At 40.4% G+C, this 60,948-nt stretch overlaps 1 protein-coding gene across 4 annotated transcripts; it reads left to right on the forward strand.

Annotated features, from left to right (window-relative positions):
• Positions 1 to 14,464: 14,464 nt before the first annotated feature.
• On the forward strand, positions 14,465 to 51,520 carry Prpsap2 (phosphoribosyl pyrophosphate synthetase associated protein 2). 4 transcript variants are annotated; one of them, XM_003465220.5, is made up of 12 exons: positions 14,465 to 14,665; positions 19,234 to 19,328; positions 19,581 to 19,729; positions 20,869 to 20,921; positions 22,931 to 22,997; positions 26,823 to 26,995; positions 28,799 to 28,914; positions 33,462 to 33,517; positions 42,664 to 42,812; positions 44,440 to 44,510; positions 47,331 to 47,477; positions 50,789 to 51,520. In XM_003465220.5, exons 3-12 carry the CDS (start codon positions 19,611 to 19,613, stop codon positions 50,945 to 50,947), a joined length of 1,110 nt encoding a protein of 369 aa, XP_003465268.1. In that variant the 5' UTR covers positions 14,465 to 14,665; positions 19,234 to 19,328; positions 19,581 to 19,610; the 3' UTR covers positions 50,948 to 51,520. The 4 variants fall into 4 exon arrangements, with proteins under 4 accessions (XP_003465268.1, XP_005001702.1, XP_063098607.1 ...); XM_063242537.1 differs by lacking the exon at positions 14,465 to 14,665 and adding an exon at positions 14,733 to 15,087; XM_005001645.4 differs by lacking the exon at positions 19,234 to 19,328 and having other exon boundaries at positions 14,486 to 14,665.
• The last annotated feature ends 9,428 nt before the right edge of the window (positions 51,521 to 60,948 follow it).

Genomic DNA, 60,948 nt, shown 5'->3' on the forward strand with positions numbered 1-60,948 from the left:
GATTTAGCTCAGTGGCATAAGCACCTGCCTTGCAAGTGTGTGGTCGTGAGTTTGATCCCTGGTACCAATAAAAAAGAAAAAGAAAAAAATTAAAAATACCACAACTTTTTTATCCGTTCCTCAGTTGATGGACACTTGGGTTGTTGCCAAGATATGGCTATTACAAATTATGCTGCTATAAACATGGGTGCACATATATCACTGTGGTATGATGCTTTCAGTTCTTCCGGGAATATGCCTAGAAGTAGAATAGCTGAAATAAATGGGACTTCCAATCCCATTGGGTTTTTGAGAAAACTCCAAACTGACGTCCACAATGGTTGCACCAGTCTACACTCCCAACAACAGTGCAGGAGAGTTCCTTTTTCCCCCACAACCTCTCCAGCATTTATTGTTGATAGTTTTCCTGATCCTGGCCATTCTTTCAGGAGTGAGATGGAATCTCAGTGTGGTTTTAATTTGCATTTCTCTAATGATTAATAATGATGAACATTTTTTCAAGTATTTATTTGCCATTTGTACTTCTTCATCTGAGAAATGTGTATTCATTTCAGATGCCCATTTTTGGACTGGATCTTTGAATTTTGGGGGTCTGATTTTTTTTTAATGCTTTATATGTTTTAGACAGAAGTCCTGTGTCAGAGGGACAGTTCACTGAGATTTTTTCCCAGTTTGTGGGTTTTCTTTTCACTATGCTGGAGATTTCTTTTGACATGCAGAAACTTTTTAATAAGAGGTGGTCCCAGTTATTGATTCTGGGAAGTATTTCTCATACGGTTTGATTCCTGTACATGAATTCTCTACCTACCCCTATGTCTTCAAGATATTTACCCAATTTGTCTCCCAATAAATTTAGTGTTTCTGTTTTAATATTCAGATCTTTGATCCATTTAGATTTTAATTTAGTACATGGTGATAGGCATGGGTCTAGTTTTAGTTTTCATCATATGGAGAGCCAGCTTTTCCAACACCATCTATTAAAGAGACTGTCCTTCATCCAGTGAACATGTCTGGCCCCTTTATCAAAGATAAGGTGGTTGAGTGTGTTTGTAGTTGTAGTTGTATCTTCTAATCTATTCCATTGATCTTCGGCTCTGTTTTCATTCCAACACCATGTTGATTTTACTACAGTTGCTTTGTAGTATAACTTCAAGTCAGGGATTGTGATGAGTCCTAACTTGCCTTTGCTGCTTAGAACTGTCTTTGCTATTCTAGATCTCTTCCTACTCCAGATGAATTTTAGATTTAGAATTTTAGATACCTCTTAAATCTCTAGATTTAAGAGGTATGTTGATGGTATTTTTATCAGTATTGCATTGAATCTGTATAACAGTTTTGGGAGAATGGCCTTTTTTTTTTTTTTTTTTTTTTGGTCTTTTTATTGGCACCGGGGATCGAACTCACGATTGCCTGCTTCCAAGGCAGGCGCTTATGCCACTGAGCTAAATCACTAGCCCCGAGAATGGCCATTTTCACAATATTTATTCTTCCTATCCATGAGCAAGGGATGTCTTTCCATTTTCTGAGATCATCTTCAATTTCTTTTTTCAGTGTATCATAATTTTCTCTATATAGATCTTTCATTGCTTTCATGAGAATAATTCCGAAATATTTCTTTTTTGTTTTGTTTTGTTTTGTTTTTCCTTTTTATCGGTACCAGGGATCGAACTCATGACAGCCTGCTTGCAAGGCAGGCGCTTATGCCGCTGAGCTAAATCCCCAGTGCCAATATTTCATTTTTTTAGTTGCTAGTTTGAAGGGTGTGGCTTCCCTTATTTCTCTCTCTGTGATTTTGTTATTAGTGTAGAGGAATGCTATTGATTTTTGTGAATTTGTTTTGTATCCAGCTACATTGCTGAATTTATTTATTATATCTAGGAGTCTTTCAATGGAGTTTTGGGGGTCTTCTATGTAGAGTATCATGTCATCTGCAATTAATGATAATTTAACTTCTTCTTTTCTATCTTTACCCCTTTTATTTCTCTCTCTTCTCTAATTGCTCTGGCTAGTATTTCCAGTACTATATTAAGTAGGAGTGGTGATAAGAGACATACTTGTCTTGTGCCTGATTTTAAGGAAAAGGCCTTCAGTTTTGGCCATTTAGTATGATACTGGCTGTTGGTTTGTCATAGATGGCCTTTATTATATTGAGGTAAAGACCATCTATTCCACTTTTCTGTAAGGTTCTTATCATAAATGAATGTTGGATATTATCAAAAGCTTTTTCTGCATCTATAGAGATGATCATGTGATTCTGACTTTTGGCTTTGATATGGTGGATTACATTCATTGATTTACGTATGTTGAACCATCCCTGCATGCCTGGGATGAATCCCACTTGGTCATGGTGTATAATCTGCTTGATGATTTGCTGTATTCTATTTTGGCAATATTTTATTGAGGATTTTTGCAGCTGTGTTCATTAGAGAGATTGGCCTGTAGTTCTCTTTTTTAGTTGGGTCCTTCTCAGGTTTTGGTACTAGAGTAATATTTGCTTCCAGGAATGACTTAGGAAGGATTGCTTCCTTTTCAATTTCATTGAAGAGTTTGAGGAGTGTCGGCATTAAGTCTTCTTTGTACTTCTTGTAGAATTCTGCAGTGAATCTGTCTGGGCCTGGGCTCTGCTCTGTAGGTAAGTACTTAATTACTTTTTCAATTTCATTAATAGAAACTGGATTATTCAGCAGGCATATATCTTCTTGACTTAGCTTTGGTACTTCATATGTTTGTAGGAACCTATTTCTTCTGTGTTATCAAACTTTTGAGAGTAGAGGTTTTCGAAATAGGTGTTGATGATCTTCTGTATTTCTACAGTCTGTAGTGAGTTTGCCTTTTTCATTCCTTATAGCATGAATTTGAGCTTTTCCTTCCCTTTTTTTAATAAGGTTGGCTAGGGGCTTATCAATTTTATTTATTCTTTCAAAGAACCAACTCTTTGATTCATTGATTCTTTGGATTGTTTTCTTAGTCTCTTTAATTTCTCCTCTGATTTTTGTAATTTCCTCCCTTCTTTTGGCTTTGGGCTTGATTTGCTTTTCTCTTTCTACATATTTGAGGTGTAACATCAGGTTATTTATTTGTATTTGTTCTGATTCCTTATGTGGGAACTCAGTGCAATAAATTTTCCTCTGAGGACAGTTTTCATTGTCCCACAGATTCTGGTAAGTTGTATTTATATTTTTGTTTGCTTTAGGTATTGTTTAATTTCTTCTTTAATTTCCCCTGTGACCTACTGATTACTCGAGTATATTATTCAGGGGCTGGGGATTTAGCTCAGTGGCATAAGCACCTGCCTTGCAAGCAGGCAGTCGTGAGTTCGATCCCTGGTACCGATAAAAATGAAAAAGACCAAAAAAAGAGTATATTATTCAGTTTCCATGTGTTTGTGGAATTTTTGAAGTATCTTTTATCATTAATTTCTAATTTCACAGTGCTATGATACCATAACATGTATGGGATAATTTCAACTCTTTTGCATTTATTTAAATACGTTCTGTGGGCTAATATATGGTCTATTTTAGAGAATGTCCCATGTACTGTTGAGAAGAATGTGTATTCTGATGTAGTTGGATGGAACACTCTGTATATGTCTATCAAGTCCATTTGCTCACAGATATGATTCAGTTCTGTTATTTCTTTGCTGATTTTCTGTCTGGTTGATCTGTCCCTTGGTGTCAATGGTGTGTTAAGGTCTCTTGTTATAATTGTGTTACTGCTAATTTGGTTTTTCATTTCTGTTAATAGTTGTTTTATATAACTGGGTGCTCTGGAATTTGGTGCATACATATTTAAGATAGTTATCTCTTCCTCTTGAAGTTTTCCCCTAACCAGTATGTAATGACCTTCTTTATCTCTTCTGATCATTATTGGTTTAAAGTTCACATTGTCTGCAAACAGAATAGCCACCCTACTTTTTTTCGGGGGGGGGGGGTTCCTGTTGCATGAAGTATTGTTTCCCATCCTTTGACTTTCAGTCTGTGAGTATCCTTTTGGGTTAGATGGGTTTCTTGCAGACAGCATATGGTTGGATCTATTCTGCCAGTCTGTTTCTTTTTAATTGATGCACTGAGACCATTTACATTAATGGTTATAACTGTTATATATTGTTATACATTGTTTGTTGACATCTTATCTTGCTGCTGTTGCATCTTTATCTTTCCATTCTATTTAACTGTCTGCTTTGCTTAATGGTTTTTTCCTAAGTGTATCTAAACTGTCTTTCAGTATTCTTTGCAGGGTTGGCTTGGTGATCATGAAGTTCTTCAGCTGTTCTTTGTCAGAGAAGTATCTTATTTCTCCATCAATTTTGAAGGACAGTTTTTCAGAGGACATAAGTCTAGGTTGGAAATTCACTCCATTCTCTTCTTTACTTTATTGTTTGTGTTGAGAAGTCTGCTGTAATTATGATAGGTTTTCCTTTATGGGTAATCTGTCTTTTCTCTTTGACAGCTTTTAATATTCTATTCTTATATTGGAATTCTGGGATGGTGATTATTATATGTCTGGGTATAGTTTTATTTTGGTTATGGCCATTTGGAGTTCTATATACTTCACTGATCCAGATGTCAGTTTCCATTCTCATGTTTGGGAAATTTTCAGCTATTATTCTCTAAATATCCTCTTGACATCCTTTATGTTGTCCCCTTCTTTTTCACTTATCCCTATCAATCGTATGTTGTTTTCTTTGCATCATCTTGCCTCTGTTGGATTGTTATTTCCTGATTCCTTGCTATTTTTAAAAGATCTTTCCTTTCCTGTTCACTAGCTTCAATCTTATCTTCAAGGTCTGAAATTCTATCTTCACTTTCATTTTTACAACTGTCAATGGAATTTTTGATTTCCTGTATATCTCTTTGCATCTGCTTTAAGTATTCTGTTTGTTTCTTACATTGTTCATCCAGGGATTCTACCTTTTTGTTTAGTTCCTCGAATTTTTTAACTGTGTCTTCTTTAGATGTGTTCAGCATGTCTTTCATTTCTTTTATCATTTCTTCTTTTACTTGGGAGATTATTTCTAGTTTGAATTCCTTTAAAGCTTCCTGGAGTTGCTTCTTTATTTCAGTTGCTATTATGGCAGGTATTTCAGGTGGATGGCATATATTTTCTTCTGTGTACATGGCTCCTAGGGTTTCTTTGGATGGGCTGGAGGTTTGAGATTGTATTTTGGTCTTCATTTTGTCATTTTCCTATATTACTGTGTTTCAAGTGTTGTTCCAAGGCTACCCCAGGGCCTGTTGGAAATCCTCTTCTATGCCCTCAGCTCCTGGGACTCTGGCCGCCCAGTTCCCTGGATTGAGAAAGGATCACTGGAGGTGGAGTAGACAGGCCCAAGCTCTATGGTACAGGTTGAGTGTGGCAGGAAGCTGTGAAGTTCCTTGGCTGGTGGGAGCAATGATCCCAAACTCCCTGGTTCAGGGGGATCGTGCAGGGACACTCACCACAGGCCGCTCAGCCTCCGGAACTGTGGGCGCTGGCAAGCCAGGGACCCCAGAGTCCACCAAGCATGACAGGGAGCCGGGCAGTTGTTGCAGGTGGGCTCAAGCTGGTCCAGTGCAGCAGGAAGTTCCTTGGCCCAGCCCCAGTGAGGATCCCAAACTCCCTGGGTTCGGGGAGATGGTGCGGGGACACTCACCCCAGGCCACTCAGCCTCCAGCCTCCAGCCTCCAGAACTCCCAATGTTTCCTTCAAGGGCGCATCTCAGTGATCTAACTTCCTCCTACTGGGCTTGACCTCCTAAAGGTTCCACCACCTCCTAGTAGTATCATGAGCTGGAGGTCACAGTTCTAACATGTAGGCCTCTAAGGGACATTTCAGAACTAAACTATACTTCAACTTACTTTTAGACATATTAGCAAACTTAATTCTTTGCATAATCTGGTCACAAACTGAATTGACTGAGAACCAAATCAAATTCAATGGTTAGGTGCAATGTAGACTTCGTGGGGATATTTGATTGGGTTTTTGTCCAGTTCTGTTTCCCACCACAATTGCGGAGAGAATTCAGTTCATGAACCAAAGCATGTATATGCCCAGTAGTAAATCACTGAGCTTTAATTTACATTTTGATGAAGACTAATAATAGTAAGCAGCTTTCACTGGCCAGGAATTGTTGGTTCTTCATATCCATAATTGGAAAGTTCAGTCAGCAGGAAGCAGGGCCCAGGGCCCCCGTCTGCAATCTTCACTAACAGAGGTTTTCAGGGCAGGAAGGAGAAGTTCAGCTTGTAAGTTCATAGCCAGGGACTCTCCTGCTCAGACAGTTGTAGGGCAGGTAGAGGAGGAGATCAGTGGGCTCCACAGACTCCAGCTCAGGATGAGGTATTTAGAGGCCCAAGCAAGAGGAACATGATTTTGGGGGCTGGTTGGGACTCCAGCTTAGGGTCTGGGAGATGATAGTCTCTGGGAGGGGAGGTACCCAGGAGCCTTGTGCTGGAAGCAGGGCTGTGTTGATTGCACTTTCCAATTATGGATATGGAGAACCAACAATTCCTGGAAGGTGGGCTGCTGCTGTGACTCAGGGCAGTGCAGACCAACAGCACCCAAAACAGCTGCATGCAAGAGCAATGGACTGGGAGCTGCTGGCAGGAGGCAGCCACTGGGCTTGTGTGTGGCTTATCTCGACTTCACTGTGGCTTTGGTTCATTGACAGGTACCATAAATACATGGTTCAAGTCTGGTCCACAACAGTCTTCCAGGAGGTGGGTGGCACTAACTTATTCACAGATGAGGAAACTGAGGGTCAGGGAAGAGAAGTGACTTCTAAAGTATTATAGCCAAAGATGCTCACACTATCATCATCATTATAATGAATGTCATATTGTGGAAACTATTTTAATGCAGAGAAAAATTTTAAAATTTATATTTCTAAGACTAAGCATATTTCTAAGACTGTTCAAGGATGAGACCAGGAGACACAGCCTGGTCCCATGGTTAGAAAGCTACAGACTTAACGAGCCTTGACACTCCGGGTGCCAATTATAAGATAAGAGTAGCTCAGCCAGGAAAAAATCTTTCTCTTACTTCCAAGTCCTAGAGAGTTACCACTTCAAGGACACCTCTGCCCGGTCTCAAACAATGATGGATTCTCCCTCTGTGTTGCACAATAGTAACCTCATTTAGTTGCTATTTCTGTAAGAGCAAATTCTGCCTAGCACTTAGTGACAAAGACATGTGTAACCAACATAGATATTATGTCATCTACCTTTTCTACTTCCTTTTGGAAACACAGATAAATGACTGGAAAATTCCGGTCAGGGCTGATGATTTGGAAATCTTCTAAAGTCCTTCTGGTACTGTGTCTCCATTTGGTCTGGTCCTGATTTCCACATCAATATAAGATAATAATACTATTGATACACTTAGAAAAAATGTTATAAAATTACTTGTAAGTACTGGACATGTACAGTACAGTTTATTGGGTATTAAATCAGGATTTTACTAACTACTTGATTTTCAGTGGCTGGCCCACTGGATTGTCTTACAAGTAGGCACTTTCTGGTTCCTAACTGTGGACCCAGCTCTAAGTCCCGGCACGTAGGAAGTACTCAATATTTGATGGGTGGGTGAGAAATGATATTCAGCTGGCAGTTTGGCCAGCATAACAAGGGACAGCTTGATTTGAACAAGTAATTTTTAAAAACTGGGAAAGAGGGCTGGGGATTTAAGCGCCTGCCTTGCAAGCAGGCAGTCGTGAGTTCGATCCCTGGTACCGATAAAAACAAAAAAGACAAAAAAAAAAAAAAAACTGGGAAACATTGGCCATCAACTCAACCAATATAAAACTTGGTGGAGCCAAGGTTAATGAGAAAATAGGGACATTCTGGTGAGAATATAAATTAATTCAAAATGTCTAGGTAACAAGATTGTACAAGTTCAAACCCTGTTGGCCTGACAAACTTATTTCTAGAAATTTAACATGAGAAAATAATTGGGCAATTATACAAAAACAGGTTGCACAAAATACCCTGAATTAGGGATCAGTTTTAAAAAATCGTGACCCATCCACAACACAATAGTCCTAAATGTGGCTAACAGAAAATGGTTGTCAACTGTGTGTAAGGTACAACTCACTTGGCTGTCATGACAGCCCCATGAAGTAACTGCCATGATTGCTCTCATTTCATATATGAGGAAACAGGTCCAGAAGAGTTAAGGAACTTGCTCCACCTCACACAGCTGAGAAGAAAGAAAGAGGCCCCCCGGCCACAGGTTCCTAAATTTGTGCTCTTTGTCCATTGTTCACATAATGATGGTGACGCCCAAATGCCAGGGTTGTGTCCCACAGTGATGAGGAATGAAACCACAGATGGAAGAGATAGGATGCAAGCAAATTCACTGAAAATATACACTATCTAGCAAGTAAAAAATGTGGGGAGCCACAGCAGATTATAGCAAACCTCAGGACATCTGAGCCCCCTGAGGAGCTAAACTTGCTGTCTATTACAGGTGTGGAGCAGGATACGCTTCAGTAACAATGACTTAGCATGAGATGACCACACATGTGCTGGTGAGGCCAGCATGCAGGAATGTAAACATAACAACATATACAAAGGCTGGATGATAAAGACACAATTGCTCTCTGCTTGCTGCCTGCTGCTGCTGCTGTGCTGATATCTGCCTCCATGCTGTCTCTGGGGACCTCACAAGCAATTTACCCCTTAGCCTCCTCCACTCTGATAGATATAAAGGCAAGGAAGTAAAGTTCCCACCATCAAGGAGGGGGTTCTGAGTAGGATACCCATGAGGGAGTCTTTGTCTAGAAGTTGTTAATGGGTTTAGAAAAGAACTACCCTATGGAAGACTACCTACTTTTCAGGGTCCAATTTATGCAGTGTTGTGGGGAATCACTCAGACTGCTTCACAGTTCAGGGACATTAAAGACAACTGAGGACATGACCCTGCTTGTCTGCACAGGCTCACAATGGGGTACAGTTATGTAACCATGATTTAGCACAGATGAACTCCCATGCGCTGGTTAGAGCACTATACAAGAATGTAAATATGAGATAACAACCTGGGTAAGAATTATACAACAAAAACAGTGGTTCTCTCCTCTGCTCCATGCTGCCTGCCACTGTTGCTGATGTCTTGAACATGTACATTCTCTAACCTTGGGACTTCACCCATGAAAGAAAATCTTCCTTGAGTCCCCAAAGCAGGCCAACAAGTATTCACACAGTGCCCATGCCAAGCCCATGTACCCTTCAGCCAATGGCCTGCCTGATCATGCTCTGGAAAGATCCTGAACAGGTGAAGGACAATCAGTAGATGTTTTTGTAAGGTCCCTGGAGGGTCACAACTCAGCAGGCTCCATTTTGGAATTCCTGACTCCATTTTGGGGCTGCTGTCCTTAATGCCTGGTAAAATCCTAACTCCTATTTCACTGATCCCTGTTACAATGATGTAAAACTAAATCAATCGCCCTGGAACCACGTCTACAATAAATTGTTAACAGGAAAATAGAGGCTAAAAATGTACTAAGGATAGTTACTTGTCTACATAGAAAAAGGGCAAATATTTCTGATTTTTTCATTGGACTTTTTGAAATGTGTAAATATTATCATAATTACCAAAAGAATGATTTAGGGGTAAACAGAAAAACAAAAATTAGAGGATGGGGAGAGGATTCAGGGATGAAACTTTCAAAGCTCCCCAGCATGGTGACCTGATTTAGGCCTCTGCTCCCTCCCACTGGAGGACAAACCATTGTCCTCTTATTTTCCTTAGGGAAACACAAGAGGCTTGTTCTTCTTCCTTGATGGCCACAGATGCAAGGCTGAAGAATCAGCTGCAAACAGTTTCCTCTGGCCACCTCTGACTCAGGAACACCATGGAAATGCTATTTCTCACCTCCAGTCTCTATACAGCTGCTAACACAAGTGATCATCTGTTCATGAGAAAACTAAGCGTGGAAAAGTGACTGGATCTATTAAAGGTTATTTCTGCAATAGGACAGTCAACATGCAGACCCTGTTCCTGGTGTCTGACAGCCATCTCCCCGTCATCTGAAGGCAGGGGATCATTCTGCTACTGTAAATTGCTTGGGAACAAAAAAAAACTTCTATCAGATGATAGCAAGATTCTTAGCCTTGGGCCTCTTGATTCATATTCCACATGTAAGAGTCTGAGCCTTGAGTATAGCCAGTGATGTTTTCCCAGCAATCTGGGCTCTCCTAATATATGCAAACCCCCAAAGGGGCAAGGGATTAGCAAGGGATTCAGCAAAGTCTGCATTAGCACGTAACTGCCCACATGCTTTAAATTTTATTCCATCTCTTTCTCCTTTAAAATTATAATTATTGACACATACTAGTTGTATAGTAAAGAAATTCATTATGCTATTTTCATATATGCATATACTGTGCATTGATCACCCCTCTCCTACCTTCTCCCTCTCTCCTAGCCCTCCTCCCAGGTCTGTGTAGTCCCTGTTCTACTTTTTTTTAGTTCCCACATTTGAAAGAAAACATGAAATATGTGTCTGTGTCTGAATTATTTTGTTTAACATGATATCCTCCACTTCCCTACATTTTTTTGCATATGACCGAATTTCATTCTCCTTTATGGCTGAGTAGGATGTGGGTGTGTGCATGTGTGCACATGTGCATGCCATGTTTGCTTTGCTCATTCTATTGCTGACAGATACCTAGACTGATTGCTTGCCTTGGTTATTGTGAATGGTGCCTCTCTTGCTCCTTTCTTGCTCTTATATAGCAAAGCATTCTGAAACTCAGTGCCTTATTGCAAAATTTTATAATTATCACTTAATTTTCTGGTTTGACTAGGCTCAGTTGGGTAGTTCTTGCTTATAGTAGCCTGTCATATAACTTCAGTTAGCTTGTGGCTAAAACTGCAGTTCCCTGGTGAGTCATGTAGGCTGGACATTCACCATAGTACATTCCCATGGCCTAAACTCCACGAATAAGAAAGGGAGGGCTGGAATGTATCTTGAGGGTAGAGCACTTGCCTAGCATGCAGAAATCCTGAGTTCCAGGCCCAGCACTCTGGGGTAAAAAGAGATCATTTAACAGCTTATAAGAGATTTTAAAACCACAGGGAGAATGAAAACTAGATATAGGAGCATTATTTGCTATAATAAAGCAAAAGAAATGATACGCTTAGTGCCTATAGAGAGGAAAACTGATGAGACCTCATTTCACTGCAGAGCCTTGGAAGGAGTGAAATTCTGTGTGACACAAATCTATAATTGTATGCTACTTCTTGTTTTCTTTCTGTCGACCAAAGCGCACCATTTTTGTGTCAGGCATTGGGTTGGGTACTGAGAAACAGTGATTACCAGTTGTCTGAGTTATTTTTCACTGGTTGTTGAAACAAAATACCTGACACCCAACATGAAAGAAGGAAAAGTTTATTTCTCATAGGTCAGAGATTTCAGTCCATACTCAGTTGGCTCCAAGGCAAAATGACGTGGCTGAGGGGAAGCAGTTTATGGAGCATATAAACAGCAAGCATGAACAGCAAAAGAGAAAGACACGCCTTCTTCCCTCAGGTACACTGTATGCTGGCTCCACCTCTGGGCAGGTATAGCACACATACCACCAATCATAGTGCTACACAATGAACCAATCAGAAATAGTAGATTTGGCCACATCCATAATTGTATGAGGCTTGGGGGGAGCACTGACATAAACCATGACACCAGTAGACGCAAAGAGCCTGCTCTCATACTCTCACCATGAAGCTTACGGTCTATTGAGGTAGGGGCAATACTATCCAAATATAGGCTGTGCATTCCTAACCCAAAATCTGAAGTATGAAATGCTTCAAAGTCCAAAATTTCCGAGTACTGATGGAGTGCCAAAAGTGAAAAATTTGACAATTTTGTTTCAAACACAAAATGTTTTTTAATTAAGATTATTGGTACATTTTAGGTGTAAATAATGATCATGTTAATCATGGGAAATTTGTGCCAAACATGATATAACTTGAATCTTTTTTTCTCCTTTCCCCTAGCTTTCCTTCAACTTCTTCTCCTCCTTATTTATGAAAGGTTTGTTTCCTTCTTATCATTTTTTTCTTTCCTCTCCTTCCTTTCTCCCTCCTCTATCACTAATTCCCCATTCCATTAGAAAATGTTCACAATATCTCTTTTATTTTGGTCCTTATCTACATATTCAGTTTCCCACACCAAAGAAACACCGTACACAAGGCAAACATAAACTTATTAAAAATATTGTATAAAAATCTTCAGGCTATGGGTATGAAGTACATATGAATTATAAACAAATTTCATGTTTAGACTTGGACCCCATCCTTAAAGTAACTTACTACGTATATGCAAATTATCCAACAAATAAAAAATTCATAAATTCCAAACACTTCTGGTCACAATCATGTTGCTAGGACACTGAATATGTAAATGTTTAATTAACAACCTCAAAGAAGAAGTACAAGGGATGATCAAAATATACAGCTAATATTTAAATTTTTAAAATGTACTACAATAAAAGATACAAGGCCATTAATCCTCCTTTAAAAAACACCTCCTTAAAAAATAAATTAAATAAAATATACCTCTTTGCTTCAAACACATGTCTCCATTTGTTCTTTCAATTTCTGAAGCAGTTTTGGAAGTCCTCTTTTGCGAGTGTCTTTACAAATTCAGATAAAAAAATACAGTGAATGCTGCTACTGAGTGTCATCCAATGGAAAGGAAGGCTCATAAATACATTATGGTGTGTCCTTATCCACCTGATTCACCAGATCTAGACCCTTGTGATTTCTGATTCTTCCCCAAAATCAAAGTGACCATCAAAAGTAAATAGTCTGAATTGACTCAAGACATTGAGGCAGCCACAATAGCACTACTAAAGATACTTACAAAAGGACTTCCAGAATTATTTCAAAAGAAAATGGCAAGAAAGATGGCATAAGTGTATTCAAATGATGGAGGACGGGTGTGGTAGTGCATACTTGTAAACTCAGAACTTGGGAGGCCGAGGCAGGAAAATCTCTGAGTTTGAGACTAGCTTGGACAACCCAGTGAGTTGAAGGCCAGCCTGAAATCCATAGCAAAATCCTGTCTCAAAAATCCAAAAACCAGCAAACAACACCTAGTTGATTGGTTTGGCACAGTTTTGTGTTTATGTGTAGAGTACTGAGTCACTGAAGATGGAAGACCTTCCCTCTGTGTGGTGGAGAACCAATAGGCCTACATCCTGGATGCAGTAAAAAGGGAAAGGAGAAAGTCTGGCTCTGCCTCTTCAGAAGAGTTCGAGTCCTTGCCATCACCTTAAGGTGTCCATTTCCAGACTCCTAGCACAGATTCTTCTGCGTCCTGCCAGGGACTCTCCAGGGACTCTGCAGTGAGCTCCAGGCCTTAGACTTGTGACTGGGTCTTTTGCATCTCCAATGAGCACCTGGCCCTTTTGCGTTCTTCTCCACCTGACTGTGCAGATGGCCTTCCTAAGCCTCTTTTGTAAATCCTTTATGTGTCACACACACACACAAATTAAATCTGATTCTCTAGTGAACCCTGACATAAACTGCCTCTAGCTACCTATGCAACCTCCCATGAACAATTTCATGCCTCACTCATGTGAAAAAATCCAAAGCAGAACTTTAGCAGTGCTATGCTAAGTATGGGTTAGTTAACGGAGATGTTGGTGCCAGGCCCACTGGGTTAAAATTCTGTCCACTGCTTTTTCATTGGAAAAGGTATTAAATGTGGGTGTCCAGGCTCACACAGCTATGAAAATGAAGATAATTCCTAACTCACACTCTTGTAAGAATTAACATGTAAAGAGCCTCAAAAAGGTCCTGGCCTGACACCCATAAGTGCTACATATGCTTGTTAGTATGTTATATTAACATGTAAACATACTTTTAAGATATGAAGACATCAGACGATGGATACCAAAAGCACTCATTTCTCTGTAATAAAAGAAGGGCAACAACGCAAATAACAATGGTATCTGAGCACTTGCTATATGCTAGGATCCATGAGAAGAGCTCTGCAGGTTTTTCATTGGATCTTCACAGCAGTGCCAAGAGATGAGTACTGCCATTCAGCACGGTTTGTTTTTTAAATGGAAAAAAACTCCACAGTATTTCAAAACAAAATAATAGGAGAATGACAATAGCGGAAATTGAGGCTCCAAGAGAAGCAGTGTGTCCTAGGTTTCAGGCCCGGGAAGATTTGAGTCCACATCTATAAATTCCAAACCTCAGACTCAGTCCACTCCTCTGCTTTCTCTCGTAGCTGGCTTGGGGCTCAGAGTGTCCGAGAAGTCTCAACAGATACCTCCATCTGAGGCCACACCCCGCTTCAGAGGGTCCCTAACCCCCACTGCCATGCCCACTGCCTCATTCCCGCCCCACCGAAGAGCTTGGGACTACCTGGTCCCAGCTTCTGGCCACGCCCTCTTGCCCCGCCCCTCACGCCGATTCGCCCCACCCCCTGGCCGCAAGCGAAGGTTCCGCCTTCTCCGTCCCTCCCCCGGCGGGCCGCGCCCACAGACGGCCCAGAGCCACGCGCCACTACATCCCAGTTCAGTCCCGCCCCGCCCCCGGCCTCGCCGTCGCAGCGGATGCCGGTCTTGTGCCTGGAGTCGCCATTTTGCCGCTAGAGACGCCGTCTGGAGACCTGAGCGCTCTTCCTTCGGCGGCCGAGGCTGCTGCGGGGCCGGGGCTGGGTCTGGGCCAGGTAGGCGGGCGGGCTAGAGCTGGTGGCAAGCATCGGCGCGGCCCTGTGGCCCCGACGTTAGCGGACGCAGGTGCCCCGGACGGGGAGTCCTGCCGGCGGGTCGCGGGCCCCGGGCGGCGGCGGGTGCGGCGCTGGGGGCGACCCGGTCTCCGCCTGCACGGCCCCCCTCTCCCTTCCTCCCTACTCTCCGTCGGGGTCGGCACGGCCAGGCCTGGCGGGCAGCCCCGGGGTCCCCGCCCGTCAGGTGCTGCTGGGAGCCCAGCCCAGGTGTGGGACCGCGGGAGGCGGCTCTGGGTCTCACATGGCCTCTGCTGCCAGTGAGCCTGGCCGTGCTGAGCCGCGGACGTTTACCCCCAAAACGACGATTTTATTCCACTTGGAGCTCCTCCCTGCAGAGACTGAGAGAGGACCAAGATGTTACAGTAAGACAGCAGTTATTATTCTACCTGGACATGCTCTGGCTCCAGTCCGTTCCATTGATTAGGGGGTTTCTTGCTTCTTAGAATATTGGCGCCCCTTGGGGGTTTAGGTTTTGTGAGGAGACTGAATGCGGCCTGGGGCTTTGAGGCATGAGGAAGTGTGATCAGTAGTGTTTAAAAATTTAAATCCACAAATAAAAATAATTCACCCACATTGTTGAACCCTGCTGCAGAATACCCGTCTTGTCCGTATTCTGCTGTCCCTAACCATTACTACCCAGTTCTGCTCACATCATTTATATATCTGCATAGTGTTGAATATTTATATTATATGCATAGGTAGACTTGTACTTAGTTATCCTGTTACTGACCGTGTACACAAGTCTAATTCCTCTTAGAAAAATTGCGATGAGCATATATCTTTTTTTCTTGGGATAAATTCCAGAAATTGGAAATACTAAATCAAAGTTCTGTGTTCTTTCCCTGGTACTTGATATGAATGGGTTCCTAAACAAGGCATGTTTACAATAGATATCTTCAAAATCTAGGTATTTGTGCAATTATCTGGACAAACTTGGAGTTCAGCAAGGTGTTGTGAAGGCTGAGAGACAGGCCACGCAACCTACTGTTGGATACAATTAACTGTACCCATTGCACCCAGACCAATCTCTGTTCGCTGATGCTTAGAGCAGCCTTAAGTTTCTTCATCTCATGTGCCCATGTGTAAAATGGTTTTAATTCCAGTAACTCTGTTAGTACCTGCCTTTTCATTAGCAAAAAAATTCAGTTCCATTTGTTCATCATTGCAACTCCATGAGATGAGATTTATTCAACATACATTTGGGGAGCTTCAACTGTGTACCAACTGCTGCTCTCGTCAGTCAGTATCCAGCAGAAAATGTAATAGTTTTTTTTTGAAAAGTTCTCTGCTCCTTGGACCTTAAATTATGGTGAGGGAAGATTTTTACCACACTTCTATCTTGGTCTGAGGCCCAGTAAAACCAATGGGCATGCCCTAGGCCTAGCAGCTAATGACTGAACGGCAAGCCCAAGTCTTCACCTCCTCCTGCCATCTTTAGATGGCATGCATATACAATAGATTTGTTCTTAGAAACCATATATTTCGTCAGCTGCAATATAAGTCACATCAGGATAACCCAAAAAAGAAAACACAGAGGGGTGATTCAGTTTGTGTGTATGTGCAAGGTGCTAGGTCTCTAACCCATTCACCCACATTAGGTGAATGCTGTAAAAGCCCCAGAGAATGATTTTTAACCAGGTGATCACTTTCAATGTGATCTCATTCATGAGTAACAGATTCTCAGATCTCATTCAAAGAGTATGAGTTGCTTTTAAAAAAGGACTGAGATTCTGTGGAAAGAATGTTACTTCCACACATATAAATCTCACGCATCTTAGAGAAAATTTAGGCTTAATGTAAAAGTAGTAGGGAAAAAGTGGAATCGTAGTCTCTTTCACATCATCTCTTAATGAGCCACCTAAAGCTTCACCCTGGTGATCATGATTCTAAAAGCTAACCTTGAAAACTTTTCTTGAAACTTACTGAAGAGAACAACTCAAATTTCCAACAAGAGAAAGGAAAGCAAAAGCTAAAAACAGTCTTATACTTGACCAGCTTGTGCAATGAAATAGACACAGCACAGCCATACCGACAGTCATTTCTAGATGGCTGCTTCTCCCTCACCATGCCATTTTTGAGGATGGTCTTATATTAGGGCTATTGGGTGAGGGTACCGGAGTGTTGAGTTTTGTGCTGGTGGTACAGAGAATGGAACCCAAGGCCTCTTGCGTGGTACGCAAATAGATCTACTCTTGAGCTACACCCTGAACCCTTACATTAGGATTCACTTACTGAATCTGGTATCTGGGGATTGGAACTTCTGAGACTTGCAGTCAAGATAAAGCAGGATTTTTGAACCATGAGTGATAAGGAATATCTTTAGTAAATATCCTGCAGAAGAGAACATGGCAAAGTGCTATCTTTGAGATAGGTCGAGGATCAGAGGCTATTTTGTAAATCTTCAAGGAAGAGACACCCAGTGTGGCTAAAGATCACAAAGAGAAGTCTTAAGGACTGTTCATGCAGGGGCTGTTCAGACTCTGAAATGATTCCTTGTCCAAAGTCCTACACGTAGGCTTCTGGCATCAGATTGATAGATGGGTCAAATTACCTCTTAAGCTATCTTATACCTAAAATGTTTTCATTGTGTTCCAAGTCCTCTCAAGAACACTTGTACTTTTAGCAGCTTCTGAAGGCTAAACTGTATAAAAAGGTGGTTGCCCATGCATATTACTGTACAGTAGTTGGTGGATGACCAAGAGACCAAAATCTCATGGAACCTGTTCTGTATGGAGGACACTCTGCTATCTGATAGGCAGGAATCTTAGTAGTGACCTGGTTGGGTTGGTTTTTCAGTTTGCATGGTTGAGGGAACTGAAGCTAAGAGAGTTAAAGTAATTTGTTTAAGGCCTAAGTCAGTTAGGAGGAAGTAGAGACCAAGCTACAAACATGACTTGGAACTCCAAATTCTGGAGAATTAGTTTTGTTTGTTTTCAGTACTAGACCTGTATGCTCTGTTCCTAAACACAGGGCTGTTGACTGAGAGGTGATAACAGAGAAAATGTGAGATCCCTTCCCACTCCAAATCTTGATTAAATGTCATTTCTTTCATTTACACCATTCACTGTGCCCTCATTCTCACCGGCCTTTGTAGTTGATGTGCTCTCAGGGACCAGCAAGCTTCTTTGGAAAAAATACAGATAATATTTTAGGCTTTGTGGGAAAGCCTATCATTTTATCCAAAGACAAGTTGTAAACAAACTTGACAAGTTTTTACAAAAACAAGATTTGGAGGAACCTGATTGGACTGTTTGCTGATCCCTGCTCCAAAGCCACTTTGCATGGTAGACACCATTGGTCCCCTTTGGTCTCTTTAGGGCTTTGGTCATTGTGCATACATTTCTGTTTGTAATGTTTAGACTCAGGGTAAACTGCATGATAGTTAATAAGTTTTTCTGTTTTGGAAATCCTGAAGTATTAGAGTAAGAATGCACTTTAGGGGCTGGGGATTTAGCTCAGCAGCATAAACTGCCTGCCTTGTGAGCATGTGGTCATGAGTTCAGTTTCTCTTACCAATTAAAAAAAAAGAGAGAAAGAAAGCCCTGTACAAGGCTAGCCCTTTGCACAGACTTGCACTTTCCTAGCCAGGTTGTGGGACAATGTACCAGCTTCCTGCAACCAGGTAGTTCCACTGCATGTGTGCATGTGCATAGGAGGCCTGTTTAGGGCAGTAACTTGTTCAAACATGGCATATCCATACCACGGAAGACTAGGCAACAGTTAGATGAGGCCTGTGTCTTCTAACCCAGGTTGCTGTAATATGATTGTTCAGTGAAGAAGTGAATTAAATATTTGTACTATATGCTAACAACATTGTATGTAATTTTTGTTCATTTTTTAATAGAGGTCACCTATGTAAATACATACACAAAAGGTAGAAAAGGCCTGAGGTGTCCAAGTCAAACAGATAGAAACCCTCACTGCTGTGAAGGACCCTGGAATTGGTGCTTTCACCATCATGTTTTACAAGGAGGCTGTGTTTGTGTTTTGCTTGAGTAACTGAAATTTAAGAATAACAAAAACAGCTCATCTTCAGCCCAATTTTAATTTCTGTTTTTTGCAGACCTGCTCCAAGTAAACATGCAATCAAAAAAAGACTGAGCTTGTGGCAGGGAGGCCCTGCCCCCCCACCCCCCGGCGGCTGGACTGTGGGCGTACTGTCCAGTCTGGTACCCTCATTGCCTAATCTTTAAGACTTGGCCCTGAGTGATTGTGACCTTTAGACCAGGGTTCTTTATATTTGTGTCCTGTGGCCTGTTATTAGTGTAGTCACTTAACTTTCTTCTGAGGTTATTATCTTGTGTTCCAGTTGCAGGAAAGGAAGATGACAAGGGCAGTTATACATAGTGACAGAAAGGGTGTCTGAGAGACAGTTGAAAGGCCATGGGGAGCTTTTTGGGAAACAAGTCTTACAGGAAAAGCCAAGTATAGGTGGGTTATTTTGTTTAAGGGACAGTCAGTTCATATCCTTGCTAATGGCTCTGCCATTTTTCTGTGTGTTGATCCAGGAGGACTTTTGTTGTCAGAAAATAAAGGAGGTTGCCCATTATTGACTTTAAGCAGCAAACAGTAAAACACTGAGCTCTTCAGCTCCACCTTTCTTGTAAGTTTATCATTTATTCACAGTGGTTATGAAAACTAATTACATCATTTGCTAACGTATTCGTCAATTTGGAATCCTGAAATACAACTGCATTTTCTATTTGTCTGTGTGATCTTTCTTCCTTGAATATAAAAGACACCATTATGATGAAAACTACTTTGCTTTAGCAAATGTTACTTGCTATTAAAAAGAATCCATTCAGGTATATTTTATATCATGTAGCAATTCTTAATACGTATTATATCCTCCTAGGCTCAGAATTGGAAAACCTAGAAGGTTTTGATGTTTTGTGTGGCACCACCTGAATTGGAAACCAAGATGAACATAACCAAAGGAGGTCTGGTGTTGTTTTCAGCCAATTCCAATTCATCATGTATGGAACTTTCCAAGAAAATCGCTGAGTGAGTTATAATTTCATCATTGAAATCTGTAATTATGTGGTGTTTTAAATTTGTTACTTGGGCTAGCAGTGACTATCAAGTTTAAACGCAGGTATTTTGTAGTTAATCTGTTATCTATATTATTAAGGGCTCACTTTTCATAAACTCTCACAACTCCTGCAGCAGATGTTTATGGAGTGCCTCCCAAGTGTTAGGCATTGTGTTTGAGCACTATTTAAGTATACCAAACAGTGATGTAAGTGTATAGAGTGTGAGAATAGTTTATAGCCTATAGTTTAGTATAATTTTAGATACATTTATTAAACAAATTTGAACCCCTGTTATATCTGATACTTTGATCTAGTCATTAGGGGCTAATGATGAACAGACCAGTCAAGATTCTTCCTTAGGCAATTTACATTTCAGTGTAAGAGCCAGGTACAGTATTCAAATCAAACATAATCATCAAGATGATTTTATGTAGTGATAATGCCATGAAAAGAGCAGTGTGACAGTAAAGATGGACATGGCAGGTTGTTCTGCCTTAGCCTGGGCTCCCCAGCTGCCTTTTAAAGTAAAGAGATGAGCTAGCTATGGTGGCACATGCCAGTAATCCCAGCACTGTCCAGCACTAGGGAGGAGGAGACAGGAGGATTGCAGTGAGTTGAAGGACAGCTGCTGGGAGGCTGAGGACAGCCTGGGCTCCATAATGAGCTCTGCCAACCTGAACTGCATAGTGAGTTCCCGTCTCAGAAAGAAAGGAGCGAGACGGGGAGAAGACTGAGGAAGGAAAAGAAGATGGTATATAAATTGAGAAACCTTAGATAAGCCACCAAGTGCGGGTCTGGGGACAAAGCAGGAGGCGGGATCACGGGTCCCAGGGCCCTGCAGTATGCAGGAGGAGGCATTGGTGTATGTCAGGAATGTGGGCTGGAGGGCATGAGGACCAGGAAGATGACTGGCAGGGCAGGCAGAGCAGGACTACATAGACCTTTAGTAGACATGGTGGAGGGTAGACAGGGCCTGGCACAACAGTTTAATATTGACTTAAATTCTGCAGTGAGAATAACTTACTTTTATAGTTTATGAATCATCCTTAAATAGAGATATTGGGTCTGTTCTGTTATCTTCTCAGCTTTCCCCCTCTTTCTCTTCTCTAGGCGGCTGGGGGTAGAGATGGGTAAAGTGCAGGTTTACCAGGAACCTAACCGAGGTGAGCTATCTTGGACATGGGTATCTTTAATGTTTTATGAAATATGGCATAGTGACTCAGGCTGTCGTTCTCCACCACTGGGACAGTTTGATTCAGTTACCCAGTTTCATTAGCAGGAAGTCAGGCAGCAAGATGGAAAGAATGGTTTATTTTAGCTCTCACTAATACTGACTAGATATATAATCCTGGTATAAGTCACATCGGGGGACTTGAACAGTAGTTTTTAGCCCTGATTCAATAAAAACTGCATAAATATATGCAAAGCTGCTGGTCAGCTGAATGAAAACATTTGCTCAGTTCTTAGTTAAATTCATGTTACCTTAGGCAGGGTGAATAAATCGTGTGTGTCTAGTTTTAGTTGGGTTTTTCTTTTCTTTCTTTTATTTATTTTTTGTTTGTTTGTTTGTTTGTTTGTCTTTTTTGAGACAGGGCTTTACTTTACTATGTAGTTCAGACCTTGAACCCATTTTATAGCCCAAACTGGCCTTGAACCTGCAGTAATCCTCCTGCCTCAGCCTCCCAAGTGCTGGAATTACAGGCATGCTCCACCATTCCTAGCTTCACTACAGATTTTGTCAAGAATTTAAATATTAGAGAGTTTTCAGGAGGCTTTGATAGAAAGGCACAAGTTTGTTTTTCCCTACTGATTTCTCCAGTGCTGCCTCCTGTCCCTCCAGGTCCTCCAAGTGGCTTTGATAGAGAAAAGTGTGACTGAAGAAACAGGGGAGCAGGGAATCTGAGGAACATTCTTCCCTAAGGGGGCTGATGAAAAAGAAACTACAGGGAGGGCTAGTAATGCAAGGCTTGGGGAGGCTGCTCCACTTGCCATGTGTATGATGGAGTGTTTACTTGGTGACCTTGGGCAGAAAGGAGGGAACTAAAATTTGTGGCATCCTGTCATCCCCAGATGCTGAAAAACTGACGTTAGCAAGGTATTAGAGGGTAGGGCTCCAGAAGCGGCAGCATCAAGAGTCAGATCCACGTCTTCCTGAGTCTCAAGCCCATTTTCTCCGCACCATACCACATTGTTCTATAAACGTTCATTCTGTTCTAACCAGCATTTTTTAAAAAGGAATGGTATCATGAACATCTATGTGTGTATGCACCACCTGAGTTCTATAGTTAATATTTTGCCATTTGAATTTATGTTTGTGATGCTATTTTTTGGAAGTAAACAGCAGACATCAAAATACTTAACACCTGGATATTTGACCACATATCTTCTAAGATTAAATCCATTCTGTTAACAGAAATAATGGTATCATTGTCACTTTTAAAGAAGTTAACACTGATGCTTTCATGATACATTAATCTGTCTTCACATTTCCCATTACCCTAAAAGGCCTTTGATAGCTGCTTGCCCCTGCCCTAGAATCCTGGTAAAGGAATCCAGGGCTTTATACCTACTAAGCGAGTACTCTGTAGTTTTATCTCCCCCGCCCCAGCCAAACTAGGATCCGTAGTTCAAGCAGTCTGGTCTTTATGTCTCTTTAGTCTTTCACCTTTTCTAGAACAATGGCTTCATCTCTTCTTCTGCCTATGCTATTGACTGTTTGAAAATGGTGTCTTATAGAATGTGCCATTCTGGTTTTATCCATTTATTTCCCTACAGTGATTACAGTGTTCTGAGAGTAGAGAAACTAGATCTTACTTCCCTTGTTACAACATCCATCATTTTGTACGTAAGTCCTCCACAGATGCTGGTTGTCAGTGAGCGTGTCATTTACATGTGCAGTACAGCCCAGCGCCCAGCAGTGTATGGCTCAGGCATTTCACATAGAAATGCAGTTAGTTCTCCCTTAAGCTGTCTTTTAAGCTAATGTATTTTTAAAGTGTGATCAGTGATATTGGGATGTTTAGTATCTGTTGTAGTACCTGATACTTAATGAATTTTGCAGTAGTTCCAGTTTCCATATTTTATAACAATGGGGACAATGCAAACATTTTGTGTATTTTTAAATATTTTAACTATATGGCCTTCTCTTCCCCTTTTTCCCTTTACCTGCCAGAAACAAGAGTACAGATCCAAGAGTCCGTGAGGGGAAAAGATGTGTTCATCATCCAGACTGTCTCAAAGTGAGTAGTGACTGGACAGATATGTTTGTGCTTTCCGAGGTGCTGTTTGTGCAGGAGTGTTTAGAATAATAAGAGCTGGCTAGCCAGGAAGAAAACCATAAAATTAGCTGATCTTTCTGATAAAACTGCTGACTATTATGTTTCTTTTTTGATTTTTTTCTTTTTTATATTTCCTTTCGTTCTGTCTTTCCTTCTTCTTGTTTTTCTTGGGGTAGGGTCTCACTGTGTTGTCCAGGTTGGCCCCAAACTTCTGTACTCAGGTGATCTCTCTGCCTCAGCCTACCAAGTAACTCAGACTACAGTCCATGCTACCATACCCAGTCTTTTCTGTGTTCTGGATGCATGGAAATTAGTACTAAAGTTTCAGAGTAGAGGCTCTTACTGGTAGGCCCATTAAGTTTCCCAACAATCAGTAACCAGATTTTTTTTTTTTCTGAGCTGAAGATAAACCCAAGGGTTTTGCACATTCTAGACAAGTACTCTATTGCTGAGTTACATCCCTGCCAGTAACCAGAATTTTGCAAAACTTGCAAGAAAGTACTTCTATTTCTGTCTTCCAAAAAGGGAGAGAAGACTGGGGGAAGGGGAGTTTTTTGGAAAAGTTTTTAAAGCTTTTACTGTAGATATTTAAAAGCAATCACCTTTATTATTTTGTTGCATAAATTAAATGAGCTGAAAAGAACAGACTGGACTGAGGCAATGTATGTTTTTATCAGTGTAAATGTCTGGAAAGTTGAGCTGAGTGTAGAAGATGCATTATGGAGAGCCCGCCCTACTTTTCAATCAGCATCACCTGGTGATAATCACATGGATCCCTGTTTCCCCCATGCCTTTGTGCCTAGAAAGTTCTTCACTCAGTACAGTTTGGGTTATTTGTTTCCTCTCTAATGGCCTGGTCATACCTTCAGGACGGATTTTTTAATTCAACAATGTTTCCCTTTCCAGTTCAATCCCCTTAAGGATGAAGGGGCTAGCCTGCAGGAACCCCAATGCTGGGAGGTGCAGGGTGTTCAGTTTATCCCTGTACAAGCCATGAGTGATAAGGAGCAGAGGCCTCAGTGCCCAACCTCCGCCAGGCAAAATGGGCTGTATAGTGATTGGAACTCATCCAGCCCAATCCTGCCCTCTATCTGTGAAGATGTAAGCGGGACAGAGTATACTATTTGATCAGAAGACATTTGAGAATCATAAGATATAGGAAGAGGACTTTTTCTGGATTCCTCTTATCTGCTTAATAGCAGAGCCTCTTTAAGGAAGGCATGTCATAAATCTCCTCCCTGGGGTTGAGTTTTCCAGCTCAGAAAGACTGACTTCTGGGATGAAACTAGAAGAAAAATTGCAGCAAAATAAGCAATCATCTAAACAGACGTTGTCAAACAAGTGTGTCCTGTCTCCTGTCTGCTCTCATAAGGATTTACCATTTCTAAATCATTTCTTTTAAGGGCCCTTTCCTCTCCTCTTCCCCTAGTAAGATGGTATATAAACCCAAACTCAATCATTACTTTGATACATATTTTCTGTGAGCTCTTGCTTTTGCAAGTGAAAGAACTGAGGCCTCAGAAAAAATTTTAACGTCTAGAGTGCAAAAAAAAAAATTTTTTTTTTTTTTTTTTTTGAGACAAGGTTTCACTGTGCAATTCAGGCTGGCCTTGAACTCACTTTGTAGCCCAGACTGGCCTCAAATTCACAGTAATCCTCTTGCCTCAGCCTTCCAAGTGCCGGGATTACAGGCATACACCACGATGGCTGTCTATATGCAACATTTTTAGCTTAGAGTCTGGATTTTTCTGCATGCTGAATATAGATACAGACATATATATAGATAAATAAAGAGGAGAAAAGTCAAATTCTAAAAACTTTCCTCTTGGAACAAATATACTTTCACCTAAATTATCTCTGTCTTGGTCTTACATTTCATCGGGATGAAGTCACAGAACCCCACCAGTCCCTGAAAGAGGGATGGTTGGTACCTGTCGTACCATCCACTGGTGAGCATGTGTGCCTTGTGGGAAGGCATGGCTGGCCTTTAAGTGGTGCTCTTGCTTCCTCTTCTGCTGAACTTTAGGGTCCTCAGCAGAGCTGGATGTGGGGTCACCGAGTGCTTGCTGCCCCATTGCCACTCTCTTGCTGCCCAGACTTGTACCTGGATCAGGTGCTGTGGAGGACCTACCTGGACCTGATCCACAACCCCAACACCAGGAAATGAGGGTGCAGACACAGGACAGTGCATGCCGCCCTGACTCCTGGGCATTGAGTTGTTTCCTCAGAGCCCAGTATGAGTCCAGAGAGGCTGTGTAGATTGCTGGGGAGACATTAGACATCAAACACTCAGGACTTTGGAAGGGTAATTGCTTATCGTTCCCATTTTCAAGACCTTCATTTTTTTATTTTTACTGATTTTTATTTCAACACTGTTGTCATCTGTTTTCCTATAATTCAGACCAGACTTTGATCATTTGAGTTGAGTGGTGGAAAGCCTTGTTCTTTGGTGCTCAGAGTTTAGGAGCATTGGAGTGACTTTATGCTCACTGTCAAATCCTCTATCTCATGCTTTCACATAGAATATTTTGCTTAATTTTTTTGTATTTTACAAAGGATAAAACAGAATAAAACCAATCAAAACAAACCAGTCTAAGAGATACAGGACTTAAGAACATTATGAAATCAACAATAGTTACCATAATGCCTTTTGATGTCTTCAAAATAGCTGTAGATAACTTCAGACATAGTAAAAATCAGACAAAACAGAATAGAATAGAAATAATAAAGACAAAATAATGAATGCAAAAATAATGAGTCAAAACTAGCCAATAGTAAATCCAGAATTGCTACCATAATATATCTTGCTATCCTTGAAATACCTTCTCCTGCCATCAGATTTAACATAAACAAAACAAAATAGAATATAACCCAACCCAGCAAAACAATGGAAACGATATAGGACCTCAAAACAAGACCATAGGGAATCAACAGTGGCCACAACCCTCAAACGGAGATCCCCTCTAGCTGCCACACTGCTTACTGCTATCCTCTGAGCCATGATCAAACCACCGACCCTAGACCTGCAATGTCAGTGAAACACCATACCCCCATAGGCATCATCACAGCCTGGGTTTCTCTGGGTCAGTCGGTCATCTGGGCAGGTGGGGGGTGGGGTAGTTGGTACTTGTTGTTTGCCAGCCTGCATACTGGAAGGAGCTGGTTGTTGCCAGTCCAGCAGTGGCCTGCGCATGGTGCTAGTCCCCAGACTGGGCTTGTTTGCTGGTGCGGCCATTGTCTCTCCCCCCAGTTCACAAATGGTGCTGACTCATGGGGAGAGGCTTAGGTCCAGCTGTTTCCAGTTCAGCAGTGGCCAGTGCATGGCACTGATTCCCAGGCCAGCCTTGTTTGCTCCACATAGAATATTTCCCTTAAGTCTGAGTTAATTCATCAGATGTCAGTCTTCTTGCTAGATAGCGATAGAAAACCTGCTCACCCAGATGTTTGTGTGTTTCATTTGTTTGGTCATTCACAGGTCTTTATGAAAGTTCTGCTCTGTTAGGGCTCCAGGTGTATAAAGTTCCTTTATAATCAAAACAGGCAAGGATCTAGTCCCTGTAGAGTACATTCTGATGGAAGAAGACATGGAAACCGGGATTAATGAATGAGCCTGTTTATCAGAAAGTGATAAGCATGCCAAGGGATTGGAAGTGATGGGGTGAGAGGGAAAGGGACAGACGGAAGGTGCACTGTAAAGGTGGCATTGGAGCAGAAGCTACTCCAGCCCACAGGGAGATCCTGCCAAGTGTCTCATACCTCTTGATGGAATTCTGTGTCTGCCTGCAGGGACGTAAACACTACCATCATGGAGCTCCTGATTATGGTATATGCGTGTAAGACCTCTTGTGCCAAGAGTATCATCGGTGTGATCCCCTACTTTCCTTACAGCAAACAGTGCAAGATGAGAAAAAGAGGCTCCATTGTCTCTAAGTTGCTGGCTTCCATGATGTGCAAAGCTGGTAAGACCTGTGGATCTTGGACAGCTATGGGCCTGGAGCTTTTATTTTTACTTTGGAAATTGCAAACCATTATCTTAACAAAATTAAAATTCCATAATAAAAATAGTGACACAGCTTTTAAAAACAAAAGTTTGCATAACATTCCCAGAGAGATATGTGCCAGGAACTTGAGGAGTGCCTCAAACTGTGGGTAGTACTGGGCCCTGTATGCAGGCATGACAGCACAGTGATAGTACATCTCATAACCAAGATAGCTGTTGAGTGACTAACAGATAGGTAGTGTATCTAGCTAACATGGATACATTGTGCTTGGCAGGACGTAGTGACAGGTATGAAATTTTATCGCACTACTGTGAATGATATGCACTTTAAAAATTATGACTCATACATTTCTGGAATTTTTCCATTTGATTTTTTTTGGACCACAGGCAACAGAGATTGTTGAAAGTACAGCCACAGGTAAAGGGAGACTACTTTAAAGAATTCTTTGTTTCCACCTCCCAAAACACAAGTGGTAATGGGTCTAAGTTTTTTTCATTTTTTCTTTTTTCTATGGTTCCACAGATGTTTTTTTAAAAAAAAATTTCATCAGTATATGTTTGCAATACGTAATAACTGTTTTCATTGTAGGGAGCTGGAAACATACATGTCACATCTCAATCCTTTTTACCTCACCTTTGCTGTCTCTCCCTCTATCCCTAAAGTCCGCAAAAAGTCTACTAAATACTTTATTTAAAAACTATATTGAGGGCTGGGGATTTAGCTCAGTGGCATAAGCACCTACCTTGGAAGCAGGCGGTCATGAGTTCAATCCCCGGTACCTATAAAAAAAAAAAAGACTATATTGAAATGACAATTTACAGCCTTACTGAAGTTGAAGGAGAAATCATTCTGAACTATAGTTAGCAACTATTTGTATCTTGGCTTTTTCCCTTTCCCTGGGACATATTTTATAAGCCATGAATATTATTCTGTGTTAAATGTTCTCAGGTAATAGCCTAACTATTGTCTCATTTCTAAATCATCATAGTTTGCATTGTCTATGGGTATTGTGTATGTGTTTACACGTTGCCATATGTCTGTGTTTGTACATACATGTATATGATTAGAAAGAGTACCTATCACAGTATTTGCACTAAGAGGAAAGATTTAAAAGCCCCTGCATCACTGTATTTTAACTGTAGAAAACAGTTTCTAGGGCAGAAACAAAATGTTTTAAAAACCCAAACCCCAGCATCAGTAGCTGCATACCTTGTTAGAAACTGTGACAAGCCCTCATGCAGAGGCCAGGCTGGCTCTCTAAGCCTTCTGGAAAAGATCCACCCTTCTCTTCCAGCCTTGCTCCTGGGTGGGTCACCAGGCTCTATTGGCTGCTCTTTTGGGCAAATACTACTTTTTAAATTTTTCATACTGAATTTTCCATGCTTTCTCTGGAGATCATTTCAGATATCCTTTAAGGATACAGTCTGAAAAAAGTTTTACATTTTCTCCAATTTGCAGGCTGGTACATCTTCAGATTGGCCTTGCCATACCTGTTAAGGAAACTTTAAAGAAAATATTAATCTGCCTTATTAGATTTTAGAGACATTTCTGTATTACTATCTTTGCTATTTCCATGGATATGAAAATAATGCATGTCATAATACTAAAAAGGTGGGACAGTAGAAGTGCTGGGGTTTGGTAAGGAATCAGTGGTTCCATAGTTACTTATTAATAATATTTCACCTTATATTGTGCTTATTTCCTGCAGCATGACCTGCATTTAAGCTACTTAAGACATTTGTATCTGCTTTACATTCAAAGGTCTAACTCATCTCATTACTATGGATTTACACCAGAAGGAAATCCAGGGCTTCTTCAATATTCCTGTTGACAATTTAAGAGCGTCGCCTTTTCTCTTACAGTACATTCAGGAAGAGGTGAGCTAATTCAGATGGTTTCATTTTAGTAATTCTGGTGATATATGGAGGGTATATGTCTTAGCTTTCTGACAGTATGACAAAATAACCTAAGAAAACAATTTAAGCTGGGGGTGGTGGTGCATGCCTGCAATCCTAGTACTCAGGAGGCCGAGGTGGGAGGGTTACCGTGGATTTGAGGCCAGCCCTGACTACACAATGAGTTCAAGGCGAGTCTGAACTATGTGGTGAAACCCTGTCTAAAAACGTCTCTAAAGGAGGAAGGGTTTCTGTTGGCTCTCAGGCTCGGAGGTTTCAGGGCGTGGTCAGTTGGCCCCAGTGTTATTAGGTGGTCAGGTGTGGTAAGGTGGCAGTGCCACGGTGGAAAGCCATGGTGAGGAAAGCTGCTTACCTCACTGCATCCCCAGCCCCGCCCTCCCTTTGTTTTTGGTTTCTGTGTGTGTGTGTGTGTGTGTGTGTGTGTGTGTGTGTGTGATGCTGGAAATTGAATCCAAGGCCTAGTACATGTAAGGCAAGAGCTCTACCCCGAGCCACATCCCCAGCTGTATCTGATTAATTGAGAGGGATTCTTTTTTGGAATGTTGATTACAGTTATATAGAAACAATACTGATTTTTGTGTGTTGCTTTGCAACCTTGCAACTTTGTTGAATTTATTTAGTAGTTTATTGTGGCATTTGTGAATTTTTTATGACTTTTGTGTAGATCATGTCACCTGCAAATAGACTTGATTCATCCTCTGTCTTTCCATTTTGGATTCATTTCTGTTTAGTGCCTACTGACTGGCTAAGGTTTCCACTTCAGTGTTAAATAGCAGCAGTGAAAAGCCAGCACCCTTGTTTTGATCCTGACTGTAGAGCAGTTTTCAATCTTCGTTTAAGTCAGATGTTACAGAGTTTTTCTTTTCCTTTTGTGTGTGTGTGTGTTTCGAGACAGGATTTCACTGTGCAGTTCAGGACAGCTGGGCTTGAACTCAATACATTGCCCAGACTGGCCTCCAACTCACAGCAATCCTCCTGCTTCAGCCTCCCAAGTGCTAAGATTACAGATGTATGCCACTATGCCCAGCAGTTGTAGATTTTTCTTTAATACTCTTTACTGTGCTGGATAAATGCTCTTCTTCCCTAGTTTTCTGAGTATTTTTATTGTGAAAGAAGATTGGATTAGTCAAATGATTTTTCTGTATCAGTTGAAATGAATATGTTTTACCCCTTTGTTGTCTTTATGTAACAGAGAGATGCACAGATCCCTTTATTTTGATAATATAGGGTCAGGGATTTAGCTCAGCACTGTAAACACCTGCCTGGCAAGTGCAAGGTCCTGAGTCCCCAGAACCAAAAATAAATAAATAAAAAATAAAGGGCTGGGTATTTAGCTTAGTGGCCTAAGTGCCTGCCTGGCAAGCGTGAGGTTGTGAGTTTGATCCCAAGTACCAAAAGAAAAAAGATAATACAGTGTCTTGCATTGATGGCTTTTTTTTCTCTCATGTTGGACTACCTTTGTAATCCTGGATAAATCAGGTTTGTGTGGCTTTAGACAGTCTCACTAGGCAGTCCAGACTGGCTTTGAACTCACTGTACAGTGTAGACTGGCTTTGGAATCTTGCACCTCCTCCCCTCTCAGCCTTCTGAGTGCAGGGATTGTACATATGTGCCACACCCCCAGCACTTGTGTCATTTTAATCACTTTGTTATTCTTTGACATAAATACTTTTGTGACTTACATTGTGCTTTTTAAATTTTTAATTTATATTGTAACTATTTTGATTTTATGAACTTTTTTCTTCACCTGAATTATGACTATTTAGTAAATTTTTCGAGAGAATTTCAATTTAAATATTGTATTTAAAAGATGGCAGTTTATAAGCTAGGCATGGTGGCAGATGCTTGTTATCCCAGCACTTGGAAAGCTGAAACAGGATTGCCGCAAGTTCAAGAACAGTTTGGGCAACATAGTTAGTTCAAAACTAGTCTGAACTGTGTAATGAGACCCTGTCTCATTAAAAAAAAAAAAAAATTCCTACAAATAGATGGTACTTTACGGATCTCTGAATTTTTTTCTAGTAAACATACAGGATTTTGCTACCTTCTAGCAATTAATAAAGGCCCTCATAGTGAAAATGAATTGAAGTACTTTTGAAAGAGAAAAATGTAACTACATAAAATTTTATATCTATATATGTATATTTCTCCTTATTCTCCTCCTTCTCTTTCTCCTCCTCCTCTTCCTCCTCCTTCTCTTTCTCCTCCTCCTCCTCTTCCTCCTCCACCTCCTTCTCCTCTTCCTCCTTCTTCTCCTCCTTCTCCTTCTCCTATTCTTCCTCCTCCTTCTCCTCCTCCTCCTCCTCCTTCTCTTTCTCCTCCTCCTCTTCCTCCTCCTTCTCTTTCTCCTCTTCCTCTTCCTCCTCCTTCTCTTTCTCCTCCTCCTCTTCCTCCTCCTTCTCTTTCTCCTCCTCCTCCTCCTCCTTTCTCCTCCTCCTCTTCCTCCTCCTTCTCTTTCTCCTCCTCCTCTTCCTCCTCCTTCTCTTTCTCCTCCTCCTTCTCTTTCTCCTCCTCCTCTTCCTCCTCCTTCTCTTTCTCCTCCTCCTCTTCCTCCTCCTTCTCTTTTTCCTCCTCCTCTTCCTCCTTCTCTTTCTCCTCCTCATCCTCCTCCTTCTCTTTCTCCTCCTCCTCTTCCTCCTCCTTCTCTTTCTCCTCCTCCTCCTCCTCTTTCTCCTCCTCGTCTTCCTCTTCCTTCTTTCTCCTCCTCCTCTTCCTCCTCCTTCTCTTTCTCCTCCTCCTCCTCCTCCTTCTCTTTCTCCTCCTCCTCCTCCTTCTCCTCCTCCTCCTCCTCCTTCTCCTTCTCTTTCTCCTCCTCCTCTTCCTCCTTCTCCTCCTCCTCTTCCTCCTTCTCCTCCTCCTCCTCCTTCTTCTCCTTCTTCCCCTCCTCTCTTCTTGACAGGTTCTCAGCATGTTCCCGAGGCAGATCTTGAACTTCTGGCCTTAAGTAATCATTTTGCCTCAGCCTCCTAAGTGCTGGAACTGTCACTGTGTGCCACCATACCATTTTTTTAAAATGTTAGTTTCTTCCAGAATTGTGTGCAGTCTCCCTGGTTGAATTCCCATTTATATGTTCCACTTGTGTACCTTGAACAACTATTTATAGGGGGACAATATGTATACATCAGCTAGTAATTAATTACTGTTTATTTCTTTTCTTTGAAAGTATGTACTATTTCTGCCTGTTTTCTATTTTGTGTTGTCTTTCTTTAAATAAAAGAGAAAATTTTTAGTTTCTTCATTCTTATATATAGCATTTTGAAAAACTGCTGCCTCTGATCCTCCCAGGTTGTCAAGCTGTATCATTCCTGTCACTCAGCTAACCAGCTACTGAGCTGCTTATTTAAACCATAACTACTATTTCCTAGATTTCTTTTGCATTGCAACTTTTAGTTTCGTTAAACATATAATTTCGTATTTTAACCTGTAAAGAGACAATAGATATTACTACAAAATGCTCTTATATATTTTAATAAAATTTCCTTGGTGGTGGAAGGATTTGATGATGTTTGATGTTTGGTGAGATAAAGAAGTACATGAGGTAGTTTGGAAAAAATTTCAAGCCTTCCCTTCACCCCTTAAAAAAAAAAATAGAAGTTGTAAAAATATATATCAAATTACTTAGTTTTTTGTTCATTTACTGAGCACTTACTATTTAGTGCTTTTTATTCACCAGGCCTTATACCAGGTGCCAGATGTTATTACTGTGTACGTTAAAATACATTGGTATAAATTGTCAGAACAAAGCAATGGGAAAATATTTCAGTAAATAACATAATTGTTAACAAAATGGTTAAACTTCAAGAATATAATTGAAAATATGGCCAAGATGAAGCCAGAAATAAAGTGTAGTGCTCAGCTTTCAAATATCTTCTCTATTCTCTGGACTTTAACAATGTGCATATTTGACCTTACTTGCCACTAGCACAGATTATTTAGCTTTTCAGCAGTAAAAAGTCTCAAAAGCATTAGATATTGTAGTTGGGTTTTTTTAAGGGCTCTTAATGTCTTTTTAAAAATAGCACGGGCTGATTATATTTACAAATTGATATCTTCAGCATGTCATGACTCTGATGTTTGGTCATCTGTTTGAACCACACTGATTTGGACTTTGACAGTTACTCTTAATTTAGTTTGGGTGAATATGAACCTTGTATTTGTACTTTGAAATTAACATGGAATTGAAATTCATGAGAGGACTTTCTAGTGACTGTTAAAGCATCTTTATACTGAATTATCAGTATTTACTGATCAAGAGATATGATCTCATCACTGATTATCTTATTTTTTTTAAAAAGTGTGTCTCATATTTTTGTAGTATTTTTTCCTATTTAGATATTTCTTCAGTTTCCAAAGGAAAAATTTACTTTGATCATCCTTTTTTTTTTTTTTTTTTTTTTTTTTTTTTTGGCAAAACCAGATGACAGTGTATGGAATATTCCTTGTTATGGATTATTGAAATAGCTTCTTAAGAGACACGGCCATAATCCCTGACCTCTTGTCTGTCACAGATCCCAGATTACAGGAATGCAGTCATTGTGGCCAAGTCTCCAGCCTCAGCCAAGAGGTAGGTAGGTGGGACATCGTCACCTCACCTTGGTTCTGCTTCTAAGCACAGTATCCCCAGATGAATTCCCAGCGTTCCAGAGAGACTGCAGTGGTTCACCCTGGTAGCCCTTCCTTCTTTTCCATGGACTGATTTTAAGATTATCCTAACTGGGAATGATGGCACCCATGTGTAATCGCAGCACTCGGAGAGACTGAGATAGGAAGCTCACAAGTTAGCAATTTAGCAAGACCCTGACTCAAAATTTAAAATAAGGCCCTAGGTTCAACCCTCCCCAAAAGGATTACCCTGCCAGCTTCTCTTATTACATTAATGTTTTAGCTCTCCACCCCATCACAGTGCCAGTCTGTGCCTGCCAGTCCTCCTCGCCATACCACTGCTCACTTCCCTCACTTCCACATGGGCAGCTCCTTGGGCTGCAAACTTGGGGCGTGAAACACTTATGGATACACTCAGTAGTTGTTTCCTGCCTCTTAGGCAAACTGACTCAGTAATTTATTAACAGAATTGTACCTAGCTGAGAAGCCACTTGTTTGTATGTGTTAAAGGGTAACATTTTATAAAACTGAAGCACTGTACACTGAGGTGTACAGAGCCATGTAACCACTGGACATGGGAGCAGAATATAATCAGTGTAAAATTTACAATTCACTAACAGTCTGTTCACAGTGTACTACACCTGTTTCTACTTTGAAACTGCTCATCGACAAAACACCCTGTACACATTATGAATCACTCCCTGTCCATTCTCCGTCCCCTGTCCTTGACAACCAGTTGTCTGCTCTGCGACAATGATGTGCCTGCTTTGAGTGTCTCATGTTAACAGAGTCTCACCTCTGTGGCTTTCTGTGACCAGACTGTTTCACTCAGTGTCCGTCCTCGGGGTTCACCCGCGTGGAAGCATGTGTCAGTGCTGTGCTCCTGATTGCATTCATACATCCTGGAGACTCTTTCCTATTAGCGCTCCTTTGTCTGGGCCTCTGGTGGCTGCCGGGGACAGTAACTACCAACTGAGTTGACACTGAAACAGCTTTTTAATTGAATTATTTTGTTGTCTGTTAGACCTAGGACCTCAAGCATACTAAACATGTGCTTTATTGCTAGCTACACCTGTGCCCTCTGGGTACTGTAGTTTTAAGTCCTCATACTACTGTTTGGTTTTTTAAAATATTTTATGTTTCTTTGCCAAGACTTTTTTTTTTTGCATAGCCTATTGTTACCATTTTTCCAAGCATGTTCCTTATTGCTCCTTGTTGCATTTTTCTAATGATTGTTCTAAAATCCTCTTCGTGTAATTCTAACATGTCTGTCATCTTGGTGTTGGCATCTGGTAATAAGCTTTTTTCATTCATGTTGAGATTTTCCTAACTTCTGGTACAAGGAATGATTCTGAAGTGAAATCTGGACATTTGGGAACTGAGGCTGAGTCTCTATGTCTAGCTTAAATCTATTTTTATTGATTTCTTATTCCTCTGGCAGAGAAAGCAGTAGTGGGGGCCTCATTGCTGTCCAGTGAGAGTGGCCCTAAAGATACGAGGGGCTGCGGGTCCTTTTGGGAGGAAATGGAAGCCCCATCTCCCCAAACCCTCCACTGACACAATGTGTGGGCCTTGTTACTACCAGGTAAAAGTGCTGTCCCCAACAGCCACATTAACAAGGGGATGCCAGCTTGTCTTGCTGAATTGGGGGTGGAAGTCCACAGTTCCATCTCTGTTGACACTGGCGGGGGAAGGGACAGGAGTACTCACTGCCTCCAACAAAGGGGTGAAAGTCCCTGTTCCTTGCCCGACCTTCTCACACTACCCGTCAGCAGTCCAGCACCTCATCATAGCCTGGCAAGCATGGAAATCCAAGCTGCCCTTGGCTGCTCCTGGTATGGGGGAGATGTGACTGTGGTTTTCCTGTGTGTTTGACTAGAGGGAGGTGAAGCTGTCATACGTCTTTCTGGCTCACTGGCCTATCTTCTTGGTCTTCTGGCTAGAGGGTGTTGGCTTGTGATTTGTGCAGACTACTGTTTGCAAAGCCAATTGTGAATGAGGAGGAGGAAGGAGCTAGTCTAAGTGATACCACACTTTTCCCAAGGACTACCGTTCTATTTGTGTGGGGTTTTTTCCTTGGAGAATTTCTTTTAATTTTCTTTTATAAGAAGCATTTCAAGTTAAGTGAACACTAAGTATTCGGGAGAAGGGGCTGGTTGTGCTGAGGATGGAACCCAGGGTTTCCAGCATGTTAGAAAGATGCTCGACCACTGAGCTTCACCTCTAGTCCCTGAATACTAAATCTTAAATTCAGAATTATTTGGTAACTTTTTATTAAAATGTCCTCCCTATTAATCACACACACACACAGATAAACTCTGTTGTGTTTGGTTATGTTGTGCAGTTCTGGTCCTGTGAAGGCTTACCATCTTTCCCTTAGAGTTATAAATTAAGATACCTTATAGACAGGATTAGGCTAGAAAGTGTTCACTTACATGCATTTGAAATTGTAATTTAAAATTTTATTTTTAAGCTGGGCGTGGTAGTGCACACCTGTATTCCAGTACTTGGGAAACTGAGGCAGGAAGATCTCTGAGTTTGAGACCAGCCTGAACTACATAGTAAGATCCTATCTCAAAAAAATATATATATATATATTTTAATTTTTTGCAATCCTGGGATGGAACCCAGGGCTTGGTGAATGCTAAGCAAGCACTCTACCATTGAGCCTTATCCCCTACCCAAGATTTTTAAAAATACTACACAAGAGTTAAACTACATGTAATGTAGTAACCCTTTCATGTTTTCTACTGAAAGAAATAAAAACACAACTTTATGAAGGTGTTTCTTGAAACAGAAGGATTTAAACATGGATTTAAATTTCTTAAGTACCTCCTAGGACAGGAGCAAAGCATTCTGTAGGTGTATAGTCCATGGGGAAATCTCCCGGGGGCCCTGGTCTTTGTGTCATGTGAGTGCCCAGGGTGTGTCTCCTGTGGGTAGTACTGATGAAGGTCAGTGTGATCCTGTTTTTTGTTTGCTTATAGCTATTATGAGCTACTAGGGAAGAACTTGTTTAGAATTTTTGGTGTTGAAAAACCAGGCCTGGGAGAACCCATGTGATCCTTAAGCATTTGAATGTTTACTATGCTTCAGGTGCTAGGATGGAAGGCAAAGTGAGGCCCCGTGTCCCACTCAGGAGACTGGGCCAGTGGGGAGATGAGTGTGCCGTGGGCCAGGAGCCCTGAAGAAGCAAGGGGCAGGGCGGTGAAGCAGAGGGGAGCAGCCAAAAGCAAATAGAGCAAAATGTGTACTGCAGTATCATTCATTCTTTAAAAGAAAGCTGCTGGTGGTTGTCAGAAAAGTGAGAGCAAGGAATATGGACAAGGATAAAGATCTCTTCATCATGGAAAAGGAGTTGGTTCTTCAAGAGGGCGTGATAATCCTAAACACTGAACTGAGACACAGGGGTCAACACGCGTGAAGCACACTGATAACTACACGAGGAAATTGGTGTACCCGCAGCCAGCAAGTCCATTACTCCTGCCTGGAGCAGACAGAACAAGTAGGAAGTCAGTCAGGCTCCAGAGGACTTGTCCAGCACTGCCAGCCTAAGCTCAAGTCAACAGTTTGAAACATCACCAAGGAACAATAGAATATCCATTCTATTTGAGTATACGCAGTGACTAAGATAGACCCTATGGACCATAAAACAAGCCTCATATTTAACACTAAATCATATAAAACAGGTTTTCTGAGCCACTGAAATAATTCTCATAGCAAAAGTGTAAGTCCTGAGTAACTAGTAACTAAATAACACATTTCTAGATAACCAGTGGGTCAAAGAAGAAATCAAAAAGAAAATTAGGAAGTATTTAGAACCAAATGAAAATGAAAACACATCAAAAGTTGTGATATGTTGCTCAACTCTGTAGGAGAAATCTATAGAACCTAAACACTTTTATTAGGAAAAAAATCTCAGACCAATGAAAAACCTCAGCTTTCACCTTAAGACACTAGAAAAATCAGAGCAAATTAAAACCAAAGTGAGGCTGTGGTATAGCTTAGTGGAAGAGCACTTGCCTAACATACACAAGGACAGGAATTTAATCCTCAGCATCACAAAAACAAACACACACAATCCCAGAGTAAGCTAAGAAAGGAAATAACAATAACTAAAGTATAAATGAATGAAATAAAAAATAAAAAGCAGCATAGAAAAGATATGAAAGCTAAAACCCAGCTCTTTGAGAATAAAATTGATAAGCCTTTATCCAGACTGGTTAGAGGGAAAAGAAGTGATTAGTTATCAGCCATCACCACAAGTTCTACAAATAGTAAAATGATAATAAGGGAATACTATAACAGTCTTACTCTAGTAAATTCTACCATGTAGATGAAATGGGCAAACTGCTTAAAAGATGCAGTTACCAGGGCTAAGTAACATGAATAGCCGTGTGTCTATAAGGAAATGAAATTGAAAACCTTCCCACAAAGAGGGAGGAGGGAAAAAGTTTTATTTGCACCATTTGGGATCAAACCAAAGGTTTCACACATTACACTACTGAGTTACACCCTCAAGACCTGCCAGGAAGAAAATTAAGTGGTTAATTCTACCAAACATTTAAGAAAGAAATAATACTAATTGATTCAGGCGTAATGGCATATGCCTGTAATCCCAGTACTCTGAGAGGCCAAGGCAGGAGGATTGCAAGTTCAAGCCTAGCCTGGAAAACTTAGTAAGATCCTGTCTCAAAAGTGTTTTTAAAAATAATAATCCTACCTAAACCCCAGAAAATTAAAGAATACGTTTGTACTCATTCTCTGGGGTCATTATTACCCTAATAGCAAAAGCAGAAACAGACATACAGGAAACCTAAGGACCCATATTCCTCACAAGCATAGATGTAAAAATCTGAAGCAACATTTTAGCAAATCAAATCCAACTATGAAAAGTTAATACATCATGACCATTTGGAGTTTTCTCAGGGGTGTGAAGTTAGTTCAACATTTTTTTAAATTAGTAAATAGGAAAGTGCAAATCAAATTAGCACTGAGATTCTGTCTCACTAAAGTCAGAATATCTATTATCAAGAAAACAAGAAAATAAATGCTGGCAAGGATGTAGGGAAAAAAGAACCCTTTAATAGTACTGATAGGAATCCAAAGTAGTACAGCCACTATAGAAAATATATGAGCTAAAACAAACCTTTCCTTTAAAAAACTAAAAATAGAGCTACCATTTGATCTAGCTATACCATTCCTTTGTGTATACTCGGAGCATTTAAAGTTAGCGTACTATAGAGACATCTGCGTGCCCATGATATTGCAGACAACCCACAATAGCCAAGAACAGAACCAGCTAGGCACCCATCAACAGATGAATGGATGGAGAAAATGTAGGTATATACAGTGGAGTGTTAATTCAGGCATAGGGAGCATAAAATTCTGTTAGAAGAAAATAAGTGTTTCTAGAGACCATCATGTTTAGCAAAATAAACTGGATTCAACTGTCAGATGTTCCCCCAATATGTGAACTCTAAAAAGGATGACCAGAAAGTAGAAAGGAGACTACAAGAGTAATTCCTCCAAACTACGACAGTGGGTGTGAAAGGGAAGGATAGGTGTGAGCAAAATACATTATATACATTGAAACCCACTCCCCCAAAATGGGAAACTAGTAGAGAGGACAGGGCAAAGGAGGTGATGGGGAGGAAAATGATCAAAGTATGTGTTATGCACAGATCTGCCAAAATGAACCCCATTAATCTGTATAGAATGAAAAAACTCAAGAAACATCTATTCTTATGCTACTTCAGTAAACATATCCCAAAAAAGGATATGAACCTGATTTTAAAAAATAAAAATATCTGTAATTGTTAATTGAACTAAAAAGGAAAAAACACCAATATCTCGGTAGACTGAAAAAAAATTTTGACACAGTTCAGCTTCTATCCTGATGAAAAGTAAGCAAGCTAAGAACTTCTTTATCTGGTAAAGAGGATCTGAAAGACATCCAGCTAACATTCCACTAATGGGAAAGATTGGCTACTACCCTCCGAGACCATAACCAAGGGAAGGATGTCTGGTCTTTCTGCTTCAGTCCAACTTGGTACTACAGTGTTTGAACAGTGCAGTTTAAAAAAAGTAATAAGGAATCCTGTGCAGAAAGAAAGCAAAACAGACCCATTTTGTAGGTGACTTGATGATTTATATAGAAAATCTTAACAAAATGTACAAAAATGTAATAAGAACTAATCAGACCTCAGTATACAAAACTCAGTTGTATTCCTGTATTCCAGCATCAGATAACAGATAACAAATTGAAATTTAAAAGACCGTTAAGATTGCTTAAAATTTTCTTGAACTCGGTATTTACTACAAAGCAACAGTAAGCATGATGGGATAAAGACAAAAAAGTGGATCAGTGGAACCGAAGAGACCCACATATATCTGAAGCTGATTTTCAGCACAGATGCAGAGAGTAATGCAATAGAGATTTTAAAGGAATGTGGTAGCTAGGCATGGTGACACACTCATAATCCCAGCGCTCACGTGCCTGAGGCAGGTGACTCTCCATGAGTTTGAGGCCACCCTGGACTACAGAGAGAATTCAAAACCAGTCTGAACTACAAAGCGAAACCAAATCTCAAAAAGCAAAAATCAAAGAAATGATGCTAGAATGATTGGATATTCATGTGCAAAAGTAATGAATTTTGAGTCATATAACACAAAAAAATCCACTTGAATGATAAAATATAAAGCTTACATAAAATCGATGACTTAGATTGACTAGTTGACTTAAATAAAATAGTATTTGTTTTGTAGTGTTCATGGTGTGCGAGGCAAGTGCTGTGCTACTAGTCTACATCCCAACCCTTAGTAAAGATTGTTTATGACAACAAAAGCAGTTCATAAGAGAAATAAATTGGTCAGTTGGACTTCATCAGAATCAAAAACTGCTCAGAAGTCATTAAGAGAATGAAAGGAAAAAATAGTAATTGAAAGAAATTACTGTAGAGCATGTGTATGATAAATTATATCCAGAATACATAAAGAATTCTGAAAACTTCCTAAGGGAACAAATAACCCAATCAAACTGGCTAAGGATAAACAGACATTTTAAGAAAAACTTCAGTTGGCAAGTAAACATGACAAATTGTTCAACTCAACATCTTTAGGAAAATCCAAATTAAAACTACCATGAAATAAGCACTATACACCTTTAGAGTGGGTAATAATAAAATGACTACCAAATGTTACTGAGCTATAACGACTATGGAAACACAGTGTTTTTTAAGGAGTTAAATACATCCCTATTATTATGGTACAACCATTTCACTCTTTAACCCAGGAGAAAGGAAGCATATTCTCATACAGAGACCTATACATAATTGTTCATAGCTTTTATTTATAAAAAACCAGAACTATCTACAAGTTGGATAAACCAATATATTCAAACAGTGGAATTTTAGCAATGAAAAGGAATGAACTATTGATAGTGTTACATGGATGACTCTCCAGAACACTGTATTGAAGAAAAGAACTCATAAAAAATACATATCCTATTCTGCTTGCATGACATTCTAGAAAAGAGACAACTTGTCTAAGCTAGCTGCTGAGCCAGGAGCATGGAGTGCCCAAGGAATGCCCTGAGGACATGGAGCCCCCTAGGCCAACAGGTGTTCCCGTCCCAAGAACGGGGCATGAAAGTTAAGCTAGTTGTTAGGCAAAGAGGTTCCACCTGATAACAACTTTCTATTTTTTTTTTTTTTAAAGACTAAATCCAAACCAAACAATAAAACCAGTCAAGGCAAAACTGAAAGTGATACAGGACTTCAAAACAAAGCAATAGGAAATCAGTAATGGCTATCATACTGCCTCTAGTTATCTTCAAAATAGTCGCCCATCCTGTCAGACATAGTAAAATCAAACAGAACAGAACAAAGCCAGTCAAAACAAAACAATGAAAGCGATACAGGACTTCAAAACAAGATAATAGGAAATCAGTAATGGCTACCATAATATATCTTGTTATCTTTGAAATAGCTGTCCATGCCATCTCAAATAAGGAAAATTGAATAAAACAATGAAAATGATACAACTTTAAAATGAGAAAATAGGGAATTAACAATGGCTGCCATTTTCAGAAGGAAATCTCTCGCAGTTGCTGTAAAGTGTACTGTTATCCTCTACATAGATGGTCAGACTACCAGCTGTAGGCCTGCGAAGTCAGACAACACAGGCATTAAGTTGATTTTTCACTTCAATGGCTATCATTTGAGGCTGTGTTTTTCTGAATCAATTGATTATCCAGGGGTGGGGTGGGGACGCTCAGCACTTAACTGTCTCCCAGCCTGTGCACTTGGCTCACAGGAAGGGGTTAGCTGCTGCTTGGTTCTCTTCCAAGGCACATGCTCAGTTTTCTAAATGTAAATACTACAGTGGTTGAGCAGTTCCTTTCCTCACTCTTCTAGAGAGGGCTCCACCTGACCTCAGATTTCTATCTCTTCTCTTTATTTCTCCATCTTCTTGCTGTCCTCCCCTCCACCTTCAAACTTTGAGAGCTGCACAAGACACGGCAGAAACTGATAGAAAGCAAATCTAGCCCAGGGCTAGAGAGAGAAATTTCAGAGGGGCACAAGAATATGCAAAAAAAAAAATATGCTCAGTGGTGATAACTGTTTATTGTCTTCACTGTGCTAATGCTTTATGGGCACAGATGCATATCAGAACTTAACAAAATTATGCCTTTCAAGTATGCAGTTTCTTGTATCACTTATACCTCCATAAAATTATTTTAAAATTAATACAAACTACTTTGCAGAGTATTTTATGCACTATGTAGGTAGGTAGCATTAGCAATTATAAGAGAGGAAATGAGGGCGATAGGTTCAGACTTAGCAGGCTGATTGCGGAACAAGCCAGGCTGCCACTGAACTTTGGTACCTGTGGCCAGAGGGACATACCTGTAATGTGAGCGCTCTACATTTATTCCTGGCTTCTAAGATTTTGAAGTTACTTTTTTTTTTTTTTCCATTTCTATTTTGGGTGCAGAGCCACATTTCAGCTTTGATTTTTAATTATACACAGCTTTGATTTTTAATATACACAACACCCCACCCTCCCTTGCACAGAGCTTTGATTTTGTCTGACCCTCTCCCTCAGGGCACAGTCTTTTGCAGAGCGCCTTCGCCTGGGGATTGCAGTGATTCATGGTGAAGCGCAGGATGCTGAGTCAGACCTGGTAGACGGACGGCACTCCCCGCCCATGGTCCGGAGCGTGGCTGCCATCCACCCCAGCTTGGAGATTCCCAGTAAGTATGCCCAACACTCTTTGAGCTTTCCTCTCATTGTAAAGCTAAACTAGCAGGGCTTTTTGTTTTGCTTTGTTTTGTTTTGTCTTTTAATGTAAATTTTCTTTCTTTTCATTTTCTGAGTTAGCAAAAAACTGATTAATACCTTTCCCAGCTAGACATACCTGCTTATGTTGGCCTGTGAGTGGTAGAACCTTTAAACACAATCTTTCCTGCCATTGCAGATGTAGGAAGATGTTCAAACCACTTGGGTTCCATTGTGGCACTTCAGGAAAGTTGTTCATTCATCATTGCTCTTTAGAATAAGCAGAAAGGTTTTTTATCCATGGTGGTTTACCGTAATGTTATATTTAATGCAAAATATTAAACAGATTTAAACAATTTAGTAGAGGGTAGGACTTGATAAATTATTTTGTGTCAGTCAGTTCAACTAATAACAGGCTGATGAAGAAATCAAGGCTATCTGAAAATGAGAAATTTGTTCAGTGTCAGTGACTAAGGCAGAATACAAGTGCTATAACAAAATACCTTAGATGGGGGGAATTTATGAACAGATTTACTGCTCGTCAGTTCAGGAGACTGGAAATCCAAGGTCAGGATGCCAAAAGATTCACATTGGTAAGGACCTATTCCTCCTAGATGTGTCCTGCCCTCCTGCCTTTCATCAGGTCGCTGATCCCATTCAGGAGGACAAAGCTCTTATAACCTCCTAAAGGACTGCCTGTTAATATTGTCACAGTGGGTGTCAGCTGGAGTTAGGAATGTATTAGCATTTCACTTTGGCCATCTCAAAATTCATCCCCGCCTCACACACAAAATACATTTATTTAATCCCATGGCACCAAAGGTTTTAACTCCAGTTAAGTGTTATCTTGGTTCCAGCATCAAATAGAAAATCCAGTTTTATCAAAGTGGCACCTAAATCCGATATGACTGAAACTCAAAGTAAGCATCGCTCTGAAGCAAGTTTCCCCATATAGCTGTGAGCCCATGCTTCCAAAAGACAGTGGTGAAGCAGGCATGGGCTGGACATTCCCACTCCAAAATGGAGAAATAGGCAAGAAGAAAGGAGTACCAGGGGCTGGAGGTTTAGCTCAGCGGCATAAGCGCCTGCCTTGCAAGCAGACAGTCATGAGTTCGATCCCCGGTACCGATAAAAAGGAAAAAGACAAAAAAAAAAAAAAAAGAAAGGAGTACCAGATCCTGACCAAGTCCAAAACTTGCCAAGGCAAGCTGCATCACATCTTACATCTCCAGAACAATTCTTTCTGACACTACCCCACCTTTTGGACACTGGCGTGTGGTTTGGACCTGCCAGGCTCTGGGAGGCTCCTCTCCTACTGTTTGGCTGGGTACAGCCCTCACAGTCTTTCTCATACCTTGGAGTCTCAGAGGTACCTTTCCCCACATCTTGTCTCCTTACTGCTTTTAGGGGACAGCTTTCAACTGGTCACCACTAAACAGTCATGTTGGCTTTGGGTTTTTCAGAGTTGCCATTTATCAAATTAAGAAATTCCCTTATCTTCCTAGTTTGTTGGGACTTTAAATCACTAGATACTAAGTTCTTAAAGGCTTTATTTTACTTTTTAATATAGAAAATTTATTATGTGTATTTTATTCTGACCAGTGCTGATTCCTAAAGAAAAGCCCCCTATCACTGTTGTTGGCGATGTTGGAGGAAGGATTGCCATCATTGTGGTATGCAGACCATTTACTTTTATGAGTTTTAATACCATTGTTACTCTGTTGACTGACTTATTAATGTATTAACGATGTGCATGTAAAAGGCCTGGGGATAGTGGGTAGCCAGGTAAATCTCATGGAAGTCAGTGCCTGTTGCTAGATGTTTATTTTGTCCCACAAGTTGAAAAATGCTCTATCAAGAGTTTATTAAAGAAATCAGTAACTACTGAACTAAATTTTGTGCAGCTGTTTGTTGATCACGATGTAGGAAATTGTTTTATGATATTAAAAATAGAGTATAAAGTTGATAATAGCTTGTTTTAAAAAGATACCAGAGACAAGGGATATGTAACTCACTGGTGCAGCACAGGCTTAGCATGCGTGAAGCCCTGGGTTACATACCCAGCACTGCAGAAAAACAAAACAGATCTGTCCGCATACCATAAAACCAGTGCACGAAAAGAGTTTACTTGCTCTTTGCATCACGAAGTCTAGAATGAATTCCTGGGTGCTCAAGAGAGACCACACGTGTCTGGAAGTCTTCCCTGGGTATTGCCTCATTCTCCCTCTGCTCCCACTTTACCAGCCTGCCAACGTTCATTCTGGCCCTTACTTAGCATTATAGTACACTGTGAAAGTGTGTGTGTCCTTACATGCTGTACTGTTCAGTTTGCTTGTTTTGGTGTTTATGTATTTCTGTGTACCTTGTGACTTCTTTGTTTAGCCCTGTTGCTGAACTTTCTCATGTAGTGACCTGTAGTTGCCTGTTACTCTTTCTTGCTGCTGAATTGTGTCCCATGGTGTAACTGTCACACAGCTGATTTGTCTCTCCTCCAAGCATTAAGCACATAGTTTTTTCTGTTTCTGAGTAATACTACTTTGATCATGCTTGTGCCTATTTTATGGTGCATCCTGTGAGGATTTCTGGTTATCTGGAGTACAGTTACTGGATTTGAAGATCCACACATTTACAGCCTCAGTGAGTGCAGCCAGGTATTTTCAAAGTGAGGAAAACAGTTTCTCAGGCTCCATACTGGGTGCCCCCTATCCCCTAGTGCTTGGTGTCTTTTGTACCTTTTCGAATTAGAAATCTGTCTCCGGTGTTACCCTACAGGGTACTAACTGTCCATTAGAATTAGGAATCTGTCTCATGTGTTACCCTACAGGGTACTAACCGTCCATTAGTTTATTTAACTGGCGAAGTCTACATAACAACATAGTATAGATTCAGTAGCAATTTGTTCCCCCTTTCAATTACAATTGCAAGTTTTTGAAAAAAAAATTTTTTTTTAAATTACAGAGTGACAGGAAGTAGGGAAAAGATGTGCAGGGAGCTCTTGCTTACGCTTGACCTCATGTCCTTGGTTGGTTAAGCTGTGACACAATAACAATTTGGAAGGCACAGTACCCCAAGCCACAGAGCTCATATACTGTCTTAAATTTTATTTTTGGTGTACGGTGTTGGGGACTGAACACAGCTTATTTAGATAATGCCAGTCACATGTCCTGTGTGCATGCACCAACTTACACATTTATACTGTATGTGTGCACATTGCCACCACTGCACGCAGGATATACAGCCAGCCTGTCACCCAAACCTGAATCATGTCACCCCATTGTAGCTGTTCCCTCCTTCTCGCTACTCATCCAGCTCCTGGCAAGCATGAATCTGTCTTTGTCTCCGTAATTCTCACTTCTATGTTGTCATATACATAAAATACATAGTCTTTAACCTTTTTAAGTTTTTTTTTCACCTAGCATGATTCCCTTGGGATCATGCCACATTGTTTTCTAATGTAATAAGTGGTTCTTTGTAATTGCTAAGCAGTATTCATAACATATACCATAATTTAACTGTTTCTTAAAGGACATTTGAGTCATAAATAAAACTGCTGAGTACTTCCGTGTATGGGTTTTTATGTGAATAGAGTTTTAATTTCTCTGGTTTCATGCCCACAAGTTTGGTTAGTTTAGATGATGGTTGCAGATTTAGTCTCATAGGAAACTATCAGACTGTTTTCTAGCATTGCTATACTGTCTTACCAGTAGTGGTCTGAAAGAAAGAAAGAAAGATTATAACATGTTGGTCTACATTTGAAAGAGTAATATGAATATGTAAAATAAATATTTATTTAACTATATAGTGTTTGATACCATAATGAATTTAGAAGAACGTTGGGAGCCTGGGAATCTGATTTGTACATTGGAAAGCACTGAACAATGTATTTTAATATTAAAAATCAGCTGGGTTCAGTGTCGCACATCTATAGTCCCGCCATTCAGGAGGCAGAGATAGGAATTCATGAGCCCAGGATTTCATGAACAGTTTAGGCAATATAGCAAGATCCAAGATCCTGTCTTTTAAAAAAAATTTAATAATCATCATTCATTTTACCATTGTAAGAATATGTGTAGAACATATATTTCCTATATGTTCAATGGAAAAAATTTGGGAAAGAGCCATGGTTTTATTTCCCCAAAGTCTGAAGCATCATGTGACAATTTTTCTGTGCATTAAAAAGAAAAATAAGACCTGGCAAATGTTCCTGAGGTATCTGCATTCTGGTTAGTCAGGTGCCAGGATGAAAGCTATGCTCTCCAGGGAGTCTGAGGCACTGGGGAGCCAGCCCTGGCAATGGCAAGTGCCATGAGGGATGAGGCCCATGGGAGAGTCCTAAAGGGACATCAAGGTGACCTGGTGACAGGGACATGCCACCATGCAGTCTACATGTGCTAAGGGTGGACAGAGATTTGTCACAGTACATTTAGGCAGACCTTTCTGTTTCCTGGTTGTCAAATCCCTCCTTGAAAATTGCTTTATCTGTGATTTGATAGGATGACATCATTGATGACGTCGACACCTTTCTCGCTGCAGCAGATACCCTGAAGGAAAGAGGTGCATATAAGATCTTTGTGATGGCAACTCACGGCCTGCTGTCTTCTGACGCACCCCGGCTGATTGAAGAGTCTGCCATTGATGAGGTAGTAGAGCCTGGCTGAGTGTGAGTTTAGTTGCCTGGGCACTGGCACATGTGAGCACTTAGTTACATAATAGGTGCAAGAGTGCATTTGTTGATAGTTAAAATTATGTTCAAATGTTCACATTTCACTTAATATAAGCTTCAGTCTCTACCACTTTATAAAAACTAACGGCTTTATTGAGATATAGTTCACCTATATATACTTCACCAACTTAAAAAATACAGGATATGTCAATATTAGAATATGCCACGTGGTGTGATGATTAACAATTGATTTAAGAATATTTTCATCTGCTCCAGAATCTTTGAGGACTGGGGGCTAGGCAAGCAGTCAGCCACTGTATTGGTGACTTCCTCGCTGCTGGAACAAAATAACAATAGTGACAACTTAAGGAAGGAGAGGTTTATTTTGGCACATATTTCAGCCCATAATCTGCTGACTTTATGATAGTATAGCCATCTTTCGGGTCACCACCACAGTGACCCAACTCTTCAGACCCCACCTCCCAACAAGAAGTCAGCCATAAGTCCTCCATAATCCATTCACCACCCAAAAACCCTGCCTGTGAGGTTACCTGGAGACACCTAGATCTATACCATAACATTCCATCCCCAAAAGACTCATGTACATCTTCTTAGGCAAAATGCGTTGAGTCCATCTTTTAAGAGTCATCACAGTTCTAATTGTTCCAGCATTGCTGAAAAGTCCAAGTCCAAAGTTCTCTCACACTCAAGGCAAATTCTTAGCTGTGAGCCCCTGTAAAAATGAAAAAGGAGTTAAACATTGCTGATGTGAAGTGGCGCAGAATAAACATTCCTGTTCCAAAAGGAAAAAATAGTGAGACAAAAGCAAGACTGACACCTAGCAGGACAAACATTAAATCCTGTAGTTCCAATACCTGGGGCAAGTGGTGATGAGATGTGAGCTCCAAAGAGCGTGGGGAGCCCCACCCCTAGAGTGTTGCTATTGGTGATACCCCTCTGAGGCGTCTCTTGAACTGGCTTTGCTCACTCTTTGATGCTTTCCTTAGATATTCCACATTCCTGACTTCAACTCTTTTTGATCTCCACTGGGCTCTGGCTTCACACTCTCAATTTCAATACTGCTGTGCCAGGCACACTGCTTGGCAGCTTAGGCCTTCTTCTGAAATCGGAGTGGGACTCTGCTGACTTCACAGCTCTTACATTCTGCATGCCTATAAAATCAGCACCACATGAATGATGGCAAGGTCTACCCACCTCAAGCAGTAGCCAAGCTTCCTTGTATCTTAACTGCAGACCTTCAGAGTACCTGGATGGTTGAGCACTGTGAAATAAATCCCAGGAACCAATTCCCTGTGCAACCTTCAGAGTGCCCTGGGGCACTCTTCCGAATTGAAAACTTTACAGCTTTGCACCATCAAGCTTATGAAAAGAAGGGCCTTGTTATTACTGACATGCCCTTCAGCCATTTTTCCTATTGTTCTGATCCAGAACACTTGGCTTCATTTTAAAGCTAATCTTTTCAGGAACCAAATTCTTTTCTTTTCTATCTTTGCAGACTGTTGCTTTCTGGCAAAATTGAAATCTTTCTTAAATGGATGTTTTGCTGTTAGTTTTCAGTATAAAACTGGCTAAAAGTTTCCAGCAGTATCTATGCCACACCCCTAAATGTTGGGCTGCCTTGAAATTTTCTCTGCCAGATTAATTAGTGTGCTGCTGTTAATTTTAATCTCCCACAAAGTCTTAGGATGTCAGCAAAATGTAGACAGATTTTCTGCCAGAGTGTAACCACATGGTCTGGAATTCATTTGCCAGTGGAGTCCTCAACTGAAACTTCCTGAGACTGGTCTATGCAGTCTGCAGTCCTGTCTGCATTCTGGTCTTCTTAGTTCTACCCAATATAGCCCTTCAAGGTTGGCTTATAGCATCCTTGGGTTTCTTTTGTACCTGGCATTTTTAAATCTTTCCAGACTCCTCCCACAAACCAGTTTTAAAGACCTCTAAACCACATGCTCAAGTAGCATCACAGCAGTGACCCCACCTTTGGTACCAAAATCTGTCTTAGTCACTTTCTCATTGCTGAGATAAAATACAATACTAGAAATCCGCAACTAAAAGAAAGAGATTTATTTTGGTTCCCTAGTTGGAACGGCAGAGGGCGTGGTGGAGGAAAGCCGCTCATAGCGGAGTGATTGGAAGCAGAGCAAGGAGAGGGTGGACCCCTAGAGTCAGGAAGGGAGATACACCCTTTGGGTCATACCTACAGTGACCTGCCACTTCCAGCCTCCTAATCCAATCACCTTTCAACAGCCCCACCTATGATCCCAGTGAGCTTTTGTGGGGGACATCTAGATATGAACCATAACAGCTCCTGAACTGTATTTCTGGCCCTTTTTATTGTATGGATATGAAAACATTTTGTCTCTCTGTTCATAAGTTGTTAGAAAGTTGGGTTGTTTGTACTTTCTGACTGCTACCATCAACACTCATCTACAGTTTTTTGTGTGGACATGTGTTTTCCCATTCTCTTTAGTGTATTTTCCTAGAAGATTATGTTCTCTCATGGTTGCACTATGTGTACATTTGCAGGACTGCCAGGTTATTTTCCAAACCACCTATTCCATTTCACAGTCTCAGCAGGAGTGCTTGAGGGTTTTGTTTTCTCCACATCCTCCCAATACTTGTAGCATATGTCCTTTTGGCTCTTAACTGTCCTGTGACTATGAGGTTATCATATCTTAACCTGGGAAGCACAGGTAGCTTCACATTGATTGGAAATCTTGTTAAAACTGGGTAGATCCAGGTGTGGTGCTGCATGCCTATAATCTCAACATTCAGGAGGGTGAGACAGGAGAATCTTGTAAATTCAAGGCCAGCGTGGGCTACACAGTGAGTTCAAATGGAACCCTGTCAAAAAGAAAAAGAAAAAGCCAGGTGTGGTGGCATGTGCCTGTAATCCCAGCCCTAGAAGGCTGAGGCAGAAGGATCATCATGAGTTTGAGGCCAACCTGGACTATAGAGTGAAACCCTATCTCAAAAAACCAAAACACCTACAGAAAGACTGAGTAAACCCTGTCTTCCCGTGAGGTAGACCCTCAGAACTTTGAGAACGTATCATATTTTTAGATCAGCTCTGAAGCTTCTTGGATTTCTTCATTGTTGTTTTTGGTTTTTCTTTTTTTGTGGGTTTTGTGTGTGTGTGTGTGTGTGCTACTGGGGATTAAACTCAGGGCTTCATACATGCTAGGCAAACACTTTACAGCTTTGGCACACCCAGCCCTGAAGCTGTTAGACTCTCTGATGCTCTTGTTTTTTTCTCTTGATTCACAGGTGGTGGTTACCAATACAATCCCCCATGAAATCCAGAAACTTCAGTGCCCCAAGATCAAAACAGTGGATATCAGCATGATCTTGTCAGAAGCCATCCGGCGCATTCACAATGGGGAATCCATGTCCTACCTTTTCAGAAACATAGGCTTAGATGACTAAGCGCCTTCCCACTTTGAAAACTCATGGGCTAAACTGGAAGTCTGAGCATGAACTCGGAGGCCATACCGAACCGTGTTCACATAGCAGGAGCCGATTTTTGCTCCTCCCTCCTCCCTATGTCTTCTCTTGCTGATTCCTACAAAGATAGACCAACTTTTTATGTCAGTTTGGGTATGTGTTAAGCTGGGGCAATTTTTATAAAAGAAAGATTATTCTCAAAATAAGTTAAGAGTCGGTTGTTTTTAGTGTAACCAGTTTAAAAATAACGCTTGGAATAAGATTTTTTTAAGCTCACAAATAGCCTTTTCCCAAAGTTGCTTGAGCCAGGTGTTCAAAAAAGTTAATGAAATATAATGATCTACTATCTGGTATCTGCAATACAAAAACCAAAAAGATTAACTGTTGATTTCAATAAATGACATTTTTAGAAGTGCTTTTATAGATAGATAAGCATATGGAATATGTGGGCATATTTATTTTCTGCAACAAAAGGAATAAAAATTGTGTTTGTGTGTTTTTTAAAACTGTTTTGGCAGTTGTTTTATAACTAAAATAAAATGAAACTGGAATACATATGTTGTAGATGTGTAACTGTTGATTAACCTAAGTTTTCTGAACCTTAGGGGAGCTCATATGATAGCACTCCTAGCCAGTCCAAGAAGGAAAGATTGTAACCTTTTTCATAAGGTGATTTTCTTATTCCATAAACAAGCCTTTAAGTCTTCGTTTCCCACTGTATGTGGTGATACACTCCTGTAATCTCAGCAGTCTCTGAAACTGAGGCAAAGTGTGGCAAGTTCGAGCATAGCCTGGGCAATTTAGTGACTTAGCAAAACACTGTCTAAAACATTAAAAATAAAAATGTGCTGGGGATCATTAGGTGGCCTTGGAGCCTTATAAAGTTTTCACTCATTAATTAGAAAGGCTTTATTCTGGGCTTCTTGATTTGAAAATATTTGAAGCTAGAGTATATGAAGTTTTATCCAAATATTTCAAGGAAAAAGACACTATGGTAACTACTATTAAGTCAGGTTATATGGTGGTGAAGTACTAGGTTGTTGAAACAGTCATGCTGTGACCTCTATTGTTATATTGTTATGTCCTGTTTTATCTCAATCTCCCCCTTATTGTTTTAAAAAAATTATTTAGTCATTTCTTATGTTTGTCTTAATTAAAGAAAAAATTCAAAAAATTAGGATATATAAATAGTAACTCTTTTTGATTTCCTATTAACTTGTTTTGAAGTCCTGTAGTACTCCCATGATCTTGTTTTGACTGATTAGACTCTGTTCCATTCTATATGGTAGTATCAAGTTTGAAGACATAGGCAACTACTTTGAAGACAATAAGATTCACTAAGATACCCATTCTGGTTTGACTATTGTCTTCTTTGGAAGTCCTGTAATGTTTACAATGCCTAAGTTTTGTTGGTCTTGTTCTCTACTGTTTTGTCCAACTTTATAATTTCTAATGAGATAGACAATTCTTTTTAAGGAAACAAGGGACAACGTTGATAACCATTGTTGATAAACTTGTACTCTGTTCTACATCATGTGCTATGTCTATCCTTGGTATTGACTGACAGCTTTGTTTTGCCATGTTTGACTGTATTCTTCCCCCCCCCCCAAAAAAAGTAATAAGCACTAAGGAGTAATGAAATCCAAAGTGTGTGAATTTTGTTGTAAAAAAGAGAGGGAAAAAAAAAAAAAGAAAGAAAAAGAGCTCTAACGGATATAACAGCAAGTGTGTTTAGGGGTGTTAAATAGCTGACTATATCAATGTTTTTGGATCATTGAACACAGCTGTTTGCAGTCTCCCTGTTTGAATGTCCACCTTGTATTCTTTGATACTGTGATTTGAGGAACTATTTTCAAGATGATAATATGTAATATACTAACAGGTGATTTCTTACTGTTATGGTTTTTTTTGTTTGTTTTGGTTTTTTTGTTTTGTTTTGTTTTGTTGTAGTTCTGTATTACGTGTACCCTTACACTGCTTTGGTTTGTTTTGTGTTTTTCTCTTTTTCCTCTTAAAAAAAAAAAAAAAAAAAAATGTGCTGGGGATATAGCTCAGGGCAGAGACCCTGGGTTCAATCTCCAGTACCACACCAAAAAACAAAACTGAACTTTCTTCCTACTTTATAATTTGCATTAAAATAGCAGTTGGTATAACTCAAAATTAGGATACATTGTTAGTTATCACAACAGAGTTCCCAGTGTGCCTCAACAACAGGACTGCACTTGGGGGAGGGGAGCCTGCTGGACTGGGTCTGGTGCCCCCAGAAAACCAGGGACTCCACTCCTAAAAGCTGAAACCTCTAGTGCTGTCTTCCCCTCCTTCTCTCATGCCCAACATCTAGCAACAGTATCCAGCAACTCCATTTTACTACTTTTTTTCCTTACAAAGACAGCTTTAGAAAACTCCCATACTTTTAAACTCAGTGATGGAAATATTAACTTTGAAACATCTCCCCTGCTTCTGCATCTTCCCTGCTCCTAGAAGCAAGAACCCTGGTCCTTACGAATGAGACACTCAAAATGAGATCCTGGCACTACATTGCCTGGTACAGCTATGGTCAGCAGTAGGTTATCCCCAGCCAGTGATGATGTTTGAAAGAAGACCTTTGGGAGCAGTGTCACCTCCTGGGAAGGGCACTGATCTGTCATCAAAACCCAAAAGGGCTGAAGGAGCTTCTGTTGCAAATGACCCCTTCCCACACTGCAGCGGTTTGGCCGTTCTCTGCCCTCTGCTTGAGTAGCAATCCCACAGGCCTCCTCCACAGATGACAGTGGAGGAAGCAGTCATGGCATGGAGTTTAGCTTTGGAACAAGTGGTGGCACTTGATGAGCAGCCTCTGCACTTCATGAGTGGCTTTTTGTTGGCACAGTGGGCCACTCCACATCTTCCAGGGGATGGAGTGGGTGGACAATCCTTGTTCAGTCCTTTAAAAGGAAATGCACTTTCTTGAAGTAAGAAGTTGCCTCAGGTGGCTTTGTGTAGGAGATGGCCAAGCTGTGCTCTCCAGAGAATTGAAGCTCCCTGCCCCCATCCTTCCCAGACTTCCCCTTCACCCTGCTCATTGAGGTGTGCAGAGCTGGCTGTATTAAAACAGACGTTCCCTTAAATGACAAAGAACGTTGCTGAGTTCGGCTGAGCCACTGGTAGTCTCATTAATAGCAAAGTGGCACATGTGGGTGTAAATAGCCACCATGTCAATAGCTAGAATGGGGCTCAAGCAAGAGCCTGTGAGATTTCAGGGCTGAGATATGAGATGACATCCCAGCTGAGGCCATAGGACTCAGAATTGTACCTTCGTGGCAGTAAAGGTGCCAGGCTTGCATACATCAGCCTATCCTTATATTACTGATTAGAGGCCTTTGTGCTTGGTACAAGATTGCTGTTTCTCATGACAGCCAATGCTTGCAAAGTTTCTTTCTCCTCACACTTCTGCAACCACCACCTACCTCCCCGATTGATACCAGTAAAAGCCATGAACTTTCGGACACAAGGCCTTTTGTTGCACAGAAAACATTGGGTCATCCCAGAAGTCAACTGCAGAACTTTCTTAGTCATTATTTTGCATCCATGTCCCATGTTGCCAGGTAGATTGGACCAATACCCAATAAGCTGTGTCCCTTTAGTTTGGACTTCTGTGCTTTTTCCATGTATATTCCATAAAGACAAGAGAAGTGAGTGAAAACGTGTGTGAGAGTGTTTGCTTCTGAGTAATGAGCTTGTGGCAAAGCTGGGACCATTTCAACCCATGTGGGCATATCTCTTAGCTCCCGTGAAAGCAAACACCAGGAGGAGTCCACAACCTGACATGGATAGAATGGGAGGTGCAAAGGAGGAGCAGCTCATCTGTTGGGGTCCAAGGAGAGGAGGAGGAACAGGTACCTGGGTCCTGAGACCAGTGGCGCATGAGAGGTGTCAACCACCTCCTAATCTGCAGCTGCAGCAAGACAAGCCCTTGACCATATGGGAAGCCAGGTCCTTCTGTGTGCTGCGAAATCTGATGGACTGAGAAGCTCCCACTTGCCTCACTTTTCTGCCTTGATTTGAATCTAAATATTGTTGAGTGGCTATCCAGCCTGTCTGGTCTTTAGGTGGTAACATCAGAGCAGAAATTGAGCCAAAAAATAACAATAATAATAATAATAAAGAATTAGTAATACAAGAAAGTGGTTCTTTGAAAGAATAAAACAAATACTTAGCCAGTCTTACTTTAAAAAAGAGCCAAATCAGTGCAGTTAGAAATGAAAAGGTTAAAGTCACACCAGACACTGCCAAAAGTCAGAATATTAGCAACTATTTCACGAACTAGTGTTTTAATAAATTGGGGAGTTCAGAAAATGAATAGATTCCTTGATATGTGTGAATTACCAAAACTGAACCAAGAAGATATAAACTGAATAATCCAATAACGGGCAATGAAATACATGCCGTAGTAATGATAATCTAAAAATAAAAACTTACCCACTAAGAAAAGTTCAAGACTATATGAGTTCACCGCTGAATTCTACAAAAGCTCCAGGGAAAATATAACACCAATACTCTTCAGGCTCTTTAATAAAACTTAAAGGGAAGGAGTATACCCAAAGTCATCTTAGAAACTAAAATTATGTAATTCTAAAACAGGCAGAGTCCAACCAAAAAACTGAACTACAGTCCAGTCTCTTGAATGTTAATCTCAGTAGGCACAGGAAAAGCCTTTGACAAAATCCAACATCCATTCATGGTAAAAATACTGAAAAAAATAGATACAGAAGCACCTTATCCCAAGCTGATAAAAGCTATAGCAAACACTGCCAACATCATAGTAAACGGGGGAAAACTAAAAGCTTTCCCCCTAAAATCAGAAGAAAGAAAATGATGTCCTACTATCACCACTAACACAGTGGTGTTTAACACAGTACTAAAAGCAGGCCCCCAAAATTACATAATTTTTATATGTAGGATATATATAGGAGGAAAAGTAATCACTATTTGCAGGCAACACAATCTTGTACATAGAAGACCCAAAAAATTCTACCAAAAGACTCCCAGAATTAATAACCAAATTCAGCAATTTAGCAGGATTATAAAACCATCACAAGAATTAACAGTATTCCTGTATACCAACACTGAGAAAGAAATTAGGAAAACCAAACCATTCATCATCACACCAAAAAAAGCTAAATGCTTATGAATTAGCCTAATCAAAGAAATGAAAGACTTCTACAATGAAAACTACAGTCCTCTGAAAAAAGAGATTGAAGAGGACATTGGAAAATAGAATGATATTCCCTGTTCCTGGATAGGCAGAACCAATATAGTCAAAATGGCCATACTCCCAAAACTGATACACAGATTCAACATGATCCTAATCAAATAATAATGACATTCTTCACAGGACGGGAGAAAACAATCCTAAAATTCATATGGAGGCCAGAGAGGTCTAGAATAGCAAGAACAGTCCTGGACAAAAACAGTAAAGTGGGGAACAGATCTGAAGTTACATTCCAGAGCCACAGTGACAGAAACAGACATGTGAACCAGGAACAGAATAAAAGATGCAAGAAAAAATAAAGCAAACCACATTCAACTATTTGATTTTTGATGGAGGAGCCAAAAACATACACTAAAGGAAAGATAACTTCAATAAATGTCACTGGGGAATCTGGCTGTCCATATGCAGATGACTGAAAATAGACCCAAATCTCTCACCTTAAATTAAACCTAAATCAAAATGGATCAAAGACCTGAGTACTAAAACAGAAACACTTAATCTGCTGGAAGATAAAATGGTAAAATACTTGAAGTCATAAACTTAGGACTTTCTGAACATAAATTGGTTGCACAGGAAACAGTACAGTTATGGGATCATATCAAATTAAAGCCCTGTGCACAGCAAAAGAAACAACCTACAGAGTATAAAAAAATTGCCAACTACCCCACAGAACACTAATACCTACATTACATAAAGAGCTTAAAAAATTAGAACCCCCAAATAAAAGATCCAGTCAAAAATGGATGAGTGAAATGAATAGACACTTCTCAAAAAAAGAAATGTAAGTGGACAATAGATACATCAAGAAATGTTCAACAGCTCTGGCCATAAGAATAATGCAAATTAAAGCAACCCTCAGGTTCTATCTTCCCCCTAGAAAGAACGGCCATTGTCAAGAACTCAAATAATAACTGGTGCTGGTGAGGCTGGGGGGAAAAAAGCAACCCTTCTACACCATTGGTGGGAATGTAGGCTGGTACAACCACAATGAAAATAGTAGAGATTCTTCAGAAACCTAACGACAGAAACTCCAATCAACTCGGCTATTCTCCTAATTATCTTCCAAAAAGAGTTACAGACATATTACAGTGAGTCATATATATATATATCATAGGAGCATAAGTAATAATAGCTGAATGTTGAAAACAGCCTATGTGTCCATCAACAGATGAATGGTTAAAGAAAATGTGGTGTTCATACACAATAGAGTACTGCTCTACCATAAAGAAGGGTAAATTTAAGACGTTTGTAGCAAAATGGATACACCTTGAGACCATAATGTTAGGTGAAATAACTCACACACACAGGTTTAAATATCACATGGTTTCTCTTACATGAGAAGCCCATTTCTAAATAGCAAAATAAAAGATAGACATTAGGAAGTAGGGAGATAGATTTTTGTCGAAGGGGAAGGGGATCGAGATGGATGGATGCTGGAGAGTAGAGAGGGAATAAAAGAAGGAAAGAGGCAGCCAGGGGAAAGAGCTGAAGGGGAAATAAAAACAATTAAGATTTATTATGTACATGTACTGATCCCCTATGGTAAATGTAATCATTATGTACTACAAACATGTATTATTGAAAATCAAAAAAAAGAAATAGAAAATTTGAGGGCTAGGGTTATAGCTCAGTGGCATAAGTGCCTGCCTGGCATGCACAAGGTCCTGAGTTTGATCCCCAGTACAAGAAAGAAAAGAGAGAGAGAGAAGAAAGAGATTATTAAATTAATGATCACAAACTGACAAAATTCCAGAACCAGGTGTTTTCTCTGGAGAATTATACCAAACAAATTCTTTTTAAACTCTTCTGAAAAGTTAAAGAGAAGTCTATGTATTGATTATTTCTGTCTCTCCTTTCCCTGCAATTTATATATTGAATCCCTAATTTAATTGTGTTTACAGAGAAGTCCCTTTATAGAGGTAAAGTTAAATGAGGTCTTAAGAGTAGGACCCTTATCTGATAGCATTAGTACCCTTGGAAGAAGAGACAGGAATGAATGTGATTTGGATCTCTGCATGTTTGCTCTCTCTCTGTCTCTCTCTCTCTGTCTCTCTCTCTCTCTCTCTCTCTCTCTCTCTCTCTCCCTCTCTCTCTCTCTCCCTCTCTCTGTCTATCTGTCTATCTCAAAGGACACAATGAGATTATCATCTACATGCCAAAAGGAGAAACCAAATCGGTACACTTCAATCTGGGATTTTGCTTAATGCTGAAAGACTGAAACTTCCTCCCTCTAAATTCAGGAACAAGACAAGATTTCCTCTCTCACTGCTTCTATTCAAAATTGTAATGAACGTTCTAACCAGAGGAAGTAAGCAAGAAATAGAAAGTTGGCAGAAGCCCCTTCCTTTGCCTGGAGGACTGAATATCTCTGCAAGCAGGGAGGGATCGCAGGTTCCTGAGGCACCTCAGCCTGTGGTGAGTGCTCAGCACACTCTGCCCAAATCTCAGACTGTTCCGGACCCCCCAGGCTTCCGGGTGCAGTGAAGTGGAGCGGCGGGTTAGAGACCACTACATCCGCCTCCCCATCCCGGCTGCACTTGGAGGTCTGCTGAGCTCCCGACGGGTGGGCGGGCCCACGCTATCCCCCCGAGCCCAGCCTGTTTTGCTGCTGCGCCTTCCTTTGTCTGGAGGACTGTGGATATCTCTGCAAGCAGGGAGGGATCACAGGCTCCTGAGGCACCACGGCCTGTGGTGAGTACCCTAACCCGGCTGCGATTGAAGAGCTGTGGAGCTTCCAAGGGGCAGGTGGGCGCACAGTGTCCCTGAGGCCCAGCTTGTCTGGAACTGCGGAGTTCTGAGCAGGCAGAGGAGGACCACTGGTTCTGCAGGCCCAATGGCTTGGGGTAGCATGGTGCCAGAATCTCAGTAGCTGCAAACATAGAAGGGGATTTTCAACAGATCCTGAGGAAGCTTTCAAATAACAATTGAAACACAGAAATATAGGAAAATGACAAAACGAAAGACCAAATTACAACCTCAAACCTCCAGCCCATCTCAGGAAACCCTAGGAGGAATGTATTTAGAAGAAAATATATCCCATCCACCTCATATATCAGACACAATAGCTACTGAAGTTGACAAGCAACTCCACGAAGCTTTAAAGAAATTCAAACTCCAAATAATCTCCCAGATAAAAGAAGAAATGATAAAAGAAATGAAAGAGATTCTAAATATATCTAAAGAAAACACAGATAAAAAACTGGAGGAACTAAACAAAAAGATAGAATCCCTAGATGAGCAATATAAGAAACAAACAGAATACATAATGCAGATGCACAGAGATATACAGGAAATAAAAAACTCCACTGAAAGTTGTAAAAACTGCCTTAATGAAAGTGAAGATAGAATTTCAGACCTTGAAGACAGGATTGCAGCTAGTGAACAGGAAAGGAAAGATCTTTTAAAAATAACAAGGAATCAGGAAACAACAATTCAACAACTGCAAGACGATGCAAAGAAGAATAACATAAGAATGATAGGGATTAATGAAAAAGAAGGACACAACATAAAGGATATCAAGAGGATATTTAGAGAAGTAATAGCTGAAAATTTCCCAAGCATGAGATCAGAAACTGACATCAGGATCAGTGAAGCATATAGAACTCCAAATACTCATAACCAAAATAAAACTACACCCAGACATATAATAATCACCATCCCAGAAATCCAACACAAGAATAGATTATTAAAAGCTGTCAGAGAGAAAAGACAGATCACTTATAAAGGAAAACCTATCAGAATCACAGCAGACTTCTCAGCACAAACAATAAAGTCAAGAAGAGCATGGAGTGAAGTATTCCAGATCCTAAAGCAAAATGATTTCCAACCTAGACTGATATATCCTGAAAAACTATCATTCAAAATAGATGGTGAAATACGATACTTCCATGACAAAGAACAGCTGAAGAACTTCATGAACACCAAACCAACCCTGCAAAAAATATTGAAAGACAGTTTAGATACACTTAGGAAAAAACCACTAAGCAAAGCAGATAATTAAACAGAACAGAAAGATAAAGATGCAACAGCAGAAAGATAACATGTCAGCAATAAACCAACATATAACAGTTATAACCATTAATGTAAATGGTCTCAATGCACCAATTAAAAGAAACAGACTGCGAGAATGGATCAAGAAACAAAATCCAACCATATGCTGTCTACAAGAAATCCATCTAACCCAAAAGGATACTCACAGACTGAAAGTCAAAGGATGAAAAACAATACTTCATGCAACAGGAATCCAAAAACAAGCAGGAGTAGCCATTCTGTTTGCAGACAATGTGGACTTTAAGCCAATAATGATCAGAAGAGACAAAGAAGGTTACTACATACTGGTTAGGGGAAAACTTCAAGAGGAAGAGATAACTATCTTAAATATATATACACCAAATTCCAGAGCACCCAGTTATATAAAACAAGTATTAACAGAAACGAAAAACCAAATTATCAGTCACACAACTGTAACAGGAGATCTTAACACACCATTGACACCAAGGGACAGATCAACCAGACAGAAAATCAGCAAAGAAATAACAGAACTGAATCACACATGTGAACAAATGGACTTGATAGACATATACAGAGTGTTCCATCCAACTACATCAGAATATACATTCTTCTCAGCAGTACATGGGACATTCTCTAAAATAGACCATATATTAGCTCACAGAACATATTTAAATAAATGCAAAAGAGTTGAAATTATCCCTTGCATGTTATTGGATCATAG

This window comes from Cavia porcellus, unplaced genomic scaffold, assembly GCF_034190915.1.
Source record: "Cavia porcellus strain 051 isolate PalLab524CR breed Dunkin Hartley unplaced genomic scaffold, mCavPor4.1 scaffold_32, whole genome shotgun sequence".
NCBI classification, from domain to species: Eukaryota; Metazoa; Chordata; class Mammalia; order Rodentia; family Caviidae; genus Cavia; species Cavia porcellus.

What these genes read in the sequence shown, in the direction of transcription:
- Prpsap2 (XM_003465220.5), top strand. Translation starts at nt 19,611, where the DNA reads ATGTTTTGTGTGGCACCACCTGAATTGGAAACCAAGATGAACATAACC. An exon ending in CCCCAGCTTGGAGATTCCCA is followed by an intron (nt 42,813 to 44,439) that starts GTAAGTATGCCC and finishes TATTCTGACCAG; the next exon opens with TGCTGATTCCTAAAGAAAAG. An exon ending in GAAGGATTGCCATCATTGTG is followed by an intron (nt 44,511 to 47,330) that starts GTATGCAGACCA and finishes GTGATTTGATAG; the next exon opens with GATGACATCATTGATGACGT.